Genomic DNA, 63,087 nt, shown 5'->3' on the forward strand with positions numbered 1-63,087 from the left:
TTCACCTAAATTGGGAAAGAGTTGACTAAGTCGAGCGATGCGAGGGAAAACCAATCATGCAACCAAAAGAGCATATCAAGCTATTTTCCTAGAGGTCTAACTAGCGTCTACTACGATAAACTCTAGCTAGGAACGTCACAAGACACCTCAATCGATAAATGCAAGCCACAAATCAATGGTCCGTATCAAAGTGAACCTACAATGCAATCTAGTGTGAATAACTAGGTTGATCACGCCTAAATCAAACACACACATGCACAAAATCGATTAACCAATTTAATCACATCATCAACTCCATCAATTTCCCCCAATTTACGTCAATCCATTACTCATACATGCTTCACCATCACCCTAGCAATCAAACTACTCACAATCCATCAAGAACATCAAAATTAAAGCTAAACTAACCAACAAATTCATATTCATCAATTGAAATCAAACTAAATCAATCAAACAATCAACAAACTTGAACAATCAACAAAACAATTGAAATTAAACAAAAGATGGTACGGAACAGGGGCCCTGACAGGTGCGCCTGCACCCGAATCAGGCACGCCCGCGCCACCCAGGTGCGCGGCCGCACCACCCTCGTGCGCGCCCGCACCTGGTAGCAGGGGAGCTCCCTGTTCTTCGTCCTAGCTCATCCTCGTGCGCTCGTCTTTGTGATGATGATGAACACTAAGTTAGGCAGTCTTGAAATGGCTCTTTTGGTGGGTTCATGCCAAAGATAATTCCCCCACCGCATGCATGCACCGATCTCATGAACTTGCCCCTTGCATTCCTTCAAACTTAAGATCCAAATAACAAGCATGAGGCATCCAAAATAATGAGAAATATGAGAGGAAGGCTCGGGAATCCTCGGAACACGATAATAACCTGAAAATACAAAAAAACAAGCAAATAAAAGGGAAAAAGACCAAATAAACTAAGAAAAGCACAAAGAGGAAAACTAACAAACGAAAGCACAAACTAAAGAAATAAAAGAACAAAACTAAGGAAAACTAAAGAAAAGAGCTATAAAAGAGCATGAAATTCATCATAAAAGAAGCCAAATGAGTGCCATAAATGACGCTCATCAGAATACTATTCGCATCGAACCATAATCGGATGATGTGAAAGTGTGAAAAGTCTGGTGTTGCGGTTACTTTTTATTAAAATCATTCATTCTGTTTTCAAAAACCAACTCTATTTTATGAAAATAGCCAATGCAGTTTAGTTTGGTCCATGATAAGGGTCCAATAACAATGTAGTTGGATGGGGCTCGCAAAGAGCTTTCCGACGATACATTATAAGCCCAAGTCCGATGAATATTGAGGAAGTTATGGCCAAAATACTAAACTAGGCCCGGTTTGATCCTTACATGTGGCCCAATGATCTAGGGGAGGGCCCAATGTCAATTATCACTCCTAAAGCTATGAGGGTTGATTATAGTCTTCTAGAACTCTCTAGAAGGTTCTCTTAAATCCTAATGGAATTAGGATTATTGATAATTGTGTTTTCATGAGTTTCACTTGGTATAAAATATTGTTTTATGTAAAATTACGATTTTAGCCTTCGTACGGACTCTACGGATCAATTTTGATTGACAAGTGGACTCCTTGTTGAAATCGCGTGAAAATCCAAGCTGTCGCCAAACGACAGGCTTGTCGCCACGCGACAAGGCTTGTCGCCAGGTGACAAGTTAGTTTTGCGGCGACAGCGTGGATTTTTATTCCTTATCAAATTCTACCTATTTTCGGACTATTTTTCTTATAAATAGGGTCCCTGGACCTCCGTTTTCAATCATCAATTCTCTCTATCAACTCTCATCAAGGCATACTTGATATTCTCTTTCTCTTTCTAACTAAATTTTACTAAACACAATACCGCATTCACAAGATCTAAACACACCTAGCCAAGTTCAAAGTTTCCCTCGCCCTAGACATGAAAGATTTATACTTTTCTGAGGGTTTGGTCCCAAATCCAGTCTATACTTTTTAACTCTTTTCCTTTCAATTCTTTAATTTAATTATTTAATTTTATTATTTCATTGAAGTTTACTAACTCGTGTATTTTGTTATTAGAAAGAGATACGAGCCTTCGAAGTAAGTGATTAGCTTACTCCCTTTTTATTTCGATGTAGAAAGCATGCTTAGATTTGATTAATTCCTAGTATCATGTTAGGATGTTCTTTATTGCTTTCTAGTATCATGTTTAGGGTGCCTCTTACTCTTTTCTAATAGCATGTTAGTATCATGTTAGGATTAAAGCTTTGATCTTTATTGCTTAGTGACATGCTAGTGTTTGTTATTAATCTTCTTAGTATCCTGCCTAGGATCTTGCTATTAATATTAAGCTTTATTATGCTTTATTTTGATTATTATTTTGTTGCTTGATATATATTTATTGTTATTGCTTGGTCACGCCTTTTATGCATGTTTAAAGGGAATTTGTACTTGAAATCGCGTTTAATAAGATAATTAATAATTTGGTTTAGGTTAATATGATTTTAATTCAAGTGATCGCCAATAATAGATTTGTTTGTGCATTAATATTCAACTAACGTAGATCAAACAGGTTTAGAGTTAGTCTGATGATTGCATGTTAGTCAAGAAGCGCACATCAATACGAGTAGAACAAAGTAGAGGCCTATTTTATAGGGCGGGTCCTTTCTTTTGTAGATTGGGTTCGTACCCTCATCCCCGAACCCTATTTGGTTCAAGAACTTATGGAGTTGATGATCTCATGGATCGTTAAGGGGTGTAACCTTCACCTCGTGAACGGTTTACAGGTTCCTAAAACTTGTTGGCGACTCTTTTGCTCTCTTTTCTTTCCCTTTGGACACCACCATACTTTAGTGTATGATCACAGTGGGGTTCAAGCTTGGGGTTAATGCTTGAAATATTCCCTAAAGTTTTTTGGCAACTCCACTGGGGATGATTTCTATTTTAATTTCTGAAATTTATTTTAGCAACGATTTAGAATGAGCGGATGAGACTCAAAAAGTTCTAAGTTTTCATGTGCGTAATTTTGATTAACATTATTGTCATATGCATAAAAAGGTCCTCATTGGATAGACCATCCTTAATGAGTCAAAAACATAGGATATTTACACGTAGGAAATTTGCGAAATCTGGAAAATTCTAAGAACGTAAATACCTGCTGAAGCATGTAGGAACTAGCGTCTAGAAAATAGGGCTTGTCGCTTGTAAAGTGCTTTTGTTGTCTGGCGACAGGGGTACTTTTGCGGCGACAGTCCCTGTAGTCTGGTGCCATGATCTTCCAATACCGAGCTTGAACTCCGCCTTCTTGTTTTGACCATTTCTAGCACTATTGGCTCGATTCTACTTCCTGATTGAGTTTTTCTCTTTTTTCTGAAACCCATATGTGTTCTACATATGGACATAACCCTCTAGGGGTTCACGCTCCATCTACCCAATCGAACTCTACTGGCAACGACGGGTACATCCGAGTTTGTGAATCCATCAAACCGTGGAAGCAAGTTTTTAACTTGCGGGGTCCCATCCATACGCGCCAACCCTTCCAAAGGTAAGGCTTCCGCGCGATGCATCTAGGCTCATAACCATGGACCCTCTTTGACTAACCCATATCCTTGAACTTTAGAGAAGTAGAGCCATGGTTAGGTTGCAAACTCATTGCATCATGTTGTGACTACTTGAACTACTTGTGCATTCTTTGCTTGTGCATACCCTATAAGTGCTAACCGTTTGTTTGACTTGTGTTTAAGTCTAAATAAACTAATTAATGACTAAAAGGACTTTGTCTAATCAATTAATTAATTAATTTGACTAATTAAAGGCTAATAAATTAATCAATATGACTTAGTACGCCTTTAGGCATGTCCCCTTAGAGTTAAATTACTGGAAATAGTCCCAGATTAATGTTCCAGCAATGGCGTAGAGGTTTGGGCTGTGGCGCCACGTTCTTTTGTTTGTCGCCTGGCGACAATATTGTCGTTTGGCGACTAGCTTCAGGATGCGGCGACCGTTCTGTTGCTCCGGTGACAGTCCAGATTTTTGCTCGAGTCATCACAACGAGTCTAATTAAACAGTTTGCTAATAAGTTTCACCAATTTTGTTAATGGCTTTAGCCATATTTAGTCCTTAATTGAGTCTAAGCACTTAGTCCCATGGTCATACACAAGAGTCAAAGCATGTCACTTGCATTCACTAATAAAGAACACACTTTGCATATGTCACCATGACCATGTCTTAGGTTCATGCATGAGTTGTTTCTCCGTCATTTGAGTTGAGGGTCCATTCCATCTTTATTTCCTTCCATGTTCTCTTCCCCATCTATTGCATGTTGAATAGAGCTTAAGTCAAAATAATTAATATAAAAAAACTCATCCCAAATTTCCCTTGCCACAATATTTTGTCAAGGAGAGAAGAGCATTTAACCGAGACAACACTTTTAATAAAGCAACTGTAATAATGGCTAGTGAAGAAGAAGTCTTCTCAAGTAATAACTCGTCAAGTCTGGAAGAGGACGTTCATGAACAAAGGAACACTATTGTCATGCTTATGGATGCGATAGAAGGACTAGCAGACCGGATAACAAACATCGAACAAAAAGAAAAAAAGGAGGATCGTCCCTTTTTCCTTTCCTCCTGTCAAGGATCTAATGAAAAACTCAATGCTCCTAAGCCGCGGGCAAGACGGACCATTGATGAATACACACCAATAGGAATGACTTACAACGAAGCTTTTGAGTATCTTCACGATTAAGGTCTCATTCACCCCATTGGTCCTAGTCAAGACCCACCGCCTGAGAAACGGCCTCCCAATTGGGACCCAAAATCTTATTGCCAATACCATAGAGGTCTTGATCACACTATCGAAGAATGTTTTGCCCTCAAAGATCGTATTCAAACCCTCATTGATTCAAATCTCCTTCATGTTCCTCCGCGCAACAAGAAGGCCAAGATTAGTAATAATAACAACAGTGGATGGAAATGAAAGAAGAACGACCATCCTTCTTCTTCTGAAAACACCTACTTTAGTAACAATGTCGGCACTCTTAACCTTAATGAAGTCTTAGCCATAGATAATCAAGGACTTACAAAGCAATCAAGAAAAGATTTCACTCCTATCGAGATTAGCTATGATACTGCTTTCAATCGACTCCATGCCAAGGGACTCATTACTCCCATTGGACCTATTCAAGATCCCCCACTTGAGAAGAGATTACCAAGTTGGGATCCAAATGTGCGTTGCAAATACCATCAAGGCAGGGGTCATAAAACTGAGAGCTGTTGGAAGTTAAAAGAAGTCATTCAATATCTAATTGACAACAACAAGTTTCCCATACCTCTAAATGGCAAGAAGACCGAGTGACGATAAAGCAAAAGATACAAGGCGAGCTTCAACAACAGATTTCGTGACCTTCTTTTCTATTTTTTCTTTTTCCCTTTCCCCAATAAGTCTAGCATAGGCACCTTTCATTTTCCTTTAGATTTGTTTTGTAGGTTTTTTTCTATTCCCTTCAATAAATGAGCATTTTATTTCTTGCATATGATCACTGCATTTGCATTGAGCAAAAAAAAAAAATGCCGAATTAAGCACAAGGTATACCCATGATTAAAGACACCTCTTGTAGTCATATCATATCACTTTTCACCTTTCAAATATGCAATCCAATCTTGATAAACCACTTTGAGCCTCACCTAACGATAGACCTTTCTTTCTTCAACCCACATCTACCTAAGCTTGGGATGGGATAGTGTGCAACTTATGCAATTTTCAAAGAACAAAAGCTTGAGTGATTCAAAAGATTAAAGTAGCAAAAATAAGCAAATAATAACTAAAAGTGTACAAAAGGGCAAGTGTTCCAATGTCTATGATATGAAAATATCTTTGATAAGAATACGTCTCGGATTGCGTCTCTTATCGAGTGCTCGGTACCGTGCCTGAGAAACATGAATGCCAAGTGAATGATAGACCGCATGATCGAGATTGCCCACACTTACAAAAAAGATTCAAAATAAAAAAATGCAAAAGCAAAAAAAAAGAAGAGCAAAAAAAAAAAAATAGAGATAACAAAAAAAGGAAGAGAGCTTAAAAGTGAGAGCCTCAAGCAAAAAATATAAAGATTCAAAAGCAAAGTTGCACACCTTGGGGGCTTATCTAGGGTCTTGAGCCTTTATCCCCTTCTTCTTTAACCTTTAGCCTAACCACATTACAACCCTTAAAAAGACCTTTTTGAGGTATACACACACTTGTGCGAGGTTCGGCTAGAGCTACGTTCGGCCTGATTCTTAATGGATACGTAGGCAACCTCACATTGAGGTGCGACCGTAATAAAAATGCATTCATGTTCACATTCACACACCCACACCATGATCATATCAAGGGATATCCAATGCTCATCCCTATTCATTTTGAGCTAGACTTGGGGGCTTGATCCCTACATCATTAGCTTACCTAGCCTAAGAGTCACCATCTTTTGACTCTTTCAAATATATTTTCTACACCGTTAGCCTTTGCAACTTAACCTTAGTGTCACTTTCACACACATCACAGATACATGACCAAATAGTCCTTCCTATTAGGAACCCTTTGTCATGAAGTCTTAACATAGCGTTGAAGCATGCTTTGTCATATCAACATCACTCATCACTCATAATCATCATTGTATCATTAAGTGTGAAGTGCATAGCCTCCGTGCCTAAGTTACCTAAATACTTTCATAATCGAGTCAACTAAGATAGTTTAGGACGAATTACTCCTTGCACCTTGAGGGACAGTATCAAACGCATATATTTGCCTAAGCTCATTCGACATGCACCATTAAAAACTTCGATTATTTTGTGTCTTTCTTTTTTGGGAGAAAGTCGGTACCCTCCACAAAAATGACGGAAAATTTTTGCTTTTTCGAGTCATGTGCTCATCGAGTCGCGTGAGTCAGTACTCTGCACACACGAGTCACACATAGTGAGTCATCATCAAGTCAAGTTCACACCTTGACATGTCAAGTCACGTGTGTCAAATGCTTTGAGTCGAGTCATGTCAAGTCAATGAGTCAAGCAACGCTAAGTCTTAGGCCAACCCTAAGATAATTAAAAAGATGAACAAAGTCCTATAGTCCAAAATATAAATGCAGGTATACTAGGGCGAGGAACCTTTACAAAAGATTTGAAGCAAAAGGACGCAAGCGGCTTAGCAAATCGACTAGAGTCGGCCCGATTGCAGTTGGATTAACGATCGGCCCGACAATAATCATGTAATAATCAGTTATAGTCGCGAATTTCCCAAGATAGAAGATCTCTACGGAAATTAACTCATACTTAGTAAAATCTTAAAGGATAAGGTTTACCACGGAATTTCAAGGCATAGGAAGTTATCACTTCCAAAGAGTAAACGAGCAAGAAAATTCCCGGATTTTTTCGAAAAACTGTGAATGTAAATATACGAGACTCTTCCAAGACAAGAGGAGTTTGAGCAAAAATTACATGGATTAGTATATTAGAGATGAAGAGCTCTAATTTGCAAAAAGATTTGAGCAGATTTGGTAAAATGGAAAACGACCAAGTTGAAAGCAACAGAACAGCAGCAGCAGCAAAATGAAGAAGACGCGGATTTATTGGCGACAAGCAGAAAGCGCAGCGACAAGTGTTTTTGGCTAGTGATGGTGCGGACAGAGTGCAGGGCCCCGTATTATGTTTATATGGACCTCGTGCAACTGTTTGGGTTCCTTGGTACGCCAATTAGCCCATATAAGAAACTTGACATGATTTAGTAATCGACTCGATTACAATCACATTAAGTGATCGACTTGGTGAAAAGATCGTCTCACTTAGCTTAAAGCGCCTAAACATTGGCTCGTTGCAGAAGCACCGACATAAGGGTTCATAAATAGCAGAAGCATCGACATAATGGTTCACAAATAGCAAAATGCGCCGACATATTGGCACAACAACAATTTTAGCAAATATCTACAATAACAACATTCAAGCAGCATTAAGGATCAATAAGTCGAATGGTCTTCGACGATGTCCCAAGGTAGAGAGGAGATTGTCTATAGCGGCGAGGTACTACCTTGGCGAGGTAATGCCACAACTTTGAAGATGGCGAGGTATTGTCGCCTTCGACGATGTCCCGAGGTATAGAGAGGAGATTGTTTATAGCGGCGAGGTAATGCCACAACATTGAAGATGGCGAGGTATTGTCACCTTTGACGATGTCCTGAGGTATGAAGGAGATTGTCTGTAGCGGCGAAGCACTGCCGTGGCGAGGTACTGCCACAACTCTGAAAATGACGAGGTATGGTCACCTTCGACGATGTTCCCGAGGTACTGTGGAGGATTGTCACCAAAAATATTGAGGATAGCGAAGCAATGTTACCTTCAACGATGGTGTTCACGAGGCACTGTGGAGGTCGTCACAAAACAAAATACAACAAACCGGTTACTCTAGAGACGTGTGCTCGACGGTGCAAGATACGCGTTTCTTAACTCTTTTATCTGTTTAACTAACGCTAGTTTGCAGGTATCGGCCTTATAAGAATGATTTAGGATCGCAGAACGTTCTGAATCATTCTCCGTCCCTATCGATACTTTGACTTTTGTTTTCGAAACATGCGTTTCTCCAAACTCAGTCAAAGTGGGGGCTTCTGTAAACACCCATTTGTGTCTCCCCAAAACCAAACCCAGTGATGAATACCTTTCGCGTCGAACCATAATCGGATGAAGTGAAAGTGTGAAAAGTCTGGTGTTGCGGTTAGTTTTTATTAAAATCTTTCTTTCTGTTTTCGAAAACCAACTCTATTTTATGAAAATAGCCAATCCAGTTTAGTTTGGTCCATAATAAGGGTCCAATAATAGTGTAGTTGGATGGGGCTCACAAAGAGCTTTCCGACAACATATTATAAGCTCAATTTCGATGAATATTGAGGAGGTTATGGCCAAAATACTAAACTGGGCCCGGTTGGATCCTTACATGCGGCCCAATGATCTAGGGGATGGCCCAATGTCAATTATCATTCCTAAAGATATTAGGATTGATAATTGTGTTTTCATGAGTTTTACTTGGAATAAAATATTGTTTTATGTAACATTACGATTTTAGCCTTCGTACGGACTCTACGGATCAATTCTGATTGACAAGTGGACTCCTTGTTGAAAGCGCGTGAAAATCCAAGCTGTCGCCAAACGACAGGCTTGTCGCCACGCGACAAGGCTTGTCGCCAGGCGACAAGTTAGTTTTGCGGCAACAGCGTGGTTCCTTATTATATTCTACCTATTTTCGGACTATTTTTCTTATAAATAGGGTCCTTGGACCTCCGTTTTCAATCATCAATTCTCTCTATCAAATCTCATCAAGGGATACTTGATATTCTCTCTCTTTTTCTAACTAGCTTTTACTAAACACAATACCGCATTCACGAGATCTAGACACACCTAGCCAAGTTCGAAGTTGCCCTCGCCCTAGACGTGAAAGGTTTATACTTTTCTGAGGATTTGGTCCCAAATCCAGTCTAAACTTTTTAACTCTTTTTCTTTCAATTCTTTAATTTAATTCTTTAATTTAATTATTTCATTGAATTTTACTAACTCGTGTATTTTGTTATTAGAAAGAGATACGTGGCTTCGAAGTAAGTAATTAATTAGCTTACTCCCTTTTTATTTCGATGTAGAAAGCATGTTTAGATTTGATTAATTCCTAGTATCATGTTAGGATGTTCTTTATTGCTTTCTAGTATCATGTTTAGGGTGCCTCTTACTCTTTTCTAATAGCATGTTAGTATCATGTTAGGATTAAAGCTTTGCTCTTTATTGCTTAGTGACATGCTAAGTTTTATTATTAATCTTGTTATTATCATGCCTAGGATCTTGCTATTAATATTAAGCTTTATTATGCCTTATTATGATTATTATTATTATGTTGCCTGATATATATTTATTGTTATTGCTTGGTCACCCCTTTTATGCATGTTTAAAGGGAATTTGTACTTGAAATCGCGTTTAATAAGATAATTAATAATTTGGTTTAGGTTAATATGATTTTAATTCAAGTGATCGCCAATAATAGATTTGTTTGTGCATTAATATTCAACTAACGTAGATTAAACAGGTTTAGAGTTAGTCTGATGATTGCATGTTAGTCAAGAAGCGCACATCAATACGAGTAGAACAAAGTAGAGGCCTATTTTATAGGGCGGGTCCTTTCTTTTGTAGATTGGGTTCGTACCCCCATCCCCGAACCCTATTTGGTTCAAGACCTTATGGAGTTAACGATCTCATGGACCGTTAAGGGGTGTAACCTTCACCTCGTGAACGGTTTACAAGTTCCTAAAACTTGTTGGCGGCTCTTTTGCTCTCTTTTCTTTCCCTTTGGACGCTTGTAAGATCACAATGGGGTTCAAGTTTGGAGTTAATGCTTTAAATATTCCCTACACCTTGCCTTTTACATAGTTGTTTCTAAAACTGTCAAATTTGAAAAGTAGTCATCCAAGATGCACTCTTGTAAGATCGCTCTCCAAGATTATATATACTGCACATGGAACATTTTAAATAGATCCTTGTGCATCATATCTGACAAGATCATAATAGGGACTCGAAAATGTAGGTAACTAGGTACGTCCCTCTTGCATCATTGCATGATGCCTACGTGTTATGGCTATGTGTTAATAATCAACAAATCTCCTTCGAACTATTGTCACTAACATCAGTAATTGCTTTGGTAATCTAAATTGTGCCACACTGAATTTAAAGAACTCACTAACTTCATTGCATATATATCTAACATTTGCTTTGATATTTTTAAGTTGATTTGTGAAGAATAGCATACGTTGATTGATTTTTGTGTTTCAACTGGAAATGATTGCAGGTTTTTGTGAAGGACTTTGTTCCTAGTGCACTAGCTTGTCTAAAGAAAGAACCCAGAGGCTGATATATATTGTGTAAAATTTCTTGTTGAAAACTCTCCATCTTCGAGGTCGCGAAAAGAAGATAGATAACTTTTCCCTTAGAGAAGGTGTGATGCTTGTGAGCTTCAAGGTTCAGATGGACGAGAAATGTGAGCATGTGAAGGAAAGTCTGGTAGCTGATTATAGTGGCAATGCAAGCAATTGGAAGAGTGGCACTTATGGATTCTAGGTTCCGGTGGATTATTTTGCTGAAATCGCATGTCGAACGCTCAAGAGACCACTCTCTGGCAGACATGCCTGAAATGCAGTATGGCATAAATTTGATCCTCAACTTGTGCCTCTCTGTTGGTTTTAACACTTTCCCATCACTATTATGTGCAATGCATGTTGTATGTTTGACAGAAGGATGGTAAGTTTCTTGTTCGGCCTTTCCTTTCTTCTCGTATTAAATAAAGTTGCACTTGTACTTGATTTTGAATTCGATCATCATACCACAAGTGATGGTTTGTTTGTTCATAATACGGAAGGTGCTTTAACTACAATATTGAAACAACAAAAGACTTCGCTGCTTCTATTGTTTCAGATCAATCATTACTTCCATAACATGAGAATGTAGAATTTTTTTGACTTAATACTACAAATGAATCTCCAGATGTGATAGTTATTATACTAAAAAAAAAGTAGCTGTTAAAAGGAATAATGGTGTCCTTCGAACAAGTATATTAATTCGATAGAGGGTTCAGAATCAATTACTGAGTTAATTATTCAGTGAAGTCAAGTGATCGAAAAGTTGGGCTAGAGACCATCTTCGATCAGTGAAATTAATCTCAAAGCTTTCCTATGACTGAGCCCAATGTGTCACACCCAAGCGTGCAACCAAACTAAGGTGACGAATTAAGCCAAAAACCTTAATACAGCAAACAAGAGGATATGTATTCCGACGTCGGATCTCGAGCTTGGAGCGTCAAAATCGAACGTCGAACGTCAAGTTAAATTCTAGGAATTAACGAGATGTACAAATAAGTTAAACAACAAATATCAAGTCCACATACGAATCCCTAGCCTTGTAGTGGCCTAGCTATGCGGGGGCTAGGCTAGTATGGCTAGCAAGCATGCTAGCATGCGTGCCCTTGGCCGCAAGCCCAACAGCAGCATACGCGTACTAGCTGGGCGAGCGTGTTGTGGCTCACAAGCTAGTAGCGCTAGCAAGGCCAGCTGCTAGCAAGCGCGCAGCTGCTAGCACTTGCCCGTATGGCCTGCTAGCAGTACGCAGCAGCCCGCTAGCATGCGAGGATTGCTGGTGCTTGCGGGAAAGGCTCGTGGGCTTGCAACTTAGCAACCAAGAATTGCACAGCAGCCAGCTAGCACTGTGGACTCACTAGTAGAAAAAAGTAAATGGCAAGCGATTCAAACCCCCTAATGGCAAGCGATTTTGAAACATAAAAAAATAACTCAAAAATAAATAAATTAATAATAAATTTGTTGCTGCTCTTCCACTACCAGCCACTGATTCCACCACTATCCAACTGCAAACATTCATATTCCAGCCAACATAAAAAAAAAAAGCAATAACTACGTCAAAAAATACAAAATGCAAGAGAATTAAATCTGAAATTTGATTAAAAAAAAAATTAAAAAAAACTAGATCTAAATACTTACCTAATTAAATTTAGATCTGAAAAAATTTGATGATTCAAGTTGATGTGGGTAATTGCTCGGAGGTGGTTGGTGTTCGCTTTTGCTCGATGGTTGTGGTCGGTGATAAGAGGAGAGAGAAAACAAAGGTAGGCTTTGAGAGGATAGGGGAGCGCAAAGAGGGAAGGAGATGGAGAGAGGACAGAGAAGGAGCTGAGATGGGGAGAGGAGAGGACATGAGAATACTTAAGGGAAAAAGGAGAGAGAAGAAGGAGCTGGAAGGGAGAGAGGAGAGGAGAGAGAATAAGGGTGTGCCTTGATTGATAGATCAGTGAAATTGGAAGAGTAGTTGGCTGACTTGTGTAGGGAATATTTCAAGCATTATCCCAAACTTGAACCCGACTGTGATAATACACTTAAGTATGGTGGCGTCAAAAGGGAAGGAAACAAGAGCAAAAGAGTCGCCAGCAAGTTTTAGGAACTTGTAAACCGTTCATAGGGTGGAGGTTACATCCCTTAACGATACATGAGATCGTCACCTCTAATAGGTCTAGAACCATGACTGGTGTTCGGGGATGAGGGTACGAATCCTATCTAAAAGAGAAAGAACCCGCCCTATAAAATAGGCCTCTACTTTATTCTACTCGTATTCATGTGTGCTTTCTGACTAAAATGCAATCATTAGATTAACCCTAAACCTGTTGTTTAATCTATGTTGGTTGAATATTAATGCACAAACAAATCTATTATTGGTGATCACTTGAATTAAAATCATATTAGCCTAAAGCAAATTATTAATTATCTTAGTAGGCGTGATTTCAAGTACAAATTCCCTTTAAACCTGCATAAAAGGCGTGATCAAGCAATAACAAAAATATAAATCAAGCAACATAAGCATAATTATCATAACAATCAACATAATAATGTCATCATTAAAGCTTAATAATAATAGTAAGATCCTAGACATAATACTAACAAAATTTATAACAAATCCTAGCATATCACTAAACAATAAAGATCAAAGCTTTAGACCTAACATGATACTAACATACTATTAGAAAGAGTAAAAAGCAACTTGTAGGGAATATTTCAAGCATTAACCCCAAACTTGAACCCCACTGTGATCATACACTTAAGTATGGTGGCGTCCAAAGGGAAAGAAAAAAGAGCAAAAGTGTCGCCAACAAGTTTTAGGAACTTGTAAACCGTTCACAGGGTGAATGTTACACCCCTTAACAATCCAGGATACTGTCAACTCCAAAAGGTCAAGAACCAAATAGGGTTCGGGGATGAGGGTACAAATCCAATCTAAAAGAGATTAAACCCGCCCTATAAAATAGGCCTCTACTTTATTCTACTCGTATTCATGTGCGCTTTTTGATTAACATGCAATCATTAGGTTAACCCTAAACCTGTTTATCTATGTTGGTTGATTATTAATGCACAAATAAACTATTATTGGCGATCACTAGAATTAAAATTATATTAGCCTAAACCAAATTATTAATTATCTTATTAAGCGTGATTTCAAGTACAAATTCCCTTTAAACATGCATAAAAGGCGTGATCAAGCAATAACAATAATAATATATATCAAGCAACATAATAATAATCATAATCACATGAACCATGCTAACAATAAAGCATAATATTAATAAGGCATAATAAAGCTTAATATTAATAGCAAGATCCTAGGCATGATACTAACAAGATTAATAACAAATCCTAGCATGTCACTAAATAATAAAGATCAAAGCTTTAACCCTAACATGACATTGATATGATATTAGAAAACGTAGGAAGCACCCTAAACATGATACTAGAAAGCATTAAATTACATCCTAACATGATACTAGGAATTAATCAAATCTAAACATGCTTTCTACAAGAATAGAGTAATAAGATTATATACTTTGATGCCTCGTACCTCTTTCTAATAACAAAATACACGCGTTAGTAAACTTCAATGAATTAGTAAAATCAAAGAATTAAATTAAATAATAGAAATAAAGAGTTAAAAAGTTTAGACTTGATTTGGGACCAAACCCTCATAAAAGTATAACCCTTTCACGTCTAGGGCGAAGGCAGCTTCAAACTTGGCTAGGTGTTTATAGATCTAATGAGTGCAGTATTGTGTTAGTAAAAGTTAGTTTAGAAAGAGAGGAGAGCGAGAGCAAGAGCTTAGAGAGATTTAGATGATTGTTGGTGATTAAAAACGGAGGTCCAGGACCCTATTTATAGGAAAAAAGTCCGGAAATTGATTGAAAAATAATCAGAATTTGAAAAGGAAAAAAAATCCACGCTGTCGCCAGACGACAAGTCTGTTTTTGCGGATTTTGTTTTTATCATATCTTTTGATCCTAAAGTCCAAATAAAGCATATAATATTTCTTTAGAAATTTATTGAAGTCTACTTTCTAATGCAATAGAATCAGATTAAAATATTTTGTAGATAAAAAGATATGGCAAAAATAGTGGAAGGGTGTCAGTTTTGGATATCTTTTTCGTTATAGCTTAGAATTAATATTATAATATATCATTGGAAAGATAATTTCAAGATCTATCCAACCATATAAAATTTGGATAATGATTATGAGGCAAAAAAATAAAATCTGACTGTATTTGAACATCTTTTAATTTGAAAAGAATTAGGATTCAAAAAAGGAAAGTTTTTAAAAAGGAATGTTTATATTTGATTCAAATTCCTTAATCTTATCTTTTCAAAAAGGATAATTAAGATATTTTAGAAACTTTTAGAAGCTTCTAATCAATCCTAATTAGTTTAGGAATAGGATTAAACCCTTGGACCACCTTCATGATCATTGGGTCGAGGTAAAATCCAGTTTGAGCCCAGTTTAGTATTTTTGCCATAACTTCCTCATTATTCATCATAATTGGGCTTATAATATATCCTTGGAAAGGTCTTTTCAAAACCCATCTAATTACACCATTATTGGACCCTTATCATGGACCAAACTAAAAGGGATTGGCTATTTTCATAAAATAGAGTTGGTTTTCGAAAACAGATTGAGAGGTTTTAAACAAAAACTAACCGCAACACTAGACTTTTCACCCTTTCACTTCATTCGATTATGGTTCGACGCGAAAGGTATTCATCCCTGGGTTTGGTTTTGGGGAGACACAAGTGGGTGTCTACACAACCCTAAACATGATACTAGAAAACATTAAATAACATCATAACATGATACTAGGAATTAATCAAATCTAAACATGCTTTCTACAAGAATAGAGCAATAGTATTACATACTTTGATGCCCCGTGCTTCTTTCTAATAACAAAATACACGAGTTAGTAAACTTCAATGAAATAATAAATCAAACAATTAAATCAAAGAATTGAACGAAAGAGTTAAAAGTTTAGACTGGATTTGGGATCAAACCCTCAGAAATTATCAACCTTTCACGTCTAGGACGAAAGCAACTTCGAACTTGGCTAGGTGTTTCTAGATCTTTTGAGTGCGGAATTGTGTTTGTAAAAGGGTTGGTTTAGAAAAGAGAGAGAGAGAATCAAGGAATCCTTGATGAGAGTTGGTTGATTCAAAACTTAGGTCCAAGGACCCTATTTATAGGAAAATAGTTCAAAATCTGATAGAAAATAGTTAGAGTTTGAAAAGGAGTAAAACACCATCCTATCGCCAACGACAAAGCTCGTCGCCAGACGCTGCTTGCAGCGCCAAGCGACAGAGTCTGTCGTTGGCGCTAAAACAGTTTTTTTTGCGGATTTTGTTTTTATCATATCTTTTGATCCAAAAGGCCAAATAATGCATATAATATGTCGTTGGAAAGCTCTTGAAGTATACTTTTTAACTCAATTAGAATCAGATTAAAATACTTTGTAGATAAATATATATGGCCGAAATATTGGGACGGTGTTAGTTTTGGATAGAGTTTCGTATTTCTTTAACATCTTTTTCGTTATAGCTCAGAATTAATATTATAATATATCATTGGAAAGATAATTTCAAGATCTATCCAACCATATAAAATTTTGATAAAGATTATAAGGCACAAAAATAATATCTGACTGTCTTTGAACATCTTTAAATTCGAATAGAATTAGGACTCTCAAAAAGAGCAATTTTATTCAATTTCAAACTCTTTGATCTTATCTTTTCAAAAAGGATAATTAAGATCTTTTAGAATCTTATAGAAGCTTCTAATCAATCCTAATTAGTTTAGGAATAGTATTAAACCTTTGGACCCTCCACATGATCATTGGGTCGTAGGTTAAATCCGGTTTGGGCCCAGTTTAGTATTTTGGCCATAACTTCCTCATTATTCATCGGAATTGGGCTTATAATATATCGTTGGAAAGGTCTTTTCGAGACTTATCCTACTACACCACTATTGGACCCTTATCATGGACCAAACTAAACTGTATTGGACATTTTCATAAATAGAGCAAGTTTTCAAAAACAGAAAGAAGGTTTTTTTATTAAAAACAACTGCATCACTAGACTTTTCACACTTTCACTTCATTCGATTATCATTCGACGCGAAAGGTATTCATCACTGGGTTTGGTTTTGGGGAGACACAAATGGGTGTCTACAACTTGATTGGTAGAGAAGTGAAATTGGGGGAGTGGATACATGTTCGAGCGAGTAGAAACGACCCTTCGATTTCAAACTTTGCTTTTGCTGACGACTTAATTTTTTTTGGCCATGCTTCATTTGAACAAGAGCAAGTAATAAATAGATGCTTGGAGGAGTTTTGCAATGCGTCAGGGAGTAGAATAAGTTTTGATAAGTCTCGTGTTTATTTTTCCAATAACACGAACCTTGATGTGTGTGAAAGTTTTTGCAATTGTTTAGGGATGGAGAGCATAAGTGATTTTGGCATCTATCTTGGGGTACCAACCATCAATAAACGCACAACGGAGAGAGATTATCAATACCTTGTGGAAAGAATTAAATAACATACAAATTGGCAGGGTGGAAGACGAGAACTATATATGTCTATGGTTGGAAGGGTGACCCTCATGTAATTGACTCTTAAGTGATATTCCCTATTATACGATGCTGTTTACAAAATGTCCTCGTACTACTTGTTATGATAATGAAAGAAGGAAAGAAAGGTGAGGAGTTTCTTGTGGAAAGAGGATGATGGGAAAAGAAAGGTTCAATTAGTGGCGTGGGATACCATCACAATTTCTAAGCAAGATGGTGGACTTGGGCTAAACTCAAGGCGTAACTCTACAAAGTCTTTTCTTGAGTTGGGTTAGTGATTACTTGTAGAGCACAATGCATTATGGTCACGGGTTTTAAGGGCTAATTATTGTGAAAATAGATGCGACAATGATATGGTTAAAGAGAAGAGTAATGCATTGAATGTGTGACGTGGAATCATGAGTAGTATTGATATAGTTCGAAAGGGTCTCAACATGGCAGTTGGTAATGGTAATCGTACCTTCTTTTGGCACCATAGATGGGCTTGTGAAGATCCACTTCCAAGCTATGTGTCCACTGAGCCTCCTCCCATAGAGTTACAAGATGTGACTGTGCGTGAGATGTGGGAAGATAATATATAGGATGGAAATTCAAGGAGTTTGCGGAGTACGTATTTAACACCTACAACCCTCGAAGAAATTGCATCCTTTGAGCTTATTGAAGATAAAGAAGCTTCCGTTGAATTGTGGGATTTGTACAAGTACAAAAGCTTAGCTTTTTTGTGCAGGTTGGCGTGGGCTGAGTATGGCATGGAATGGTGGTCATGGAAGAGTACAAGTCTCGCTTGATTCAGCTACCGTGGTCCGCATGTTGGTGGAACAAATTCTAGCCAACTCCCCTTATATACACATTATTTGAAAGTGTAGAGCTTTTATCTTAATTCTAGATCTGCAGCAAATGGGAGGTAACTATTAGCCACTATTATAGGAAGCCTAACTAAGTTGCTAACTGGTTATCGACTATGGGGTTGATTTGGTGCCGAAATTTGTTCTTCTTGAGGTGATCTCGAAGAATCTTCATGCTATTTTATTGGAGAACTTCAATGGAGTGATGCGGACTAAGATGGTGCCGATAGGATGCTATTAGCTAGTTTCTTTAGTTATTTTTTTTAATTTTATTTTTTTATTTGCTTGTGTTTTCTTTAATTATTTTCTCCTTTTGTTTGTTGGGGCTTTGCCCCTCTCCTTCACCCAAAAAAAAATATGTAGGAGGGAAAAACAAGTTTCATTTTATTAGTATAGTAGTATAGATAAGTATTTATGACAAATCGTAGTCTTTTTTTTTTTTTTTGATTTTTTGACATTGATTAATAAACCTTAGAGTATTACATAAAATATAATTCAATAAAATAGATTGTATGACGACACCGTTTCATGAAAGCATATTTATCCAGTTACAAGTTTTTTGTTTAGTTCAAAATTGAGAACCCTAAATGTTGTAATATTCATGTATAATCCAAAGGTTGTATTATTTAAAAAGAACATGCCAAAGATTGTATTGTTTTTTTTGCAATATATCCTATTTAATTTATGTTACGTAAAATGTGAGTCAAAGTTAACAAATAAATAAATAGTATAGTGCATAAAGTCTAAACATTGTATATACTTTGTATTATGAAATGAAGGTAGTATATTTTGAATAATTGTAACCATAGGCAATAATTCAATTTGATTATTTCTTGTTTTTATTAGATTTGAACTATCTACCATTATATTCATAACTTTGTTTAGTTTTTCCATATCTTAAAAGTTAGATTAATTAAAACTATCTTCCATTTTAATCACCTCTTTCTTTCAGTAAATTGTTATGAATTTCTTACCATTCTTAATTTGTTATTCATCTACCCCCGCCCACTTATATCTATATTTTGTTCAAGAGTCTCCATGAGAGGGGAACAACCCTAATACTTTTCCCTCATGATGCAACATTAAGCAAGTTATATAAGGAAATTCCACACGACATCAGCAAACTATTAAATTGAAATATCATCACAATTAACGCCAAATAGGGGAATTAAAGAAGATTAAAAAAAGTATTTCGAAAATCTTTCCACTATATTTCACAGAAACTATGAATCAAGTAATCAACATTCAACACTTCCAAATTCATTAACTATTGTGTTCAAGACTCACTACTAACACTAGTAGGATAGTGTGTGGAATAAGCTATGCAAGAAAGTGTATAGAGTAAGTCAAGTGTTGACTTGGTTACTTTTGTGGTAGTGTGCTTTGTACACTTTGTAGTTGGCTTGTACAATAAGCTAAGCTTCGTAGTGTGTTATGTAAGTTTTAGCATACTAGTATAAATAGCATAAGAAGAAGTGGGAGGATATTATTACTTACTCTAAGGTTTTGAGTGAAAACATAAGAGAGTGAGTAGTAATTAGTAGCTTGTGAGTGCAAATACTAGAGAGCTTGTGAGCTCACTAAGAGTGTCTGTAATTGTGGTTTTGTAGCTCAAATTCAATAGTGAGATTATCTTTGAGAAGGGTAACAAAGTTACCCATAAATTGCTTGTGTTGTTTTTATTGTTCTTTGGCATTGTTGTTTATTATTGCTTGTTTTCGGTCCCGATTTCCTAACAAATTGGTATCAGAGTAGAGGTCGTCTCGGGGGCGGTTTGAAGGCCAAGTACACATTCTTTGAGGTAGAGAAGGTGTAGGAAAGTTATGGTAAAATTAGGTATTGAAAAATGAGTGATTTGTCAAAGTTTTCAATCCCTTTGTTTGATGGAAAGATGAACTTTCAAGTGTGGAAAAGTTCGGTTGAAGACTTGTTGGTGCAATAAGGTCTTGATGATGCTCTTGAAGAAGAGAAGCCCACTAACATGGAGGATGCTAAGTGGGCATCAAAGAAGAAGAAGGCGGTGAGTACAATTCGACTTGCGATTGCGCCGGAAATCAAGTACAACTACCTTAGTGAGACAAATCCTAAGGTGTTGTTGGAGAAGCTACAAGCGGTGTATGCTTTGAAGTCTTTGACAAACAAGCTTTGTCTAAGGTGGGAGTTATATCAACTCATGAAGGAGGAGGATACAAGTATGCAAGATCACATTAATATGTTTAATCAATTAGTGTGTCAATTGTTGAATGTCGATGAGAAGATTTCGGATCAAGAGCAAGCTTTGTTACTGTTAGCATCTCTTCCTAAAGAGTATAGAACAATTGTTCAAACTATGCTAGTTGGAAGAAGTGAGATTACTCTTGATCAAGCTTTGGCTGTGTTAAGAGAAAATGAGAGGTTGATGACCAAAATTGATGGTGAGAAGAAGTCATCGGAGTTTGGGCTAGTTGCGGAAGGTTCTTATCGGGAAAGAGCTCAAGAGAGAAACAAGGATGGCCAACGAGGAAGGTCTAAGTCTCAACTCATGAAAGACTATAGTGACTTGGAGTGTTACTATTGTCACAAGAAGGGCCACATTCATTTTTCTTGCAAGGCCATGAAGGAAGACCTCAAGAAATTGAAATCCTTGAAGATGAAGGAGACCGAGAAGGAAAGGGGAGGCATCTTTTGCTCATAGCGATGAGGAAGATGATCAAATATTCGTGCTAGAATAAGAGGGGAGTTGTAATGAAGGCAAATGGATCATGGATACGGGTTGCTCATACCATGTATGCCATGACAAGAAGAAGTTCAAGAAGTTTGAAGCTTGTGAGGATGTTTTGGTGCTTCCAAATGAAGAGATGGTGCAAGTTGAAGGCATTGGAGAGGTGGAGGTTGTGACACATGATGGTGTTAAAAGAAAACTTGGAGGTGTGAGGTATGCTCCTAAGGTTGGTAGGAACTTGATCTCACTTGGTAGGCTTGAGGCAAGAGGTTGTTCCATCAAAGCAATTGATGGACAAATGAAGATTGGTAGAGGAAATTTGGTGGTCATGAGAGGATCACGAAATAGAAGGAACTTGTATGAATTGCAAGAGTGGAACGGGAAGGCTAAGTCCAACCATGAAGTTGTAGTGAAGAAGTCATCAAAGAGGGTGACATTAATGAAAGATTCATCATAGAGAAAAGTGGTTTTGGTGTTAGGGGTAGTGGTCTTGAGGGGGAGATTTGTTGTGTTCGAGACTCACTACTAACACTAGTAGGATAGTGTGTGGAATAAGCTATGCAAGAAAGTGTGTAGAGTAAGCCAAGTGTTGACTTGGTTACTTTTGTGGTAGTGTGCTTTGTACACTTTGTAGTTGGCTTGTATAATAAGCTAGGCTTGGTAGTGTGTTATGTAAGTTTTAGCATACTACTTGTATAAATAGCACAAGAAGAAGTGGGAGGGTATTATTACTTACTCTAAGGTTTTGAGTGAAAACATAAGAGAGTGAGTAGTAGTTAGTAGCTTGTGAGTGCAAATACTAGAGAGCTTGTGAGCTCACTAAGAGTATTTGTAATTGTGGTTTTGTAGCTCAAATTCAATAGTGAGATTGTCTTTGAGAAGGGTAACAAAGTTACCCATAACTTGCTTGTGTTGTTTTTATTGTTCTTTGGCATTGTTGTTTATTATTGCTTGTTTTCGGTCCCGATTTCCTAACATTAACTAATAAAAGGGACAAATAAAGTTTAACACTATACTGAGCAAAATAAACCAAAATGAAAAGAGATCAATTTTAAAAATCACCACGAATTAGGCTAACACTTAATTACAAATTTCATTGTGCAAATTACATACTCGCAATAACAAAAAATATTACTCCGTTTAACCAATCAAATCGACGAAATTTATGTGCCAACCTATAATAATAATTCTCTTATGTATAAATTTGTCTTCTATTACGTACATATGGTCCTATTTGGCAAAAGTAGCAGTAGCGAGTAGCTTTTAACGTTCAAGTAGTTGGTAGCTGTTAAGGTAGCGAGTAGCTATCAATTAATAGTTTAGCTGTTAAAGTAACGATTGAATGGGTTAATAGTAATATAATATGAGTGTTTGGCAAAAGTAACGGTTGTAATACTAAAATATATCAAAATTCATATAAATATTATTTAAAAAGTAATAAAAATTTGTCAAATGCTACCTGCTACTTCTAAACGCTACTATTTTTAAGGTTTAGAAACCTACCTAAACGCTACCTCAATCGCTAACCACTAATGCAACCGCTATCTTGCCAAACACTCCCAATTTTTTTTTTCCTGATGCAACCGCTACTTCAAACACTATCACCAAATAGGGCCATATAAACATTCGGTTGACTAAATATCGTCTTCTATGAAATTAGAAGCAAGTATTGGGCACATTTAGATTTATATTACCCTTTATAACTTGGTTATATATATATATATATATATATATATATATATATATATATATATATATATATATATATATATATACACACACACATACATATATATATATATATATATATATATATATATATATATATATATATACACATACACACACTAAATAATGTTGAGGGTTTAAGTATATATATTTGAATAGAAACTAGATCTATATACACGTGATGCGTGTAATGGATTTCTTAATTAATCTATACAAATCATTCTATGATAGCAAGTAAAATTAAGGGCATTAATTTTAGGTATTATATGTGTAAACATTGCTCCACTAATTTCAGGATCACCTGAAATGGGAGAGGAGTTTCAACCACCTGAACTATTATATATTTTCCATAAGAAAATTAAACAATCAAACTCATTACAAATTATGCTTACAAAAAAAAAAAAAAAAAAAAACTCATTACAAATATAAAGTTGCCCTTAAAGGGATTTAAATTACCATAAAAATTGTTAAATTGATCGTATTACAATAATAAAATATAACATAAGACCGCCTTATAAAAGAATTATTGGGTTGAACAAATATTTTATTGCATGTACGACTTTGAAAATGAATGAAAAATTTGACAATTACTACCTACAATTGTTGTTGTTTTAGCAATTGCCACCTATGTTTTTTTTTTTTTTGAAATTTTACCAACTATTTATCTAAACGTCAACCAAAGGAGGAAATGAAATCGAACAGCGTGGCTGACTTCCCACCTACTTGACTCTCAACTCAAATGTGACGTCATGTGGGGCCTATTAATCACATTTTCCCGCCATTCCTTGCTTTCTCACTCGATTTCTCATTCCCAAGTATTGTAATCCTCTTAAAATTGGGGAAAAACTTCAATTCGTGAAATAATTGACATGAATATGTAATTTAAATTGATGTTTTTCCCCAATTTTAAGAGTGTACAATATAAAGGAATGAGAAATTGAAACACAAAGAAAGAAAGGGAGGGAAAATGTAGTTAATGGGCCCCATATGACGTTACATTTGAGTTGATATCCAAGTAAGTGAGAAGTTTTGATGTTTTGAAAAATAGATTGTGGTAAAATTCATAAAAAAAAAACTGTAGGTCGTAAGTGCTAAAATAACAACAATTGTATCGATACATGATATGAAGACTAATGTTATTAATCTAATACATAGGGGTGAGCACGGATCGGATATCCGATCCGAAGCTGGATTTCGGATCGGATATCCGATCCGAAGCTGGATTTCGGATCGGATATCCGTATCCGAAAATTGCTATATTTGATATCCATATCCGATCCAAAAAGTGTCGGATATACAATATCCGGATATCCGAAAATTTCGGATCGGATACCTCGGATATCCAATATCCGACCCATTTTAATTTTTTTTAGGAAAACATTAGGGTGAATCCGACCCATTTAATAATATTATATTATATTATATAAATAATAATTTAATGGTAATTTTTTTTAAAAGGTGAATCAAACTGATTCCGCATCAATTCTCTAAACATAAATCATTCATTGCAACTTTTCTTTAAAAAAAAAAAAAATTATTGCAACTACTTGAACAACATTAAAAAATCAAATAGACTAGAAATTTTAAAAATTCAACAAATAAATTTCACAAATTACAAAATAAATAAATTATACACAAACCAATCACAAAACATTTTTTTTTACACAAATCAAAATACAAAACAAAGAAATACATTGAAATGAAGTTGAGAAGAGGCGTTGTCAGCGTTGTGGGTTGGAAGCTCGAGGGATCAATGACCTAAATGGTCGCAGCTGTTGTTGCGGTTGTTGAAGGAGGGTATTGCATGAGTCGCCAGTATAGTAGTCGTGAGGATCAGATCGAAGGAAAGATATGGGAAGCTGGTGGTGCGATGGGTTGAAAAAGTCGAAGGAGGAGAAGAAGATGAAAGAGAAGAGATAGAGAGGGGTGGTGGGGTTGCAGTCCTTGTTGAGATGAGTGAGATTTAAGAGGATGATGAAAAAGAAGAGAGAGAGTGGCGGTGATGAAGAGTTACAGAAAGAGAGGAGAGAGAGAGAGAGGAGCTAGAGATTTGAGAGGAGAGAGGGGGGGCGGTGGGATTCAAGGGTTTTGATGAAGAGTTTGTTAGTTTGGGCCTTTGGGCCGTTTGGGGTATTTGGGCCTGTTTAGGGTTTGTTGGTTTGTGCATTTTTTCGGATATCGGATCGGATATCCGACTTTTATTTCGGATATCGGATATCCGAAATCCAAAATTTTGATATCCGACATCCGATCCGATATCCGAAATTTCCGGATCGGATATCCGATCCGAAAATGTTTTCGGATCGGGTATCCTAAATTTTTTGATCGGATGCGGATCGGATTTTTGGATTTTCAGATAGTTTTGCTTAGGCCTACTAATACATTATAATCGTTTTTAAGGGTAAAATTTATTGAAAAATAGTAACTTTTAATCTTTTACTGTATAATATATAAAAATAACTTTAAAATTTTAATTACTTTTAGGGTGACTTTAAACGCTCCTCCAATAATTTGATAAAAATTCTGTATTAATAAAGAATTTCTGAATTTGTATTTCTCAAACTTCAAACTACATTGCCAAATTTCAAATTTGATGACTGTTTTTTATGCTGTTGAATATTGAATAGAGAGACTCAAGTGCGTTACAAAGAAATTGGGGAAATAACATTCATTTTTCCTTGGTAGCCAAACCCTAAAAAACCCCTCTTTTTCACCGCAAACTTCACTTCGATTAATCTATCTTCTTACAATCCATCCATTTCAATTCTCTCATTCATTCATTTCAACTTTCAAGATTTTAATCAACACTTTTAGTTAAATCAAATTCGTCTTCTTCAACTCTTCAAATTCACAGCAATTCCGGAAAAACCCTTCATCTTTCCTGCAAAACAATGGTCATTTTCTGTCTTTTTCTTCAATTCAGTTCATACCCATTTCATTGATTATCATTTTAATGATTATATTTTGTGGGGTTTTTGATTTGATTGTAAAACTTATTGATTTGATTGTGAACTTGTTGTTTTATAGAGTGGGAGAGTTGGAAGAGATTATCATTCAAGGAGGGATCATCATACACAGCAGTATCATAGTCAGCGACACCATAATCATCATTCGTCGTCTTCATCGTCTTCGTCTCGTTTCGACGAAAGCAAGCCTTCTCGTGGCAAGAATAATCCTCCTTCCCGGCATTTATGGGTTGGGAATTTGTCTCACCACATTAGCCAATCAACTCTTGCTGATCACTTCATTAGGTTCGGAGACCTCGAAAACATTGCCTGTCATCCCGGTCGGAGCTACGCCTTTGTCAATTATGTGAGGGAAGATGATGCAATTGCGGCTTTGAATTCGCTTCAGGGGTTTAGTCTTGCAGGCATGCCTCTTAGGATTGAGTTTGCCAAGTCGGTTAGTTTCTTCTTTTGTCTACCCTTTATCGTTTTCGTCTTAATATTGGTGATTCTATGCCAACATATTTGTGTCATATATTCTGCTTATGTACTTCATTTTGGAATTTAATGTATGGAGTTTTTCAAGTTGAAAAAGTTTAGTACATTTGAAATGTTTAATATGAATATGATCAGTAAATGAATAGGATATTTACTATGAATATGATCAGTAAATGAAGTATTCACTAAGAATTATAAGCTCATTACAAAAACCAGGCATGCCAGATGGATTTGCAGGTTGTAAAAACCATAGGGTTATCACTGGTGATCAAATATGGAAATGACTTTAAATATAAGCGCGAAATTTATATAAAACATTGGGTTATCATTGGCGCTCAAATATGGAAATACATTTGATTATTAGCATGAAAAAGATGCACATAAACAGATGATGTCATAAACATGAGTGTCTCAGGATTCTTTACATGTACAGCCAAAAGTGCTTGCTTGTGGCTGCCTTTTTGGACTTCCCTTAGTAAATATTATGAAAATTCAATGTCCATTGAAACATGAATACAACTAGGCTATAAACATGGAAACAACTAGGTTGTATCAGTTTTCACAATCAGCTGTTTCAACATGGAATAAAGTGTGGCATATGCACCATCAATTATTAGAGGGTGTAACAGATTGAGGAGATCCCTAGGGCTAATGACGTATATAAATAATAATTGCCTAAGATTTTATGCTTTACTTTTAATATGGAAAGATATCGCAATCCGTTTGGAAGTAAACAAATCCTTAATCGGAGGCAATTCTGTTGTGCAACGATAGTAAATAGATATTGACACCCACGGAAACCCTATCTTTAATTTTACTGCGTCAACTATCACCTATCTTCAGCTTCAGCCGAAAAGAACTTCCATAACCCTTTATGAGAAGCTTCCATATCTGAAGTAATTCTAAGAGCATAAACAGAGGAGATATCTTCTTGACCTCAATCTAACCAGTAACTACAAAAACAGGAAAAAAGAAAAGGGCTTTACTAGGATTTAAATTTTAAAAATGACTTAAATACTATGAATATATCCAGCAAAAGACAAACAAAAGAATGTGTCTATACAAAGAGATAGAATAGAGAAGGCTACAAACAGTACTTAGAAATCAGCAGCAGAGGCTTAACAAAAATCTGCACAGGATTTCAGCAAAATGATAAAAAATTCCGGCACAGCACAGAAGCACTTGAGATTACAAACTCTCAAGGCAGCAGGAAAAACTATTCCAGAAACTAGATTCAAAACCCCCAGCAAGATTCAAAAACGGTACATATGAGAAATAACTATAAACAACATTGCAATAAGAATTTTGATTGCTGATTGAAAGTTCGTGTGAGGAAAATTATATTGATGGAAAATTGGCCTCTCACAGGGAGGAGCAATGATGGAAATGAAAATCTAAGCTAGGTCTATAAATGAGCCCAGGCTCTTTGTAAGAAAGAAAAACTTGAAGGGATTCATGAGTGAAAACAGAAATTATCTGGAACAAATTTCACGAGTCATGATTGTACAGTGCTTTAGTGGTTCACAAATGATACAGCTCTTACTCAAATCATACTTGGTGGAACTGCTGCTGTCTTTCATCTCTGATTCTCTCTTGGATAAAAAAAAAAAAAAAACGTTATTAGTATATAAAGTGGGAGGTCTGATCATATAAGACAAGATATGCTCAAGTAATATGACTGTTACTAGTGCCTCATTATGACTGAATCTTATTACAATTCTCTTATAAACATTCGCAATAGCCAATTTGTGCCAAAGAGACGCTAAACAAACCATTTGATGCATTACCCAAACAAATTAGGTTTATTGGTTAATAGTTTTAATACTCAATTAATTAATTAATTGCAGAATCTAATTCATCATCGCCAAGAATGAAACGACACTACACTAACATCAAACACTTTCCAAGCTCCTCAAAAGAACATTCGCCATGAGTGACTTGTATGACTATGTTCACTTCTTTTACTGATTGCTGAGGGGTAGCTTCCAACTAACATTTGGTTTGATTTACTATAACCAAATATTACCACATACTAAAAAAAGCTTAGTTGTGGACTTATCCAAATTGTTTCATTATACTAAAGAGTTAAATAGTGGACTTATTTAAAGAAATTGAGACAACTAATATGCAGTGCAATATTTTAATACTGAAATGAAATAGCACTTCTGCTGTCAATCTGTGGTATCAGTTCCTTAAATTAAGAAGATATTAACTTGATAATATAAAACCATGCAGCTGCTATTCCAACATTAATCAAGTTAAGGTGTATCTAATATTCTGTTTCCTAGTATCCTACTAGTCATTACAATGGCTCCTTTCCAGTTTCCACTATGCACCTTCTATGTTAAAGCTATGCATAAAATCTAGTAATGTGACTTTCCTTTACGATCCAAACTCCCAAAGTGTGCTAGTTATGTCATACGTTCTGGTTGTGAGTACATTCCCAAAAGGCAGGCATAAATGCATGATGCTAAAACGTCTCAATTAATTTCTATTGGGAATGCTGAAGTACTAGAATGGCAATGCAACAGAAATAAATTATTGCCAGACTCATTTTTCTGACTGTAGTGCACAATTTTTGATCAGTAACACAATAGCAAAAGAATTTTATTTGGAAACTAAGACATAAAATCTGTACTTACAGGCTCACAGTAGCATATTTTTCAGCATCAATATGTATGAAGCATAGTTTCCGGGGTCAAGTGTCATCTCTTCAGTTGCAACCTAAAGAGAAAAGATGTTTAAAGCATTAACTAATATCTGGGAATTACTGTATTAACTGTGAAGACCCATTTAGTAAAGCTTTTTCCTTGAGCAAAATTTTTCTATGCCTTCATATAACTTGTTGATAGGGGTCAACACTTGCTGATTGTCTGGTTGCCCTGTTAAGTTTGAGTCATAATATTGTGAGCTTGAGTTGATATGCACGTCTGTAGCCATGGATGTCTTCGGAATTCAGCTATTAAGCCTCAAATCTATTTTGTTAAAGGACTTACATCAAACGTTAGGTGTTCAATAGGATGAGTTTTATCATCCACTTTTAAGATGTAGCATTCTCACGTTGTGTAATCCCAATACACCCATGATTACACATTGATGAGCATGTATCATGCCCTTTTATCAAGGTCTAGTAATGCTGTCAAGGGTTTGGTATGAGCATTTAAAATGAATATCAGCCACTAAATTTTGCTACGTAATATTTAGGGGCTTTGCCTTTGTTCTCAAAACCATGTAACATGCCGGTACCATTTTACATTACCCAAGAGATGGATATCTGAGTAATCTGATGAAAAAGAACGCAATAATGTTCATCCTTTCTCCAATTTACACTGGGACGATGGGTGCACCTCATAGCTACTGTGCATCTTTTAATTTCTGAAGAAAATGAAATTAATTCTAGAGAGACAGATATAGAGTGTAAGAGGGCAGAATTTGATGAATTGGAACTCTTAAGGAGCTCTTGAATACCACTACATGTTACCCCTAGTCAACAACTCTGTTGAATTTGGGCTTGAGGAATTATGTAAATGCATCTCCTGCCTGTTTCCATGAAGGGTATAGTAGGTCACATTGTAAATACAAACTGCAAGAAGGAAGTTATCAGAGATATAGTATCATACTATCATCTTACTAAATAGGCAAAGGAACACAAATGAAAATAAGCAGGGCTACAGATTTTATATTTAGGATACTGTTCAATGCATACAGATCAGATTTTCTTGATCTGAGAAAGCAAATGGAAGAAAACTCTGCCTGTTTCATCCTCACATAAAGGGAAGTCGGTTGCAGTTTAGCTTCTGTCTATATATATATATATTTTTTTCTTTAGATTAAAGAGATCTGCCTTATACGAGAAAGGTTTAGTGTAACCATTTATGGTTTCCCCTATTCTGTTGAATCTTTATATGAGAAGTTTATTGGTAGCACCCCCTACCTATGGCAATAAAGGTGAATAGTAGATCATATAGTCACAGAAACAAACTACACCTACTCTGGCAAACTTATTTTAGAGACTCTAAGTGATTGTTTGGTTAACAAAACTGAACATGGAAAGCAGGACTTCCTAGGAAATGCAAGGTAGGTGAGTTGTTTGGTTGGCAAAAAAATTGTGAAATGGGAGAGTAGAACTTTCTAATAATTTCGACTTCCCACAAAATGTAGGAATTTGCTAACCTAGTCTCCCTTAGGTAAGTAGAAATTTCTATGGGAAGTTCCCCATTTCTCATCAAACAACTTTAGAAAATTCCTATGAAAATGATTATGATGTTTAATTCCCATCAACTTAAAATTATGGGAACTTCCACTTCTTTTGTAAAACTAACAACCACTTGAGATTTTTATCTAACCAAATATATCAGGTGATGTCTTGAAAAGAATTTTGCAACTACAATGTCTCTTACCTTAATCAATTCAGCATCTTTCTTGTAGGTGTTATATCTGTATAACTTGTGATATTGCTGTGTGTTATAGTGTGATTATGAGCTGCCATTTGAACTTGAAGCCACTCCTATGTTATCATTATTCCACAACTGTGCATGTGTTACTTGTGCACGAAAGTTGCTGGCATTAACATATATTGACTGAATATTACCTTGTCTTCATTGGATTGTAGTTTGATTTTTGATAGTCTTTCTTTGGAGGAAAAAAGTAATTTTGTCTTGAAATTAGAGATGGGTGTTGGAACAAAGCATTTATGGGTTTCCTTATTCTAAAACACATGTCCACATAACTTAGGCTTTATTTTGTTTGGAGAAGCACTCTTCAAGATGTATTTTTTAAATTTTTTTATTTTATTCTATTTTTATTTATTTATTTCAAAATTTTAGGATGTGTCAAAAAGACCTTTTAGATAACACTTTTGACGAGAAACAACCTTATAAAAATTTTATGGCAAGTTTAGACCTTATTCCATTTTTTTTTTCCAAATTACAACCTTACCGTACTTTTTGATGTTTACCGATGAATTTCAAGTGTTGACCAACATGTGCCATTCACATGAGCCTTATTTCTTTTACTATACCCCTTTCCCTCCCAACTTTGCTTGACTCTATGTCTCTCTTCAGTAGAGACTTAGAAGATCTAAATTCACTTGAGTTCTCCATTGATCTTTCAATTTGAATGTTGCCCATCTTAATTCAACCCATATTGTCCAAGGTAATGCATGTTTCCACCTCTGCATTGTCTAAATTTCTGCAATTGATGTATAAGAATCATGGTTCTTGTCTCTAATTTTTTTTAATGAAAGAAGGGGAAGCAATGAGTAGATGAAAAGTTGCTTAAATCCTAGCATTTTTAAATGTCTTTGTTTGAAACATACTTGTCTTTGCCCACAAAATGGGATACATACCCCCAAACAAAAATTATCCAATTGTGAATTGATGGAGGATAATGTGAATTTGAAAAGGGGAAGCAAAGAAGATGTTTTTTTTTTTTTTTGATAATTTTAAGAGGAGATTAAAGCTAATACTTCAATTGAAAAATTTACATTAAGATATTATAAATAAGAATGGGATTCATACTTTAGTTGAAGAATTGTTGTATTGGGAATTAATGGATGAACAAGATAGAGTGGAAATAGAAGAAAGATAGGGTGGAAATAGAATTTTTGAATGTCATGTGACTTGCACGTGCGGGCCAATGTCTGAAATTGGTCGGTTAATGTCGGAAAGTAAGGTAAGGTTGTAATGTTGTATTTTGCAAAAAACTATAAAAAAAAAATTGAAGGTCAGAAGTTGTCAGAAAATTTTAATAAAGGTTTTTCTCACAAAAGGTTTGTTTTGACAAATTTCTCCCTATTTTTATAAATTTAATCTTAAGCCTAGATACAGGCATATGCTCTTTATCTCTTTATCTTTGGGTTTATGGTTCGAACTTTATGATTATATGATGATATGCCTGACTTGTAATTCAATTGCTAGATATGGATTTCATACCCATATTTTTTTAGTGTCAAGGCTAGTTCAGGTACTTGAAATGAAGAATCTTGTACCATGTTACTGTTCTTGAATGAATTTCTTGTTTTATGATGTATGGCAGATTGGCAGTTGTGTGATCTGAATTAGTGTGGTAATGTTAATATACATTGCAACTTTTTAAGACCTTTTTTTCTTAACTCACTTACATTGTAGTTTATCATTGGCAAACAGTGCCTGAATTCCTTGTTCTAGTTTCTTTGATACAAGCATTGCTCATTAAAAGTTAGATATTACTTGATATTCTTATATCTCATATTTGTTTGATGATGACACTTGTTATTCTTTTATCTTATATTAGTTTGAACATTAGACTACCTAATGTTGCAATGTCATTTAATTGTTGAAGCTTTCTTTGGTAGAAACTTACACTAGTTCCTTATGCCCTTGTGGAGAATTGGAGTAGAAAAATAAGGGTCATTTGATGTGAAATGGACAAATTTTGTATTTGGCATGCTGAAAGCTAAGTGAAAGATTTTATTGCCACAAGTTTTGAGACTTTTACTCATGAATTTTTTCCCCTGTTTTTCTCTCTCTTTTTTTATTTGTTTTATATGTTTTATATGTTTTTATTTTTTATTTTTTATATTCATGTTCAATGTTGGGGTGGAGTATTTTGCTAGTGGGAGTGGGGCTAAAGAGGCAATTTGAAACACATGATTTAAGTCTAAGATATGAAGATTACAAAATGGATTAAATTCCTGTGTAGATAAATAGTAGCTTATGTAATTGTTGCCTACCTTAGAATGAGTTTTGGACCTTGGAATGCTTGAATTATCGATTTCCCTATTCATTTCATAAGGGTGAAGACCCTTCTCTTTATCCCTTTTATCAGGTCTTCCCTGGTTCTGATTTGTTTATTTGTTTCTTTGGGTTGGCAATATGTAGCTGCTCAAATGTTTTATGATTAGATTAAAATTGGTTTTCTGGATCAATCACTTTATGTAAAGATATCACATGAAGAAATTTTGGTGCCTATAGCAAAGGGCTGAAGAACGGGATTGCATATCGATCTGTCCCAGCTTGATTGATTTATATATCCTCATATTATATTTCTCTTGTCTAGATCTTCACTGAGGGTGTGCTCTTTTCATTTGAAATCAATTTATCTGAAAATACTTGAACTTATTTTCCAAGGTAATAACTACACACTGAATGAATAATATTAATGTTAGACAAGGAGTAGTGGTGAAGGCATAATTTGTTATCTTTTATTAAATCTGTCTGGGGTAAAAAGTGAATGTCTTTGTTTGTTGGCACTTTTGCATGCATCCTTTGACTTCACGTGTCTTGAATATTGTGTGTTCAACCTTTGTCATTGACTTTCATGCAATGATTATTGGATGTTTCGTCAAGGGTGTAATATACTGTCAACTGTGAGACACTATGTGCATTTAGTTTGTTGATAAAAATTTATAGATGTAGTGAAGGAAGTTTAGAAGCTGCATCAGCTGAATTCAGTTATTGAGTACATTGTGAAAGTTGTAAAGATAAAAAGTTGTAAAGATAAAGGTGATTCTAGCTGCAAATTTATTTTACACTCATGGAATTTTTTCCTGATTTGATGTAAGCATTATTTCATAAAAACATCAAGCTTTCAACTGGTCTATTTGCATACGGCTTCTGAAGCCATTCTCAAAAAGCATAGGGTACTGCTTAGTAACATGCCAATATTTATCCGTAAGTTGTTGCTTATGGATAATCATTGTCAAGTTATTCATATTGGTTCTTGGATTTTGTTATCTTCTTTTGATATTGGTCAAGTTAAAAGGGGTGGGAATAGTGGTTGTGCATTGTGTTGCTTAAATGGTTGTGAATGTTGGAAATGAGATTGTATTTACTGTAAATTTGCCTCAAAGTATTATTTCTTTGGTAGATATCGATTTGATTTACTAATATATAACATTTCAAAATTAAGAAAAAGAAAAAAAAAATAGGGCCTGTTACCACACCAAAGCATACATCTTTTTTTTTTTTTTTTTTTTTTTTTTTTTTTTTTTTTTTTTTTTGCATCTCATCCAAAACCGAACTTTTGATGCGCAGGGTTTTCGGCATTTGATGTGTTCTTTTGCTAACATCTGGATGTCTTTGCAGTGTATGGTTCTTTTTACAATTCTGTAAATGATGTATCTTAGGGCCTGTTCTGATTGACTGAACTCATTTGAGTTGAACTGAACTGAACTGAACTTATTGGAGTTCAACTGAACTGAATATTTTATGAGAGAAGGAAATTATGATGAGAACTGAACTGAACTTATTGGAGCTGAACTAAACTGAAAATAAGCTGAAGAGAACAGGCCCTTAGTTTTTTTTAAAGGTGTAATAATTTACCTAAAATCTGTCTACCTATAATGTCTGGAGAACGCACATCCTGACAAAATTTTTGGATATCTAAGGCTATACTTTGAGGAAATTCTCTGTGTATGGACATAAGTACATGTGTACTTGTGTTAGTTGTGTGGCTTTATCTTTATGTGCCTGTGTTAAGGTGCTGTCTGTTTATTTACCTGTATGGGCATCTACGATTACATGTCTTGGATGATTTAGGTCTGTATTCTAGCTGATGTTCTTAGGTGCGTGATTAGATTGATTTCTTTGCAACTGGTGAGATAACTAATTCATGGAGTCATGGTGCATACAGTCTTAGTGTGTTAGATGATTTTCTAGATATATTTTTGTAAGAAAGTGAGGAATTGTTTCTAAGATTTATTGGGATTCTAAGTAAGAATATGAACATTCTATGATTGACTGGATATTTGGAGACATGAATAATGAACATTGGGAGGGTGATTCTTTGTCAATTCCTCTGTTAGTGTCTAAGACAGATGCAACTTGTTTAACTTATATAAATGTGGTGAAAGATGATATTTTGTTGAAATTATTGGAACTCTCCTTTGAGGCTGTTCGATCATGCAATCCTGTTATTGTAACTTGTTTTAGATTGCTGATTGTTAGCTTATTGTAATGTTTTCTTGCATACAATTTAATTTATAGACTCTGAATCCCAGGACAAGTCATCTGCTCCTCCACGTGATGAGTTGTACTTGCAACATCGAGATGAGCTGCAACCTCGAAACAGAAGTTCAGCATTCTCACCAAGGGAATCCAGAAAGCGTCCTGCTAGTCCTGATGCATACTATCCAGATAGTCCAAGGAGAAATGAACGTGGCTCAGATCATCCAACTGAAATTTTATGGATAGGCTTTCCATCATGCTTGAAAGTGGATGAAGCGATATTAAGGAAGGCTTTTTCTCCATTTGGAGATATTGACAAGATAACTGCATTCCCAGGTCGTACATATGCATTTGTCCAGTTCAGGAATCTAGCATCAGCTTGCAGGGCTAAAGAAACTCTCCAAGGAAAGTTGTTTGGAAATCCACGCGTGCATATATCTTTTGCTAGGAAAGATCATGCTTCTTCTGCTGGTGGTAGGCGAAGTCTGGGGCCTAATGCTCCTCCTCCACATTCTAAGTCCTTTAATCAGATTGGATCTTCTGATAACTTACGCACTAATAGAAATGTCAGAGAACCTGAAGATCCAAGCATTAGGGTCCCTCATCACCCAAACATGGAATATGAAGATCCTGAAATTAGGACCTTCAGGAGGCTGGAGTCTCCATGGGCTCATACTGGTGGTTCGTATGAAGACAGAAGATTTCATGAACTTGGACCAGATATAGGTCCACCACAAGGGCGGCAGGAATATGGTAGGAGTCCTTTTAGAGATGGAAGTGCTCAATATCATGATTTTTCTCCTCGAAACCTGAGAAGAAAAAGTCCATTTCCAGAAGATCTAAGGGACTTGCCGGAGGATACTTATAACTATCACAGAGGAAAGAAATTGAAAATTGATTCCTTTCCACACGAGGAGCTTCCTGAATATCCTTTGCATAATGTAAGCCAGGATAAGCATGTTTTCCCTGGATTAGTTTCTGAATTTTCTTTGTCAGACGAGTCTGGACATCCTATTCCGTATAGAAGACTGCCAGAGAATCTTCCAAACGTAAATCGATCTTTAGGGGATAGGCGTGACAATTGGGGATCATCTCATGATACTTTCCGGTCACCTCCTCCAAATTCGTCATCAGTTCCAGCTGAGTGGAAAAGAACCCCCTCTGAGTTGCATCAGCGAGGAACGAAGGAGTGGAAATGGGAGGGTACTATAGCAAAGGGTGGAACTCCTGTCTGCCAAGCTCGTTGCTTTCCAGTCGGAAAAGTCATGGATTTCTTCTTGTTAGTACAAACCTTTCCTCATGACTTCCTAAAGTTACCTGTTTAAGCTAGTACTGTGCTTTGACCACTTCCATTTTATTTAAAAAAGTAATAAGAAAAGTAAATGGGAGGGGGAGGGGCCAAAGTGGGTGAAGTATCACTAAAATGTGGGATTTCTCACTGGTTCAACTAGATTAGCAGTATGATTATACAATAATAGCACAATTACAGCACACCATTAGCACGAATAAAATTAATAGCGTGAAAAGGTTTTATGTTCATTACATATTATTTCCTCTCCATGCACCTTCATTTTCTTGGTAACTCAGTGACAACTCTTCTTTTGCAGGCCAGAGTTCCTAGATTGCACTGCACGGACTGGACTTGATATGCTTTCTAAGCATTATTATCAGGCTGCCTGCTCTTGGGTTGTCTTTTTCGTCCCTGCCAGTGATGGAGATATGGTATATTATAATGAATTTATGCATTATCTGGAAGAGAAGCAACGGGCAGCAGTTGCTAAGTTGGATGATAGGAACACCTTGTTTCTTGTCCCCCCTTCAGATTTCTCTGAGAACATACTAAAAATACCTGGGAAGCTAAGTATATCTGGTGTAGTTTTAAGTTTAGAACCATCTAGTCCTACCTTGGCTTCTCATCCTCTGGAGAATGAGATGAAAATTAGAGATGCCGTTTATTCACATGCTGATACATCATACAGCAAATTGCAATTGTCAGGTCCCTCTCCTATACCTTCAGACGTTGATCGTGCATCTTTACAAGGAAATAGCAAAGCTTCAGCTCCATCACCATTCCCATCTTATGATCATGGAAGCGGAAGCATCCCCTATCACATGGAAAGTAGACACAACTTCCAACCTGGTTACCCTGCCCCTCGGGATGCAACATTGCAAGCATATCCTGTTTCTGAAGGATATAATAATTCCAATTCTGGTAGGGGTGGTACAGAGATTAGCAGGGTTATTTATGATGCTGGTACCGAATATTCTGATGGTAGCAGGTCGTCTCTTCATGAACAAAAATTTTCATCATCTGTACCTTCTTTGCCTCTGGGTGGTTTTCAACAAGAGCAGCATGCTGATGTCTCTCAGCGGGGGCAGCTACAAAGGCAAACTACAAACCGCTCCCCTCCAGCTGCTAATGTTTATAGATCATCTGGCTTCGGAAATAAACATGAAAGTCTGTCAAGAGTTCCCCCAAGATATAATGCTTCACAAACAGCAAATCAGGTCTCTTCTGACATGTCACCATCTCCGTTTAGTCAGCTGCAGCAGCAACCAGCGCAAGCAGAGAACGTGCGGGCATTCGCTCATGCTGGTCCCATGGCAACACAGGGGAATCAAGAGATTGTGAACACAGGTAATGCACAAGATGATGGTGAAGCTGATCCTCAGAAACGACTGCAAGCAACTTTGCAACTTGCTGCAGCTTTGCTTCAGCAAATCCAACAAGGAAAGGCACCTTAATTGGTTGAGATGTTAGGAGTTGAATTTCAGAATCATCCACTCCCCCTTCTACCCCAAAATAGTGAAAAGGATAAACTTAGAATTTTTTTAAAAAAATTTATGATAATTTTGGAAGGGAAGTTCTGGTTGCACCAAGCAGGTGAACATGATCATGCACTGTACTTAAAAAAAAAAAAACAGAAAAGATTTTTAATCAAAATTTACCTTTAAATGAGGGGTTTACTAATTAATCCACCAAATAATCTACCTTTAAGCCCTAAAGCATGAACAATGGAAAGTATACATATATCCTTTCCCATTTTTCTCTCCTTTCCTCCATTTAACACATCATACTAACTCTCTCACATCACTTTCCACTATCTCAATTCTTTTTCACATTTTTTTTCCAACATATTCTTTTTCATTCTCTCTTATATTAATATATATTTCCTCTATATTTTATTACTTTATTTTTCTTTGGCATATATATCAATGTAGATCTTTGATCAATAACATCTTTAATTATCAATAAGGGTATGTTCTTTTCATCTTATTATACCTGAACTAACTTATCTAATCTTATTATACTTTAATAAACTTATTAAACCTTATTGAATTTATTAGATCTTATAAAACTTATTAAAATCTATTAGACCTTATTGAACCTTATTGAACTTATTAGATCTTATTGAACTTATTAAAATCTATTAGACCTTACTGGACTTATTAGAACCTTTTGAATCTTATCAAAACTTGTTGGACCTTAGTAGTCCTTATTATTAGCCTTGATTAGAACTTATAGGAGCTTATTAGACCTTATTTAACTTTTTGGAACTTATGAGACCTTATTAACTTATTGAAAGTTATTAAATCTTATTGAACTTATTAGACCTTATTCAACTTCTTAGATCTTATTAAACTTATTGGAAATTATCTGAACTGATTTGAACTTATTAGACCTAAAACTCATTTTTATAAGGTGAAGAGAACAAGCTCTAAGTATACATTATAATAATTGAAAATTAATAATCATTTCATTGAGACTATTCAAATAAGTACTCACATAACTATATTTTTTTCTTATATATAAATCACAAACAATAGTCAAAGTAGGTCAAAGAGTTATAACAAATTATAAGGGTAGTATAACTATTAACCAAGGTGAAAAAAATTAGCCCATTCATTAGACCGGGCCGGGCCAAGCTTCGAGCTGAAATATATGTGCCCAAACCCGCCCAAACTAGCTGGGTCGAGCGGGCTTTTCTGTCAGGGCAAAAAATAGTAACTAAAAACTGCAGAAAAAAATGATTTCCCAAGCCTGCCCAAAATTTTTTAAACTCGAACTGCCCAAAACCCACCCAAAATTGGGTCGGGCCAGCGGGCCAGGCTTAACTTGATTAGGTATACTTTTAGGTTCAAAACAAGCCAATTTCAAATCTCAGCCCATAGAATGCAATTGATTTGCATTGACAGAATAAATGCTCATGAGCTTGCACATCATAGTAAACACATCTTCTTATTCTACTACACGCTCATATGTAAATTGTCTCGAGTTTTTAGTCTCTACTAAATAGCCATCCAAGCAATAAATTGATGCTTAGTAGTGACTTTATTTTCCCAGATCAGATCGAAGAATCTCATATGCATCTTGGCTTTCCAATAGTGAGTAAATCATAACTCTTTTGATGTTATAGTTACTACCAATCAAGGCAAGAGTATAGGCACTCTTCATTTTTTCCTTTACTTCACAGACTTGCTTCTAATACCGACTGTAGTCAAACACCCATTCCTTTTGCTAAAAGGATCCTTTTAACATGTTAAACATTAATAAGGATCCTCTCAGAATTGAAAAAGGATGACTAAAAGGAGAGTAATCCTCTCCACTATTGATGCTGGGCAATAACATCCTCATCCTCTAATATACTCTATCTTTTATTCTTGTTTTAACATCTCATTTTCTATTTCATATACCCCACTTTCCACTAACTTCATCCTTTTAACTATTTTTCATCCCCTATTTCCCCCACATCAATTAAGGATCCTCTTTCTCATCCTCCTCTTCTCTCTCTTACTTTTTACAAATATACCATTATATATTTTGTCAACAAACATTTGTTACATTAATTTTTTACTGAAATACTAAACTCAATTATAACAAATTGAAAATAAAAATACTCGTCAAAAAAAAAAATGAAAACAAAAATAACAGTAAGACGTTAATTAGAATTAATAGCATTAAGGCGTTAATTAAAAAATACATCGAAACTTCTAATATTAAATAACAAAGTTAATTCAATAAAGAAACGTTAAAATGCAAATAACATAAACTTTAAAGAAATTAATTTCTTAAACGTGGATTATGAAATGGATCCTTGATATTTTCTCCATATATGTTCCACCAAGTCGTTCTTCAAGCGCATATGCATTTGTTTATTCCGAAGGTCTTCCCTCCTTGCTATCAAATGATTCAAATTTCGCTCTGTGAACTGCCCACGAGTAACAAGAAATGGTCCCTTAGCATTTCCACTTTTCCAGTTGATGAACCGGCTACATTTTCCGGTTGTAGCGAAGTCATCACTTGGGTCTCTATAGTTTTGATATGATTCTCGTTCATCTTCTACAATCATGTTGTGCATGATAATACATGCCATCATAATTTTCCATAGTATCTCAGGGGTCTACGCCAATGCGGGATTACGAATTATAGCAAACCTTGCTTGTAGTACCCCAAAAGCATGTTCAACATCCTTTCTAACACTTTCTTATCTCTTACTAAATAACTTTTGCTGAGCTGTTTAAGGAGCCGTGATAGCGTCGATGAAACCCACCCACTTGGGATATATACTGTCGGTTAGGTAATACCCTTGAGTGTAGGTATTCCCATTCACAACATAACTAATTTGTGGTGATCGACCATTTAACAAATCGTCGAAAACAGGTGAACGCTGGAGTACATTGATATCATTTTTTGATCCTGGTGTTCCGAAAAAGGCATGCCAAATCCATGTATCCCAAGAAGCAACTGCTTCTAAAATTACAGTTGCAGTTCGGGATCTTCCTTGATACATGCCTTTCCATCCAACTGGACAATTTTTCCACAGCCAATGCATAAAGTCAATGCTCCCAAGCATGCCTGGGAAACCACGACGCTCCCCTTCATGAAGAAGATGTTGGATATCTTCGACAGTTGGTTTTCTTAAATACTGCTCTGAGAAGCAAGCAATGACCCCTTCAACAAAATGTGTAAGACATTCTCTTGCCGTACTAGCTCCCAACTTCAAATACTCGTCAACACGATCAACTGAAGTGTCGTATGCTAGCATCCGTATTGCTGTAGTGCACTTTTGTAGGGGAGAGGCACCAAGTCTTCCAGTTGCATCTGACCTTTGTTTGAAGAAATCATCGGCTTCGGTTAAGGTATCGACAATGCGAATAAAAACATGTTTTCGCATGCGAAATCTCCTTCAAAACTTTTCATCATCATACAAGGGCGTGTTACTAAAGTAATCTGATATTAAACGGTCGTGAGCTCCTTCACGATCTCTTGGAAGAAATGTTCTGGTTTTCTTTGAGTCGGATCCCTTAGTGGCGGTGGCAGCAACAACTCTTATTACATCCTCTACCACCTGCATGATTTTGTTCTCTTCGATGAAATCTAATAACAGCCAGTCATATACTTCATCAGTAGAATCAGAGGAGCCACAATCAAAGTTCATTTCTTAAAGCAAAAATTTTACAGATATTGTAATATTGTGTAGAATTTTGAATTGGATGGCTAAAAAACTTAATACTATTTTAGTAAAACAAGGGATATTCATAAATCTTTTGATGATGTTATGTATGTGGATTTATCCTGAATTTATACAATATATAAAATGAGTGATAGGATAAGGAAAATCAGAATGATAGGTTGATATTTTGTGGATTGTAAGGATAACATTGTACTGTAGGATGTAAGAAAAGTAGATTGTGTTGATAAAATTTTCAATAAATTTACTGAAGATTTGACTGAAATTTATCAATGCATGTCTGAAATTATAAGACATGTCAATGCTTGTTATGACAACACAACACAAAAAAAGTACATCCTTTTTTGTTTACATGTTACAATACAAGACAATAATATATTGAAACTGGATAATAATTAGGGCTAAGCAAAACTATCTGATAATCCAAAAATTCGATAATCCGATCCGCATCCGATCCGAAAATTTAGGATAACCGATCCGAAAACATTTTCGGATCGGATATCCGATCCGGAAATGTCGGATATCGAATATCGAAATTTCAGATTTCGGATATCCGAATATCCGAAAAAAAGGTTGGGTATTGGATTTCGGATCGGATATCCGATCCAAAATCCGAAAAACCAACCCTTACCAGCAAACCCTAAATATCCCAAAAGCCCAAATACCCTAGAAGCCCAAATACCCAAACTAACAAAACCCTAAATTAAACCCTTAATCTCACGCCCCTCCTTCTCTCCTCTCAAATCTCCTTCATCCTCACCACTAGGGATGGCAACGGGTCGGACTCGGAGCGGATTATGCTAAATCCGACTCCGATCCGACAAGAAGTCGGATGTTAAATCCGACATCCGACTCCGACTCCGACATCCGACTCCGACTCCGACTTCAATATCCGACCTCCGACTCCGACTCCGATCCGACCCGACTCCGAGTTTCTTTTACATTATTTAATATACTTTGAGATGTTGGGCTATTTGGGCCTTGACAACCCACACCCAATGCCACCATGACCCACACAAAAATCCACTATCTATTGGAGTCGGAGTCGGATAATCCGTCAAAGTCGGACATTTGCCGGAGTCGGATTTTTTTTCTCGGATTTTTTTTAGGATCCGACTCCGACCCTCCTCCTCCGACTCGGAGTCGGATTATTTTAACGGAGTCGAACTCGGATTACTTTTTTCTCGGACTTGAAGCGGATTTTTTTACCTCGGATCAGGGCAGAGTAGGGTCGGATTCGGATTGGATTGCCATCCCTACTCACCACCCCTCTCTCTCTCTTCTCTCCTCCCTGCTTCTCTTTCATCCTCTTTCCCCTCTCCCTGCGATTTTTGCAACCTACCCACCGCACCACCAACTTACCTTATCTCCTTCGATTTCTGCAACCTACCCACCGCAGTAACGCACAACCTGTTGGCTTCTCTCTTAGATCCTCACGGCTGCTACCCACCCACCGCACCACCTATGCAACACGCTTCTCCAACACACCGCCACACACTCTCTCTGGCAGCAGTGACTTCCCTCCCTTTCACGGTTACTACACCAATTGAATCTCCTAAGCGGCGGCTTTATTAGATTTTTTGTTTTTTTCGATCTAATTATTGTTTAAATGATATGTTTTGTATATAAGTGTTAAATTTTTTTGGGTTTTTAGATCTTAGATTCTGATTTTTACCAAATTAATGTTTGGTTTTTGTCTTTTGGGTCTTTTTTTTCTCTTTCTTAATTAGTATTTTGTATAGTATGTGTTTATTTTGATTTTTATATATTCTGAAATTCTGGGTTGTTGTTTGTGGACATCCGATCCGTGCTCACCCCTTAATAATTAACATCACAATAAAACATGACAATCAATAACTTGCATGACAATATATTTAACAATAATAAAACATGACAATAATTAAAAAAAATGACAATAATAAAGCATGACAATCATTAACAATACATGACAATACAATTAAACATGACAATAATAAAACAGGACAATCATTAACTATTAATACTAATAGTATCGTCCCTTAAATTCATCCCTTAGCTTCTTGTACGCCTTTTCGTCTTCACTGTCGCAATTAGAGTTAGAGGCTAATATGCTGTTGTAGGGAATATTTCAAGCATCATAACCCCAAGCTAGAACCCCACTGTGATCATACACTTAAATATGGTGGCGTCCAAAGGGAAAGAAAAGAGAGCAAAAGAGTCACCAACAAGTTTTAGGAACTTGTAAACCGTTCACGAGGTGAAGGTTACACCCCTTAACGATCCATGAGATCGTCAACTCCAAAAGCTCTTGAACCAAATAGGGTTCGGGGATGAGGGTACGAATCCAACCTACAAAAGAGAGGACCCGCCCTATAAAATAGGCCTCTACTTTTTTCTACTCGTATTCATGTGCGCTTTTTGACTAACATGCAAACATTAGGTTAACCATAAATCTTTTTAATCTATGTTGGTTGAATATTAATGCACAAATAAAACTATTATTGGCGATCACTTGAATTAAAATCATATTAGCCTAAACCAAATTATTAATTATCTTATTAAGCGTGATTTCAAGTACAAATTCCCTTTAAACATGCATAAAAGGTGTGATCAAGCAATAAATGGTGTTTTGATAATGGCAAGAATGAATAACATTTATTTAATTCTAGCCAATTACTAGGTAAGGTGAAATATTGGTTCTACTTGTAAAGTTGCAACTTTTGCTTCCAAACTTGTAGATTCTACTTGTGAAGTAGCAACATTTGCTTCTAAACTTGTAGATTTATTCCTCCTTTAGCTAAATTCTTCCTTTAGTTCAACCAGATTGTGCAATGAGTGAACTAAACAAGACATCATATGTCCAAGAAGTAGCAATATGCTAAATCAATTTCTATAATATAATTCTTAAATTGGAACATTTCCATTCTTTTACCTTCCAACTATATGAGGTAGTATCTAATCAATTGGAATTGGTCCATTTAATTTGAAACATTTGTTGTTCATAACAACTTATAGCATGTAAGTAGTTCTAGGTTTGAGAAGTAGCAACTTGTTTGCATTTCTTGGCCTATAACTTCTTAATGCAATCCTCATATATTCCTAAACCTTTCCCGTTTGAGCCACTTAGAACATTTCTCTTAGGTTCAAAATGATACTTTGCTTAACTTGTTTAAGCACTTTTCATGATTCTGCTAAGTCTATTGTATCATTATTTATATTTGAGTTTAATCAAGTATTAAACTCTATATAAAGTAGATGAAGAATACTGTTATTTGATCAACTTTTGATCATAGAGATTTCCAATCACTTTCTTATATTCAATCATATTGAAGATAAGAGATTTTATTGGACTTGTACACTTGCCTTTTGAGGGATTGTACCTCTCATCTCATTATATCCCTTGAAACATTTTTCAAAATGAACATGTGTTGTTATTTTACTCAAACATTTTGAATAAAACCAACCTTAGACATGTGACATGAATTTCTAAAACTTGCCTTTTAGAACCATCTTAGCAAAATTGGAATATAGGTTTATGGATTATCTTTTAACCTTTTGAGAACTTTTCTCAACTTTATTTTCAATCTAGGCGATTATATATAATAATAAAATTAGAACGATATGTTACTTATAAGTAAACGCAAAATTCAATTATGTTTATTAAATTTAAAGTACCAAAAGCGAATTAAATTGGTAACTTTAAAGCACTCTATTCAATTTAAGTGATCCCAACTTGAACTAAGTGATTCCAAGATCCTTTATTTGTGCAATAATTGACCGGACTGAGGCCCTGCCATCAACCATTACATTTTCAAGGTGAGTAAACTCTTTACTGATTACAACTCTTGTAACTCTTGGTTGAATAATTAACCATCACATGTTTAATTATTACCCTTAGCTTCAAGGTTCTAAACTGATCTTTAGGTAACCTTGTTGAGTATAACCAATTAAAAGTGTAGAACGTGATCTACCCCCACTTCCCCAAGATATATTATGACGCTCTGCTGAGGCCGACCCATCATAAACGATCGAAGGTTTCGTCGGGTTTTTAATTGGAAAAGCTGCCTCAATATTACTGGGATCTAGATTTATTATGTTGTGATTAAATAGTGAACTCTAGCGTATCATCACAAAACATCAATAAAATGTAATATGCATAAACTACTGAATGCATAAATAAGACATAGCATGACCCCTAAGCCTAAGAAAACTAATAAAGTAAATGCTCCCACTTGAATCATCATGGATCGCATCCACCTTGCTCCTTTGGGCCTTCACTTCATGGGCTTCTTGGATTATCTGCAACCTGTAATTCTGCTCTATTCTATCTACTACTTAAATAAAATAAAATAAAATTACAAAATACTTTATCGGTACGTAGACCGTACTAAGATTACAAAAATACATCACGATGCGTAGATCGTATTTAGTAATCTACTGGGCCATACTAGTCATTATGTAGCAATAAACAACATCATATATTATAAAATTGCCACATAATAAATCACTCATCATGCTTTCCTAAACTACAACATCGAATGTTCACAATTAAGGAAACATGGCATCTATATATCTCATATTTTAATTAATGCAATTAGATAATATCATATATTATTCATGATCATCAATAAAATATCATATATTCTAAATTAGTCATGAGATAGAATCAAATCTTATTTTAATCTTAAAAGATAAATCATATTTATCCTCAAGGATTATCCTAACAAAGTTAGGAAATTCTATCCTAATTTCTAGCCAATCACAATATTTTAAATCAATTATATCCAAAAATAATTGTGGGATAATCACATTATTTAAATCAATTATTATCCTTTTGGAATATGCTCAGAATATCCTAATCATTCTTATCCATAATTAACCACTTTAATTTAGGATAATTACCAATTTAACAACTTAAATATGGATGATATCAAATATAACAACTTTTGAATATTTGATTTTATCCTTTAATAAAAGATCTTATCCAAATAAAACCAATTTTATCTTTTTAAAATAAAATATCATATTTTCAAAATATTTTAACTTATCCAAAATAAAACAGATTTTATCCCAAAATAATTTGTAATTATCTTGAAATAATTATTCAAAAAACTGATTTTTTTTTTTTGAAAAACCGTGCACCAGCCACCGTGGTGTGGCCAGCCGAAGCCGGCCATGGTGGCCTACACCGTGAGGTGTACGCTGCACTGCAGCGGTGCACAGCAGCAGCAGCAGCGCCGCGCAACTGCTGCACGGTGCTGTTGTTGCTGCACTTCGCTGACCCGACCTGCTCCCCCATCCCACCCCTCCCTTCGAACCACCAGCAGCGGCAGCCGCCGTGGCAGCGCCACCCAGCCGCGGTTGCTGCTGCTGAAAATTCTTCCCCTTTTTTTTATTTCAATTTTAATCAACAACTTTTGTTAAATAAAATTCATGTCGTCCATGATAAATTAAAACATAACTTTTATGCTAATTCATCTAATTAAAATTAAATTCACAATCTAATTTTAAAATCTAGGGTTCTTCATGAAAATAATCCCCAATTTAATTTAACTTTTAAATCAAATCATTGTTCATGCAAAATTCATAATTTATACATGAAATCAACTAGATTAAAATCCTGAAGCATGAAACAATCGAAATTATTCAAAATCAAGCACAAAAAAAATCAGATTTTTGGCTAATTAGGTTCGAAAATTTTCGAAAAATTAGGGTTAGGGTTCGAAAAAAAAAAATTCGAATAAACTAGGGCAAAATTCGGATCTCTTCATGGCTATTTTGAGCATTATTAAATCACATTTAATCAATTCCAAGAGTTAAATCACATTTAATATAATAATTGACCCTAATTAAATATTCTCCCTCCTAGTTGAATTAAAATTGTGGATTATCAAAGAATTATCGGCAATATGCGTAAATGCAATAGGCTAACTGATACCACTGAAGGGGCTTATAGGTACTACGCAGCGGAAATAAACATGAATCATATTCATATAGTACCTAATCCAAGGATCTAATGCATAACACATAAAGAACAAATAATTGTACCTTTGAAGCATGATTCCACGTGCGACCGAGCAAGAACAAAGGGAGATAAAGAACCCCAAGCGTGATTCCTCTACTTGGTCCACGGGCACAAGTTAAGACCTCCACTAATGCTAGTTAGTTGCAATTGAAACCTTCAATTGACCTTCTATGGAGAAGAGCGAGCAACGAACCACCATGAACCACCACGAACACCACACGCGCCACCTAGGGTGGCCGGACGTACGGACGAGGGGAGGAGAGAGATAGCCGTGGGTTAGAGAGAGGATTAGGGTTTTGGGATTGGTTGCCTTGATGTCAAAATTCACTGTGTGTGAATTATGACTACACTCTACAAACCCTAGGCATGGATCTTATTTATAGATCTCATCTCTAAATAAGAGCCCATGTCAAAAGCCCAAAACCTAATTCCAATCTAACTATGCTAGCCCAATCCAATTCTTTATTAGTTAATTGCTCATGAGGCCCATTAATGGGCCTCTTACTTGCTTAACCCAATACCCTTGTGTGTGACCAATATAAGATCCATTCTAAAGGGCTTTGGACTATTTGACTAGCCCAAAGATCATCTCTCATAGTCTAGCAACAGAGGATGACGCCCCAAAAGAACGAACTTATTATCTCCATAATAGTGATCCTTGATATATCTAGTAATTGCACTTATCGAAGACATAATTCCTTCAATAACAACATAATAAATCAAGCAACATAATAATAATAAATAATATCAATGTCATGAATAAAGCTTAACATTAATAGCAAGATCCTAGGCATGATACTAACAAGATTAATAACAAATCCTAGCATGTCACTAAGCATAAAAATCAAAGCTTTAAACCTAACGTGATACTAACATGAAATTGATATGATATTAAAAAGCGTAGGAAGCACCCTAAACATGATACTAGAAAGCAATAAATAAAATCCTAACATGATACTAGGAATTAATCAAATCTAAGCATGCTTTCTACATTGAAGTAAAAAAGGGAGTAAGCTAATTACTTACTTTGAAGCCTCGTACCTCTTTCTAATAATAAAATACACGCATTAGTAAACTTCAATGAAAATAATAAATCAAAGAATTAAATTAAATAAATGAAAGAAAGAGTTAAAATGTTTAGACTGGATTTGGGACCAAACCCTCAGAAAAGTATAAACCTTTCATGTCTAGGGCTAAGGCAACTTTGAACTTGGCTAGGTGTTTCAAGTTCTTGTAAGCGTGGTATTGTGTTTGTAAAAGCTAGTTAGAAAGAGAGAGAAAGAAAGCATGTATTGCTCGAGAGAGAAGAGAGAGAGATTAGGTGATTGTGAATTGTAGATGATTAAAAACGGAGGTCCAGGACCCTATTTATAGGAAAACAGTTCGAAAATTGATAGAAATATAGTCAAAATTTGAAAAGGAATAAAACTCCACGCTGTCGCTAGGAAATCAACCTTGTCGCTAGAAAACAAGGTTGTCGCCAGGCGACAGGCTTCTCGTTTTGCGACAAAGACAGTTTTTTGCGGATTTTGTTTTTATCATATCTTTTGATCCAGAATTCCAAATAAGGCATATAATATGTCGTTGTAAATATCTTGAAGTGTACTTTCTAATTTAATTAGAATCAGATTAAAATATTTTGTAGATAAAAAGATATGGCCGAAATAGTGAAAGGGTATCAGTTTTGGATAGAGTTTCGTATTCCTTTCATATCTTTTTCGTTATAGCTCAGAATTAATATTATAATATATCATTGGAAAGATAATTTCAAGATCTATCCAACCATATAAAATTTGGATAAAAAATATGAGGCACAAAAATAAAATCTGACTGTCTTTGAACATCTTTAATCCGAATAGAATTAGGACTCTAAAAAAGAAAAGTTTTATTCAAATTCAAACTCTATGATCTTATCTTTTTAAAAAAGGATAATTAAGATCTTTTAGAAACTTATAGAAGCTTCTAATAAATCCTAATTTGTTTAGGAATAGAATTAAACCTTTGGACCCTCCTCATGATCATTGGGTCGTAGGTAAAATCCGGTTTGGGCCTAGTTTAGTATTTTGGCCATAACTTCCTCATTATTCATCGGAATTGGGCTTATAATATATCGTTGGAAATTTCTTTTCAAGCCTCATCCAACTACATCATTATTGGACCCTTATCATAGACCAAACTAAACTGGATTGGAAATTTTTATTAAATAGAATTGTTTTTCGAAATTGAAAAAAGAATTTTAATAAAAAACTAACCACAACACTAGAATTTTCACACTTTCACTTCATTCGATTATGATTCAACGCGAAAGGTATTCTTCACTGGGTTTGGTTTTGGGTAGACACAAATGGGTGTCTACAACAGTAAATCCTGAACTTTGCCTCCTCTTCCTTCTGCCTTTTTATTTCATCACTTCGCTCCCTAATTAGATCATACATTCTTTCTTCTTGATCATACCTTCATCACTGATTTCATCTAGAGTATATGTCAAGGTGTTAAAGTCAATAGCCGAGGAGTCGGTTGGAGCAACTGTTTTCCATTTCTTTTTCGCCTTCTTAGCTCCATCGGGTCGACTCTCTGAGGACTCGCCCCCAACGTACTCAGGCATTTAGGCTTCCCTCTCTTAGAACTTCCTTAACTACAAGTTGGTGGGACCATGGTTCCAGCACCCCACTTTTGCTTCTTTCTATATGCTTCCAACAATGCATCAACATGAATCGTTGACCATGTAACTTTTCATAACTTTCATGAGCCGCACCCTCAACATCTTCCTCAGTCGCCCTACTGGGTTTTCCACGTTGGCATTCAGAGTAGCACATTACCCATTTCCCAACAGTTCCATTAATTGTATCCCACCTTACTTGCAAAGCTTTCATCGTCCTTTGTTTGATGTCGTCCTTAGGATTTTCTAAGCGTGTCTGCTCATACAATGCAGCAATGTTATTCCACAAATGGATTTTTGTTTGAGTTGTCCCATCACCAAAATCTCCTCCGGCATTGATATAACCCGACACCAACGCTTTATCTTCTTTAATGGTCCAGTTCTCCCTCTTTCGCGGCGCGCACCTTGCTTGTGATGACGTTGTTGCCTTCTTCAATTGCCTTTTTGGTTGGTTCGCATTTGAACCAACATTAATTTGTTCCGAAAACAAATTAACAGTAAGATCCTCAATCTCTTCAAGATGTTCAGCTCCCCTAGATTCGGATGTTGGAGTAACGTTGCTACTACCATCCCCGCCAGGAGAGCTTTCCATTTGTTGGCTAATGTGTTGTGACATTGGAAATACCAGATTTGAATTTTGTGGAAGGGAAGTTTAATTATTTTGGCTCGATTGAGTAGATAGATATTGTAAGTAAGACTGAACTTGGGGTTTACTTATAATATTCTGATCAATTTCAAAGGGGATATAATGTGGACCATATTGCGAATTTGGATTCGTACCATAATTTGGATTGTTGTTATCCATAATTACTCCTATTATTGTGAGAATGGATAAAAATTAAAATTTAGTAATACAAAGGTAATGTTTAAATTTTGAATGATATTAAGGGAGATGAGGAAAATAAGTAGAAGTGGCTTAAATTATGACCAAAATTACACTCTATTTATACACAAAAAAATTTGACAAAGGTCAGTAACTTTTTTTTTAAAAAAACTAAAAGTAGCCGTTAATTTATATCCGTTACAATTTTGTAACGTTACAAATGCTTGAACAAAAAATGCATGAAGACATTCAGCAAAAAAAATAGCATTGCCAAGTGTCCAATAATAATAGGTCCATGTTTATGTTTTAAAATTAAAAAAAAAGCCCTTATCTCTTTCACGTGTCACCCACCCCACAATATCACCCAAAAGTTAGCTCTTAAGCCAATGCATCTTCATCCTCCATCTATAGAGGATCCATCATCATCCTCTTTTTTTTAGGATCCTCTTAAAAGCTCCTACAACAATCCTCATCCTCTAACTTCACAAAAAACATAATAAGGATGAGGATTATAGTCCCCATTGTGGATGCTTTAAGAGTTGCTAACTTGCTAAGGAACACGCTTTGTGACTTTGAGTCCGAGCTCCACTAACTATACATGCTAACCGGTAAGAGGTGTTGATTTAGTAGGGGTCTTTCTTGTTAAAATAATCATTCGTAACACCTGAGCATCTAATCTAATACTCTAGATATTTTACAGGGAAATTCTACGTAGTAACCATATAGTGATGGCTTTTCTACGTTATGTCGACTTTTTTTTTTTTGGGTTTTTTTTTTCAAAAATTTACACACTATAACCCCCTAGTACAGTTAGTAACTAAATCGTACTCTTGTCGTTAAGTCCTCGTTAAATAGGGTTATGTTATCTTAATGAAGCAATATTTTGGGTGGGTTGTTAGATTTGGTGGAAATTTTCCCTCCAATTGAGTAGTTCTACCTTCCCTCCATTTATTTAGCCCCCTTTTTCCCAATAGCTTTAATTTTAAGGGTCCCACTGTTGTTATCGTCCATACCAAGACATGTCATCAACAAGCTCTTGCTGCTCCTTTCCTTCAAATTCGACTTGTGCATTGGAGTTTTTAGCCCACGATGTTGGTGAAAGCCACCCAAACTTGCTAAGTTGAAGATTTCAACCACAAATCGCAACCCAATTAAGGAAAGTTTTCTTCAAGTGCAACGGAAATGGGCTTCTTCTTGTGGCTACACGAAAGTGATATTGAAGGGCTTGATGCAGTGAAGAACAAAATTATGACATGAATTTTGTGATGCTGAAGTTGACAGATTTGATGTCTTACTTAAGGGAAATAGTCAAAGTTGAAGTATTTATGTATGTTGTTTTAGTGGTGAATTTGATTTAAAACATCATGAAAATTGATTCTTATTGCCAAAATCTTGGCTTAGCTTGATGTAACAAAGATTAAATATCAAATGAAATAATTTGGACGTTATTTAACTTTATTTTCGTGTAGCATAAATTTGCAATTAAAATACCATATAATTAATTGCACATGAATTGGTTTGGGAACATGAAACTAAGATGGATTAGCATATAATATGCAACATACATCATAAGTGTTTGTCACCAAAAAAAAAAAAAAAATCAAATCAATGTTTACATAAGTTAAATAGTTCGTAGTTAGAAAAAAGCATCACAATTATAGTTGCAACTAATCAAACTAAAGTTAATTACTTGTGTAAAATTAATGGTAAAAGGAATGCAACAAACGACCGTTTTACAACATTGAGAGCATGCGCATAATTATTTGTCTCTTAGGGCTAATGCTCTATTGTACATTTGTGGTTGGTGGAGGCTGAGTGGATCCACCTTTATTAGTAATAGACCAAATGCTATGTCTAGGCAGTGGTTAGCTGGAACTTGCTTTGGGAATAGAAGTGACTGACTTGAACTAGCATGGGAGGTGGCTGGCTTAGCTTGATCTCTTAGTGGAAAGTGGCTAGGATGAAGTGGTTGGTAGAGGCTAAGTGGATCCATTTTTATTAGTAGTAGATATGTCTTAGCAGTGGCTAGCTGAAATTTGACTAGGAAGTGGCTAACTTGAACTAGCTATGGGAAGTGGCTGACTTAGCTTGATCTCTCCGTGGAAAGTGGCTGGGATGATGTGCAACAATTTATCATCAAATCAATCAAGTTGCTTTAGTGTGCTAACTTGAAGCTTGATGCATTGTTGACCTTTTTCTTTTAGTAGACTGGGTAGACGTTGACTTCCCTTGTTGTTCCATCAACTCTTTCGTAGTTGCCCTTCCCTTGCATGTAAGAGAGTATGGCCAAATTGCTTGCACTTTTAGCATTTGATAGTTGCAATTTTCCTTCCTTTACCTTTGCACTTTTTCTTTTGCTCCTACATGGTCTTCCAATAGTTTTTATGGTCTAACAAGTGACAAACCATGTAATAAAAAATTAGTTTTAAATTGTATATTTTGCAATTTACATACTCTAACAATCTAAGTGACAAACCGCTTACTATGTTACTTCCTCCATTGTTTTTAGTTGACACCATTTGATGTTTATACTATCCACAAACTATACTTTGACTAGCTTTTGTGATATATAACTACGATGTAACATAGTCAAGTGCGATCTTTGTTTAAATCGTCTCAATGTATATTTTATTAATAGCCACTTTAATTTACTTCCTCCGTTTTTTTAGTTGATACCATTGGATTTGGCACACAATATAAAACAAGGAGAGAGAGTGAAAAAAGAGAGTGGTATTGCATGTCTTTTTATGCTAATTAAAAAAGTGATGGGTGGTGTTCCTTTTTACTAAATCTGGCGGTGTTACTGCATTCTAAGGAACGAAGGAGCTGAAATATTTTGTAGTTTCACTGTCCCCTTAATTGGGGTTTTAGGTGGCTCACAACTCATTACATTGTTGATATAATCTAATCAAGGAACCTCGGAGAAAAAGGTTGGATCGAAATATTTTGGTAAGAGGTTTCATTCTCCCAAGGATAAGTCTCAGGCATAAATTCTGCTAGTGAAGAAGCCGCAATTATCTTCTTCTGCTCCTTTGTAAGAGTATACTCCTTTTTCTTCTTTGAAAGAACAATCGCCTTCCCCTTTTCCATTATAGGGATTTTTATTTTATTTTTCTTTTTTTAATGTTTTTTTAAGGAAGAAAAATTTGAGTTAGATTACTTCAAATTGATGAAAGATAATGGAAGAGAGTAAGAATTTCAGATATATTTGTGGGTTTTCATAGATATTTGAGGAGAGAGAAAGTGGTAGAATTTTCTAGATGAAGAACTTGAAGAACACAATTAAGAAATTATGGTCATTTGATTTTTCAGGTGGGAAGACGTGGGTTTATTGTCTGCAATTAAAGTGGAGTAGCTGGGTGGGTGGGATGTCATAGAAGAGTAGGGAGTGATTAATTAGTTATAATTAACAGTTACATATTTAAACAAAGGATGTTTAGGATATAATCTGTTTTTTTAATTCATGGTAAATAAGAAATTCATTCTAAGAAACTTACCAAAAAAGGAAGTGTGTCAACTAAATATAAATTTCCCAAAAAGGAATAAGTGTCAACTAAAAAAAACGGAGGAAGTATAATTTACAAAATTGGGAATTAAAGATACTAGATAACTTTTGAGCCATGCTCGATTATTAAAATTAGGAAAATTTGAATTTTGGTACCTCGAATATGGGGCTAATTGAATTTTCGTACACGTTTAAAATTTTTATTTATTTTTTATTCTGGTACCCATCAAAGTGTAAATTTATAGGTTTTGGCAGCTCCGTCAATGTTCCGTTAGTAGGGTCCATTATCTAATTATTTAATAATTTAAATTAATAAAAAAAAAGAAAAACTTTTAAAAAAAAAAATCACCAGCCACTGCTAGTATTGCCACGCTTCCCTAGTTCCCTCCTTATACCGGCCAACGACGACCATTAAGCTACAACAGCCTGCCGCCGCGGCTAGGCACGAAGCCCAGCCACAGCAGCCTGTCGCCGCGGCCACCTTTCACCACAAACAAACCACCTTTATCAACGAACGAACCACCGACTCCAAACGAGTCGTTGACCACCACCAAACAAACCACCTTTTACCATAAAACAAACCACCTTTCACTATACGAACCACCTTTCACCATATGAACCATCACAAACAAACCGCCTTTCACCACAAACAAACCACCAACTACAAACGGGCCAACGACCACCACCGTGAACGCTAAAGCCGCCACGACCACCAGCTAAAGTTGTTGTATGATTTGAGGAGAGAGATAAGAAATTCAAACCTAAAACCCTAAAAATTGATTTGGGGGAAAGGGGGAAGGGGTGATCCGGTAATTTTGGGGGCAACCAAGAGTGGGAAAGAGGAGCCAAATCGGTGGGGGGAAAGGGAGGGGGTGAAGTCGCTGACACCGGGGAAAGTTTGGACACCGGCAGCCGGCATGTGGAGGGGGAAAGGTTGCTGACGGTAGGGGTGTTCAAATCTGGGTACCCGAATTCCCGGGTACCCGGATCTTCGGGTAGTTGATAAGTCGGTCCATGTCCCATCCCTGATAGTTCAGGTACCCGGTACTCGGGTACCAGAATTATCCGGGACGGGACATGGGTACCCGGATTTTGTAAAATTATTAATTTATAAATAAGTTTGTACCTAAAATCTTTTTTATTTGGCAAGTTGTACGTTGTGTTGTTTGTTGTTTTCATTTTAAAAAAATTATCTGTTGTTTTAAATTTTCTTTTTTAAAAAACAACATGTTGTATGCCTGTATATAGCATGCAAAATCCCTATAATTTTTTTAAAAATTTGATGACATACTAATAAATAACTTAAAGTTATAAACTAAGAATCAAAGTAGGATGAGAATACAAACTTTTTGAGCCTTTAGTTACACAACTTCAAAACATAAATAATGGCACTAAGTCACACAACAAACAAAATGGTAGGGGATCGCTTCATTCACTTGTGAGATCTGATATTTCAATTGTCTCTTCAATAACACTAGTCGGTTGTTCCAAAACCAAGCCAATCATTCCTACAAAAACAAAAATAATGCATTAAAATAATTAAATATCACATATAACGAAATTCCATACACAAAAACAAAATAATAAAAACAAAATAATAAAAATGAATATAAAAAATTCAAACAGAATAAAAAAACAAATAGAATAAATAAAAACAGAATAAAAAACAAAAACAGAGTAATAAGAAGTAAACAAAAATAGGAACTTCAAAAAAAAAATCAAACGAAAACAAATTAGTTAGAATAACAAGAAGTAAAAAAAAAAAATTAACAAAAATCACAACAAACCAACCTGAGGTGGTAAGAAGATAGAGTGAACTGAAGAAAATGAGGAGGACCACGAAATGATTTGGATCTACCAATTGATATTAAAGAAAACAATTAGATTCATACGGAGTAGTAACTAAATTAAATACCATGAAAAATACTACAAAAATTCTACGAAAGTACTACTAATTTAACTAACCTGAGATCGAGTGAATTGTGAAGATGAATCGACTGAATGGAACCTTAAGGAATTGAGTGAGGTGGTTTTTTGAGATAGGAGATGTGGCGCAAGAGAGTTCTGATAGAAGGACGGTGTTCTAATTTATTGGGAGTGAGAAAAATGAAACCTTAAGTCTAAGTGGGCTGGGCACGATATTTTTTTTATTTTTACTGGGTATTCGGGTACCCGAGATTAGCACAGTATGGCCCATGTCCGTCCCACGAAAGTGCTATTTTACCGGGACGGGTACCCGACCCGAAAAAAACAAAACAAATTGCAAATTTTCCATCGGGTTTTTTGCGGGTCATCGGGTATTCGGAATGGGACAATCGGGTCGGGTTTTTTTTAACACCCCTAGCTGACGGGAGGGGGGAGGGGTGGCATTGGTTGGGTTTTGATTTTTGTTTCTTTTTTTTTAAAATAAATTATAAATTAATTAGATAATGGGCCCACTAACGAAAAACTTAACAGAAGTTAGACGGAGGTACCAAAAGATATTAATTTACACTTTGATGGGTACCTGAATAAAATAAAGTTTTAAACGGATACCAAAATTCAGCACCCCCTATTTTCGAGGTACCAAAATTCAATTTTTCCTTTAAATTATTGGTGATTTAAATATAGTATCTAAACGTAATTATTATTTTTGAATAGTATCTAAACATAATTAAAAAGTCTACTATACCAATAAATAATTAAAATAATAAAGGTTTCAGGAAAATAAATAATTCTACAAAAATCTAAAAGAAGAAAAATAAATAAAGTAGAGTTTAGACAGGAAAATGTCCTTAAAAAAATAAAAATAAAGTAGACTTTATAACCTAAGTGAGCTACTCCTTCTATTGTCATATGGTTTTGGGATGGAATCTCACTTGGGCTTATTTGTGGGCTTTTCTCTCCTCCTTGATTCTCCCCTTGGAGACCTAACAAGTAGTATTAGAGCCAGATTGATTAAAGTGTTTACACATTAAAGATGTCTTCGCTTACGATGTTCGAGATTGATAAGTTCGATGGCAAGATCAGTTCTAGCATTTGGAGGATTCTTATCAAGGTTGTTCTTGATTGGAACATAATGGACGCTTGGTGGCGTACGTGAAAGCCATACACGGTGGATTCATCATTCAACCTCGATTTGGCATTGCGTCCTCGTCAAAAACGAGTTCGAGTATGTCACATTTCTCTTCACCCCATATGTTGTTTGGTTATAAAGTGACATATTATATACCCTTTTGGGTTCATATGACGAGTACATGCATATGGAATTTGTTCCAAGGTGGAAATTGTTGGGTTAATGTGGCCCAAATTTCATAAGCCCAACTTATTAAATCTCAATCTTTCTCAAAGTTTCCAAAAAACTCTACTATATTGAGAAATTGATGGAGAATAGTGGAAGAATCTAGAATTGGTGAAGGTCATGATGACTACTCTAGATTTATGTGGACAATTTGAAGATCAGAGTTGTGTAGAAGATTCCACACACTTCTTCCACCTCCATACATCACCTATAAATATAAAGTATTGGGCATCATTTGGAGCAATGGATCCACCTACATCATCCTCTAATACTCCAATACCCTCATACCTACACTGTATGAGTGTCCCTCCATGCTTAGAGAGAATTTAACTACAATTCTCTACTCCCTAAGAAATCATGATCAGAGTTTTTACATACACAAAATCTCCCTAATCCACTATTCCTGTTTTGTAATACTCGTATGTGTGTTCTTATAGTGAGAGTTCTCTTGTAATACTCACCCTTTAAGGGTTCTTGTACTCTCCTATTTTTCATATAGTGGATTAATTTGATGGTCGTCATTCGTGGTTTTATTTTTATATATAATTTTTCTCGCGTTAAATATTGTGTGTCCAATTCTCTACTAATTAAATTATCTTGTCTTTACCTATCTCTTAATTATTTTATCAACTACATCTTTAATTTGCTCCAACTCCATTAGTGAAAGCTACCACGCCACCACCTCCATCATTAATGGAAGCTCCAACTTCTTGTTCTACATGAAAATTTAAAGTAATTAAAGTAAATATGAAACTTAGTTTCGAATTATGAATTTCAATACAAAAATTGTTCTACATGAAAATTTAAAGTAATTACAGAAAATATGAAAATTAGTTCGAATTATGAATATCAATACAATTTATCGCGTCTTGAATTCCTTCCTACAGCCAATTCACCCCGTATTTCGATTAAAGACTCCTCAATTCTGGTAAGGGATTGTATCATTTGTCGCTGTAATGCAAGATTTTCTACCATTAGTGTGGATAAATTTCTCAAAGGATTTCTTGGGGTTGATTTTGGTTAGACACTAGCTTAGGCCCCTGCCATGCACGGTAAGCCTGATTTTTTTTTTCAATAAGTAATTAAATTTAACAAATGAAATTTGGTAAAACATACACATTAAATATGTAGAAATAATTTAGTCGTAATCTATATTAAAAGGCAAAGCAAAATATTAATTCTTTTTTTTTGGCAGGAAAGCAAAAGATTAATTTATAATATCATAAATTAGATTAAAAAAATTACAGGGTGGTCAGTGTTATAAAGATTATGCAGCATACAAAACACGCTTAAAGATTTAAGTCATGATAATTTTAATATAATTTTATTAATCAATTTTATAATGAAGTATATTACTTTTTTTTTTTGGAAAAATCTAATAATAATCAGGTTAAAGTAATTTCGTTAATACCAATTATATGAATTAATTAAAAAGAGTTGGACTAAGATTTTAGTTAAATGTGTATGGGTTTTCTCAAAAAAAAAATAAAAAAAAAGGGTCAATGTGTGGAAGAATTAAAAACATCAAATAAAAAGGAAAATATTTATTACAAAGATAATGTAAATATTTTAAAGAATATTATTATAATTGTATTATACAAATATTCTATAATTATTTTTGCTAAAAAGGAAGGGGAATTTTGGAGGGAAAAAACAACACTAGGATATGACACGTGTCACCTCCGATGTCTGTTTAGTATTAAGTTATTGATTGAATGATTAATCGTTAAATTAGATGACAATCTATAATCTATAATTTATAATATTATTAAAACACAATGGGATAACATGGTATTGTCATGTGTTATCATTCATTAAATATAATTGGTGCCACATGAGAAATAATGACATGTCAAGACCTATTCTTCTACACTAAATATCAAAATTCAATGCAACATTATGATTGAAATATAATTTGAGCTAGGGTGTGCAAAAAAAGGACCGAGACTGGAAATCGGATCGGACTGTTGGATTCCGGGTCGCTCTTCCTCATAAATTGGTGTTTCCGGTCCAGTCCAAGTAAAAACCAGAATATTCCTATTCAGACCGGAATGAGTATTTTTTAAATTTTTGGATGAAAATTTTAAATTTTAATTTATGGAAATTATCATTGGTACACCCCTGGTTTGGACTTTAATCAATTGTAGACTTACTTAACTTATGATTATCATCAGTACACTCATGGTTTCATGTACTTAACTACATGAACGATTCTGTTAAGAAAACATTAATTCTAGGTTATTAAACCGATTTTTTGACTTAAAAAACTCCCTCCTTTTTTCCCTCTTTTATTTCCCTCCTTTATTTAAATTAACCCACCCACTGTAGCATTAATATATAAACGTTTCCCCTCTTTTGCTCTGGTTTATGTAGCTTATTATTCCTCTTCTTTTCATTATTTTTTTTTATTGCTTCTTAATGTCTTCTTCTAGTATAGGTTCTTCAAGCAACAGGAATGGAAGGAGTTTGTGGTTCAAATGTGTTAATTGCAACAGTGAGCCTTCAAGATATGCAGATATAAGATTCTCAAGCTCTGTTTCAAACCCTAGAAACCCTACTACAAGTGCAAGTTGTGTGAATTCTTCATATGGGTTAAGGAGGATTAGATTGTCAGTGACACAAGAGTTTGGGTGGGTATGTAATTCATACACCCGAAGCTACAAGTGTTCAACGTCTAAAGAAAGAATTCAATGAGTTCATGCACAAAACATATGAATTAGTAGAAGCTCTAATTTGGATGGGATTAGATTGTCGGCGAAGGCGGGGCGGGGATAGGGAGGGGAAGGGGATGGTAGATTCTCTAATATGAATTAGTAGAAGCTCTAATATGAGTTCATCACTAAGCTCATTTTCAACCTTCCAAAAACAAGCTGTCATTGCAACCGCATAAATGAAACTAGTCGCAATGTATTTTTTGTGTTTTTCTTAGGAAAGAGAGTGGTGGATTTTTTGTTGCCCTTTGATCAACTGTGGCGGTTTGGACGCCAGTTATGGAATTAGTAGAAGCTCTAATTTGGATGGGGTTAGATTGTCGGTGAAGGCGGGGCGGGGATAGGGAGGGGAAGGATATGGTTGTTCATCTTGAGGCGGGACAAGGGGTGGGGTGGTTGATCGGTCGTTTAGGCCTTAGGTGGGGCATAGTGGGGTAGCTAGGGATGTGTTTGTTTTTTTAAATTTTAAAAAAATGAAATAAACCTATTAAATAGCGACAAGTGGCACTAATGTAAGAAAATAGATTACCAAAACAATCAAACAAGTCAGGGATCGTTAAAAGAATATCTTTGTCAAAGGTGGGATTGTTTTGGAATAACTGAAATGTGAGATTGTTTTTGGAAAACCGAACAAAGGTGAGATTTTTAATTTCCATTTTCCCTTAAAATAAACTTATCATATATACAGTATGTTGCATTTAATATGACATTTCTATTTATGGGAAATGTTGTATTTAAAAGAAAATGGAGAAAGGATAAATAGTATATCAAAAGTATATAAATAGTATATCAATATTTTCGTCAAAAAAAAAATAGTATATCAATAGAATACTCATAATTTTTATATTATACTTCTTATATTATATAATTCAATGTTTAAGGAAATCTTTATTTCTTCCTCTTTTAAATATTTATAACAAGAACTAATTTTTTTTTTTTAATTAATGGGATAATTGACCCCATCACGTTGAACTCAAATCCGCCTCTGCCGTGAGACTAGGTCAAATGATTCTCCTTGTGCTTTAAGATAAGTGTTTTGATATGATTTTGCTCTCTTGGTTGTGTTTTACTTTGCTCTAAAATAAAACCAATGAGAGATTTGATGGTTTTGCATTGGAAAATTAATAATAAATAAATATGACGAGTAAAAAGAAAAGGAATTCTTGTTGTTATAATGATATATTTGCAGGTTCGAAAAGAATGATGTTCTTAATTGATTGATAAGTTTAAAAAGCTAAATGTTCTCATTTTTTCTTTTTGTTAATAAAAATTGAAGGCAAGATCACCAGAATAATGCATCTCGCATCAATCAAGACAATAATTTCTATATGAGATATAATCAATATTAGAATATATATGCGTGATATATTTTCCATATTAATATTATTAAGAGAATAATATAATTAAGGTTATTTATGTTAAAATATTATTTACTGAATATTTCTTTAGGCTTTACGGTTATGGTATCTTTTAGGAAGATTGTTGTAGGTTTTGTATAAATACAATAATAAACAACGATCAAGCAATACAAAGGTCTCGTAAAAAAAAAATACAAAGGGTAATTTTGAATTTGTTATTAGTTTAGGAAAAATTGAAAAGAATAATCCCACCTTTCGCCCGTCTGCTCAAAATAATCCCATCTTTTCGAATTCTAGAAATAATCCCACCTTGTTACCCCATCTTCTCAAAATGATCCTTTTACCGGTTTATGAAATTATTAACCTGTTGTAGAAGGTGACTTGACACGTGTCACCTTCTAATTGGTCCAAATTTTAAATTTTAAAATAAAAAAAACAATTAAAAATAAAAAAATCTCCCAGCTCCACGAGACCACGACCACCCCCTTTATCACCACCATCACAACCCCTGCCGCCGCGCGTTACCACCATCACCACCATCACAAATTTCACCTTCCTCTCTGCAGTTGCTGCCACCACAACCCACCACCACCGAACCCGCACACACCAAATCGCCACCACAACAACCACTACTGCACTAACTCCACAATTACCCCAACCTCCTCCAGCGCGGCAGCCTTCGTCTAAAACAAGCCCACCACCTGAACGACCACCCGCATCTTCCCCTTAACTTGATAATTATTGTTGTTCATGGTTAATTTATTACCCCAACATTTGATTTATTTTCGTTGATTGGGAAATAGAGTAGATGTGAATTTTTGTGGGAATTTGAATAGATAAAGGTTTTTATTGTTTAATTTAATTTTGTAATTGAATTTTTCTGGGTTTTGTGTGTTAGAATTGTGGGTAAAAGCTGCAATCTGCCATACTTGCTTGAATGTTCCATTAATTGAAATGATAATGGGGGTTGGTGGAGTACGCATCAAAGAGGGGAAGCGGGGAGGTGAGCACTGAGCACTGAGTAGGGAAGCAGGGTAAGGTGAGAAAGTGGTGCCATGACGAGCTGGTGGCCGTGCGTGGTGAAAAACCAGGGAGGGAAGGGGGAGGGGAAAAGATTTTTTGGGTGGAGGTCAAGTGGTGGTGTGGGTGGAGGTTAGATCTGT

At 35.5% G+C, this 63,087-nt stretch overlaps 2 protein-coding genes and 1 long non-coding RNA gene across 3 annotated transcripts; 1 reads left to right on the forward strand and 2 right to left on the reverse strand.

Annotated features, from left to right (window-relative positions):
• The first annotated feature begins 25,397 nt into the window (after positions 1-25,397).
• LOC145621112 (flowering time control protein FPA-like) lies at positions 25,398-38,082 on the forward strand. Its single transcript, XM_081675844.1, has 4 exons — positions 25,398-25,635; positions 25,769-26,143; positions 35,165-36,390; positions 36,719-38,082. Exons 1-4 carry the CDS (start codon positions 25,633-25,635, stop codon positions 37,854-37,856), a joined length of 2,742 nt encoding a protein of 913 aa, XP_081531970.1. The 5' UTR covers positions 25,398-25,632; the 3' UTR covers positions 37,857-38,082.
• Positions 38,083-40,630: 2,548 nt separating this feature from the next.
• On the reverse strand, positions 40,631-41,287 carry LOC145619622 (uncharacterized). The gene has a single exon (XM_081674333.1). The coding sequence runs from the start codon at positions 41,285-41,287 to the stop codon at positions 40,631-40,633; it is 657 nt and encodes a 218-aa protein (XP_081530459.1).
• A 14,547-nt stretch (positions 41,288-55,834) lies between these two features.
• On the reverse strand, positions 55,835-56,676 carry LOC145621568 (uncharacterized). The gene is made up of 3 exons (XR_014108444.1): positions 56,541-56,676; positions 56,367-56,429; positions 55,835-56,083 (listed from the first exon to the last, which is right to left on the reverse strand). It is a non-coding gene; the product is annotated as an uncharacterized LOC145621568 (long non-coding RNA).
• Positions 56,677-63,087: the final 6,411 nt, after the last annotated feature.

Source organism: Chenopodium album, chromosome 27 (assembly GCF_948465745.1).
Source record: "Chenopodium album chromosome 27, dcCheAlbu1.1, whole genome shotgun sequence".
Classification (NCBI taxonomy): Eukaryota; Viridiplantae; Streptophyta; class Magnoliopsida; order Caryophyllales; family Amaranthaceae; genus Chenopodium; species Chenopodium album.

What these genes read in the sequence shown, in the direction of transcription:
- LOC145621112 (XM_081675844.1), top strand. An exon ending in GGATTGAGTTTGCCAAGTCG is followed by an intron (nt 26,144 to 35,164) that starts GTTAGTTTCTTC and finishes TCTGAATCCCAG; the next exon opens with GACAAGTCATCTGCTCCTCC. An exon ending in AAAGTCATGGATTTCTTCTT is followed by an intron (nt 36,391 to 36,718) that starts GTTAGTACAAAC and finishes CTTCTTTTGCAG; the next exon opens with GCCAGAGTTCCTAGATTGCA.
- LOC145619622 (XM_081674333.1), bottom strand. Translation starts at nt 41,287, where the DNA reads ATGCGAAAACATGTTTTTATTCGCATTGTCGATACCTTAACCGAAGCC.